Here is a 72,089-nt window from a genome sequence, read left to right on the forward strand (position 1 = left end):
ACGCGCAGTTTTTTGCTAAAACACTAAACGCTGTTGTCTGAACCCACTGATTGAGTCAGTCACTCTTTTGTCAAAACCATCAGCACGTTTCACCTGTTTAGACACAACTTGGCAACACATTCTCATTGTGATGCACCTGTGCTGCATAATGGTGAGCACAGGTGGCAAAAGTCAAACACAGTTAAAGCGCTGGTGTCACAACACAACAACTCAAAACTGATCACACGTGTCTAATGATGTGAGGGAACAAATCTAATCCAGTTCAGAGAGCACTGGTTTGTGAGGCACCACAACGGAGAGAAATCTGAGAGGAGGTCGAGGTGTTCAGCCAAGACAAAGAACAGTAATATCTGATGACATCAGACCTACTGTGATTGACCGTGTTCTTGTCATTTGTATATTGTAAATGGTAAATGGTCTGCATTTTATTTTATGACAATAATACGTTTTTTGTCGCCTCCAGCGTCACACTGCTGAAGCCTGGGAACTGGTCAGGAAGGAAAATAAACTCCAGAGAGTTCACCTGCTGGCTTCATTCACACTCTTCACCATTAAATAATGCTGGTGTTGCTTTGGAACTATTTGCTTTATTTTTTTCATATATTTATTTATTTTACTTGTCTTTATCCCCTTTAATCTCTCATGCAGGGAATAAGGCTTCACTTATTTATTTACTGACTATGCATTATTTGTATTGCAATTTAAATGTTTTGGGATTTTTTGTTCATAACTGAGAATTTGCCACAAAAAAAGAGAGTAATTGCTATTGTTTTTCCTCTTCAGTGTTTTTTTTTTTTTTTTTTTTTTTTTTAACCCAAGACCAAAATATGGCCATTAGCGGTGGTGGGCACAGCTAACTCAAATGTTAGCTTCAGTATCCGCTAATCTGCTAACTGAAAAATTAACTTTTATAACGTTATGCCGATAAAATGCTAAAAAAGTTAGCAGAAGTTACAGCTAACCGCTAACTTTTAGCATTAACTCGGTACACTGTCGCTTACAGATGAGCCAGTTTTGAGTTTAAAAACCGCCGAGGCTTCTGAGTCAAATCAAAGACGATCACAAACCCAAAACAAACTATGAGCCAGAACATCTGTCTTTACGCACGCGGCCCACATTGCTTTAGCTTGAAATAAGTAGAAAAATCTATCCGTGGAACTTTTTTTTTTTTTTTGCTTGCTCGTTTTAGAATTGATTTTAAAATTTTAATGTTTGTTTTTAAAGCTATTTATGGCCTTGCACCTCCCTACTTGTCTGACATTTTAACTTTGCGTACCTACAGTAGAACATTAAGGGCGTCTGGCCAGCTTTATTTAGATGTTCCAAGGTCAAGATATAAACGCTGGGGTGATCATGCTTTCGCGGTAGCTGGCCCCAGACTGTGGAACGAGCTACCTCTTGAGTTACGTACTATTCCTGACCTAGCATTTTTTAAATCTAAGTTAAAGACTTATTTATTTAAACTGGCTTTTAACACTTAGTGGGGAGGTGACATGTTCTGTTATTTTTATGTTCTTTTTTATGTGTTGTTTTAAAATTTGATTCTATATGTGTTTTATTTTTGTGAATTTGTGTTAAGCACTTTGGACACCAGTCGGTGCTGTAAAGCGCTTTATAAATAAATGTTGAATGTTGATTGTAAAAAACCTTTGTTCCACAGGTGCAATCACTAATTTCAAGTGAAAACTTGCTTAGAAACAAGTGAAAAACAAGTTACTGTTTAGGTGACGTGTCTTATTTTAAAAATGACATATTTTGGACAAAAAATGATAAATTTTGACTAGAAATAAGACAAATATTCTTGGTAAGATTTTAGGTTTTTGCAGTCTATTACAGTACACATTCTGCATGGACTCTGATGTGAGGAAAAAAGTTGACTTGTTTCTGTTTTAGGTATAATGTTTAAGTGGAATTTGAACTTAATTTCAAAAGTATTTGTACTGCTTGAAGAAGAGTTGTTTATTTCATCACTGCTGTGTGGTTTAGACCATGAAACCATGTTAATGGTAGTTCCAGTGTCGATATAAAATAGCAGTTTAATAAAATAGATTATATTTCTTTATCAGTACGAAACACAGGAAAATATCAGCAATATTAGTATGTCAACATTGCACAAGCATCTCACCTCATTGGGATTGTACTGGATATACAACTCCTTCAAGATGACATCGGTGTGTCATGAGTACATAGGCATTTTAAATCATTGGGATTATCTAATTTAACGTGCTGGAAGTTGCTATTATTGTTTCAGCACTATCAATAGTTTTCTGTGTCTCATACTGAGAAAGAAGTGTAACCATTTATTTATTTATTTTTTAAAGAAATGTTTATGCTTTTGTACAGGTAATGCCAGCACATCCAGGAATCTTATTTTGAAAAGAGGATGAACAGAAAATGCTTGTTGTTAATGTGCATTTGTCATTATGTTTCAGGTTGTTACTTTGCTCCTCAAAATGTACAGGCACCAAACATAACATTTTATGTTTTATAATGTAAGTGTATATGTCTTGTGTGTATAAACTGGACCCTGAGTCTGTAAATAAAGTTTATATATATATATATATATATATATATATATATATATATATATATATATATATATATATATATATATATGTATGTATATATATGTATATATGTATGTATATATATGTATGTATATATATGTATATATATATATATATGTATGTATATATATATATATATATATATATATATATATATATATATATATATATATATATATATATATATATATATATATATATATAAAACCTTAAGCTACAGAACTAAAAATGATCATTTGTACTTTATTTTTACGTGGCGTACTGTGTACAAGTGCTAAATGCACAGGATTTCTGTTTTTTTGTACTTTTTTTTACTATGTACATATTTTTTGCTTTGCAACATGCATTTAGCCTACAATGAACAATAAACATTTATTTCTACAGCTTCATGTCTTGAACATTGTATTTTCTATTTTTCTATGTCATGTTTACAGACTGCTCAGTAGTGGTTTTACTTTTGATTGACTCAGGGCACGATCTGAGAACATAGTTCAGTTTTGAGCACAGACTGAACTGTTTGAGGTGAAAGTTTGGTTTTGCAAGAAGATTCTGGGGTTTTGTGAAAGTGTGAAAATTGGGTTTTGTGTTCACAGTTTGGAGAAAATGAGAGCAGCTTTCAAGAAATGTGTCTTGGCAATTGAGAAAAACTGTAAACCACAACATGATAATGGTGATAAAATAGGACACATCTGTGCATCTTTGTCTGTCTCTGCACTCACTTCTTCCCCATCTAAAAACAGACACATACAAAAGTGTCAAAGAAGGCGACTCTGATCTGTGCCTCTGATCACATCAAAGGGTCAAAGGTCAAGAATCCCATGGAGCCGATGGACTGAACCACACGTTTGCTGTTAAATACAAAATGTGCCCGACAACTTAAATTTTGAAGGGACAGTGTTTTTCTTCATGTTTTAACTAATTGTCATATTTGGGTTCTGAGCTGTCCACAGGTGCGTGAACCTGCTGAGGAGAAAACTCATAATCCTGTTTGTCCTTAAGGTCACGTCTTCTGCAGAGTTCAGATTGTCGGCAACAGTCTGGAAGTTTATTGGAGGAACAACAGCAGTCTAATTGGAATTCCCTCTGGAGTGCCGTCAGTGTCTCCTGCTGAATGCTGGAGAGGAGACATGTTGCTGCAAGATGATAATTGAAAAGAAAGTGGGTGGTCCTCTTTGGCCCCTTGGCCCTCTGGGGGTTATATGGAGACTCAGGCGTCTTTTGCAGGGGACAGATTACCCAACGTTATATTTGAAGAAAGGATTACATCCTTCTGGGTTTAATTTATCAGACGTCGCCACTGAGTGGTCGCTGTTTCTGTTGTTCTTTTTCAATTCGAGTCATTGGGTGAGTTTGGATGTTTGCTGTTGGATCACAGCCCCATTAACCAGTTCAGAGCCCATTTCATTTTTACAAACATTTTAAGTACCATCCTTGGATTTCAGGTGCATATTGTGCTTGTAATTCATGTATGTGAATGCAGCAGGCTTTTATTACAAACTATATCAAAAAAAGTATCCTTAAAAAATAAATAAATAAAAAATACAGTGGCTTTGGGGTGCAAAGCACAATATTTCCCAAAACACAAAGTAATTACAAAAAAATGGAAACTTTCAAAAGGTAGCACAGTGGCTCAATGTTGTCTCACAGTGAGAAGGTTCCAGGTTCGCATCCGACCCGGTCCTTTCTGTCTGGAGTTTGCATATTTCCCCTGTGTGTTGGTTCCGTCCAGATATTCCGGCTGTCTCCCACTTCCCAATACATGCAGCTTAGGTGAACACTTGAAACCACAAACTCAACATTTGACAAAATATATTTTTTTTGTGGGGGGGAGGGGGGGGACCCTGAATAAACAAACAAAAAAATTACAATATATCATAATTTGTACAACATTTCAAACACAATTATAAAATTCCACACAATAAATAATTATAAAATAAAAAAAGAATAATAAGCCCCATGACCTTTGATTGGAGTAAGTGGGTATAAGGAAGGAAGGAAGGAAGGAAGAATGAATAGGAAGAAGTAGTAGTAAGCAAACAGAAAACAAAACCTTATTGAATACATCATAATATGTCAGAATACAAAACAAACCTAATAATAATAATAATAATAATAATAATAATAATAATAATAATAATAATAATCAGAAAGCAAATAATTTAAGAAAAATGAGAGATTTCCAAAAACATGACCATCTCAGACACATTACAAAACATCCAAACATGGCACTGAAAAAAACATGACTTTTATTCATCTTATTTTTTGGGGAAACAACATAGTTTCCCCTCATAAATAAATAAATAACACATTAGTAACCCAATCAGAATTTGGTGATGCAACAAAAATGATGGAAATCAAGACATTTCTGAGAACTAATTAACATGCCAAGATTTAATTCTGCTTAAATGCTGGCGTGTTGTAATAAGCAGAGCAATCGGAGATTTCTTGCATCCGCTAGTTCGGATCCAGATCACCTCCAAAATTCAGTGGAGTCTTCCATGGCCTAATATCTATCTGTGGTGCAAATTTGGTGAGAATCTGTGTAGTAGTTTTGATGTAATCCTTTAAAGCCTACATAAAGTGCAACTTGATCCAGATCCGGATCCAGATCAACTTCAAAATGTAATGGTTTCTTCCATGGCCTAATATCTATCTGTGGTGCAAATTTGGTGAGAATCTGTGTAGTAGTTTTGATGTAATCCTGCTAACAGACAGATAAATACCCACTGATGATTTTATTATGTCCTTGGCGGACATAATAAAATTGTACTGGGCAGAAGTAAAAGGCACCATCATTCACATTTTTTTAAATGCACTACAGATTCCTACAGTGGTTGATGTTATAAGAAAGAATACATGCAGCTTTTATCATAGAGCCTCTACTAGAGCTCCATTTCAACAAATCCAGTCTAGATTTCTTTCATATTACATTTTAAATGGTGAGATCATCAAGAACACACTACTTAATAAATTTATGTTGCAGGGCCATAAACCACTGGATTGTTTTTATAATTTTACGAAATTATCAATTGAATTTCAATGTAATGGTGCCACTGATTCCTTAAGATGCCTCTTATTCCACAATAATTTTATAAAACCATGGTCTGCTGAGTTTACGCTTGTCAATCTTCTTTATTGTTTTACAACCCCTGGCAAAAATTATGGAATCACCAGCCTCGGAGGATGTTCATTCAGTTGTTTAATTTTGTAGAAAAAAAGCAGATCACAGACATGACACAAAACTAAAGTCATTTCAAATGGCAACTTTCTGGCTTTAAGAAACACTATAAGAAATCAAGAAAAAAAGATTGTGGCAGTCAGTAACGGTTACTTTTTTAGACCAAGCAGAGGAAAAAAAATGGAATCACTCAATTCTGAGGAAAAAATTATGGAATCATCCTGTAAATTTTCATCCCCAAAACTAACACCTGCATCATATCAGATCTGCTCGTTAGTCTGCATCTAAAAAGGAGTGAACACACCTTGGAGAGCTGTTGCACCAAGTGGACTGACATGAAACATGGCTCCAACACGAGAGATGTCAATTGAAACAAAGGAGAGGATTATCAAACTCTTAAAAGAGGGTAAATCATCACGCAATGTTGCAAAAGATGTTGGTTGTTCACAGTCAGCTGTGTCTAAACTCTGGACCAAATACAAACAACATGGGAAGGTTGTTAAAGGCAAACATACTGGTAGAACAAGGAAGACATCAAAGCGTCAAGACAGAAAACTTAAAGCAATATGTCTCAAAAATCGAAAAATGTACAACAAAACAAATGAGGAACGAATGGGAGGAAACTGGAGTCAACGTCTGTCACCGAACTGTAAGAAACCGCCTAAAGGAAATGGGATTTACATACAGAAAAGCTAAACAAAAGTCATCATTAACACCTAAACAGAAAAAAAACAAGGTTACAATGGGCTAAGGAAAAGCAATCGTGGACTGTGGATGACTGGATGAAAGTCATATTCAGTGATGAATCTCAAATCTGCATTGGGCAAGGTGATGATGCTGGAACTTTTGTTTGGTGCCGTTCCAATGAGATTTATAAAGATGACTGCCTGAAGAGAACATGTAAATTTCCGCAGTCATTGATGATATGGGGCTGCATGTCAGGTAAAGGCACTGGGGAGATGGCTGTCATTACATCATCAATAAATGCACAAGTTTACGTTGACATTTTGGACAATTGAAAGGTTGTTTGGGGATGATTAAATCATTTTTCAAGATGATAATGCATCTTGCCATAGAGCAAAAACTGTGAAAACATTCCTTGCAAAAAGACACATAGGGTCAATGTCAATGAGCAGATCTGATTTGATGCAGGTGTTAGTTTGGGGGATGAAAATTTACAGGGTGATTCCATAATTTATTCCTCAGAATTGAGTGATTCCATATTTTTTTCCTCTGCTTGGTCTAAAAAAGTAACTGTTACTGACTGTCACAATCTTTTTTTCTTGATTTCTTATAGTGTTTCTTAAAGCCAGAAAGTTGCCATTTGAAATGACTTTAGTTTTGTGTCATGTCTGTGATCTGCTTTTTTCTACAAAATTAAACAACTGAATGAACATCATCCGAGGCCAGTGATTCCATAATTTTTGCCAGGGGTTGTAGTTGTGCCATAGTTGTTATTGTACATTTTTATTGTTGCATTTTACTCTTGTTTGTGTGGATGTTATTTTCCCCAATTTGTGGGGTTTTAATAAAGAAATAAAAAATGAAATTAATTTCAATCTGCCTCTTAAAAGTGAATGTCATCAGTATATTGTCAATCAGTGTTGTATCGTCTGTTATATGAGGTTAAAGGAAAAGTTCATTTTTTACAACAATGGTCATATTAAAACATCATTAACAATCAAGCATATCAGTGATCTACTCACCTTTGACAACGGCATCTGCTAAAAAAGAGCTTCTTTGGAAAATGACTAACAAAGAATAAGTGACATTATTATATGGCTACGACGTTACGCGCGCTCTGATTGGTTGATTTCCCGTCTGATATTTTCCCATATCAGACCGTTACCATGACAATCGGTCTCAGATTTATTACAAACCGGAAAACTAAAAACATGACTAGGAAAACCAAGTTGGACATGAACATACTCCATAAATATCTAAACAGCACTTAAAAAAACACACACACACATCTTAAGCTTACCAGCTAACTATGGGACCATGTCTTAGCAAGTTCTTCAAGGAGGTGAAGAAAGCGAACAGGTCTGACTACGAGCCCAGAACCGCCAGCAGCTTTCATATTCGGGTGATACTGTATGTTTGCGTGTTTATATAGCCTTAGGATAAATCAATTATTAACCTCACTTGCTCGGTTAATAATCCTTTAATATAGCAAAAAACAAACAAAGAAAAAAGAAACATGCGCAACTGACGCTTTAAAGTGTTAATTGCTTTACCTTCTGGGGCCCTGTGGTCACTGGACGTGAGCTTGTCCTGTCTCCCCAGGATTAAAAAGAAGTCAGCAGGTTTTCAGACTCTTTGCCACCTGTGATCCTACTTAGTGGAACATTTTGCTTTTTGTAATTAAAAACTCCACTTCCATTGAATCATTAAAGGCTAATCATAAAATCTTTGTAATGTCTATTGTTTGTCATTACTTTCATGGTTTAATCTGCTGCTCTGTAGGTTTTATCTGAACTTGATATTTTAATTCTTATGGATGTAGGATTTTGTCTGATTGTCCTTCTGTTATTATGTTGAGCACTTTGTGATTTTTCCCCCCCCATTGTAAGTGTTGTATAAACAAAAATGCAAAGAACTGCGAAAGTATGTCAACGTTTGTGGGGGAAAAAAAACGGAATTTACGAACATCTTGAAAATCCCACAACAGTGAAAACTAGACCACGGCCCTGTTCATCATGGACACCCTGCCACTAAGGTTTTCCAAAGTGTGGAGAAGATTTCAAATCATGGCCTTCTAAAATACATATCCATGAAAGTGAGGATGGTATGGTGTATACTGAATATTTTTAACAACTAAAATATTTAATCAATGTTACTCTGTGTCCTTTTTTTAACTACAACTCTGCACTAAGTAGAATTGATGGATATATGTAAGAAAAACTCCATTTACTTACATAAGAAAAACTCTGTTTACATAATTTAATTTTCTCCCTAATAATATAAAAATATTAATTTGGGATAGTCAATTTGGGATACAGTGAAGGCAAAGAAAAGCTAAAAATGTGCAAAAAAAAGAAAGAAAATCAAACACATTTTAAGCAGTATAACTAAAGTACTAAATATCTGAGTTACACACCAACAACATGCTCTACAATATAAGCGTGCATTTAAATAGAATTTATACAAGCAGCATTAAGCACATCAGTGTATCAATATTGTGATATGTATCAAGTATCGGAGATCCAAGTCCAACGATATGCATCGTATTAGGTTTTTAGAAATGATGTAGAGCCCTACTTCATACCATAAAATTCAAAGCATTTTGTTGTATGCTTAGAGAACATGTGAAAAAAATAGAGTTGCAGGTTTCTGGCAGAATTTGTTAACTTGTACTTGTCCAATATAAATGAACCCCCTTAAAATTCATATTTTGATCCACAACATCCAGATCTTTTAAGAATTTGCACCAAATTGAATATGTTGTTGCATTACCTCATCATGTGAATAACTGATTTTTTTTAATGGTGGTTTATATATTACGGTCTAAGAAATTGACAGGAATCTGCTGAATCATTGCATCTTGCAATGTTAAAGAAAGTGGATGAAAGAAATTCCTTGACTTGACATAATCAAATCTGCTCCAAGTTAATGGTTTCCTCCTGGACTATACCCGCCCTCTCACCAACTTCCAAGAAAATTGGTTTGGTAGTTTTTTCTTAATCCTGCTAACAAACAAGCAGCACTGGAAACACGACCTGCCAGAGCAGGTTCAGCACCAGTGTAGAACAACAGCAGAATGACACCACAACGTGCAGATGAGAACATGCTGAAGGAGCTGTTAAGTGCAGGAAACAACAGCATACTTTCCAGATGGCACAAAGTACACCAATAAATATTAATGTTGTCCTAAGAAAGGCTCTCATGCATTTCTGAATAAGTTATGACACGTTGTGTTTCCTCTTCTTTCTCGGGGCCTACACGGAGTGGCACCTCAGATTTTCGGATTGGCTAAACTAATTCCCCTGAAGAAGAGTTTGTGGGACTTAATGAAGCATAACTAATGGAGGTCCCACAATCATCAGCGCCATGCTGGAAGCGCCGCGGCGGCACAGAGCAGCCATTGATTCTTGCTTCAAACCTCTTGAGTTCCTAATCAGCTTCTTTGGTTGTGCGTTTCAGGCCTGACAAACCTTTTGTTGGTCTGTGTCACCAAAGGTCAGTAGTTATTAGTGGCAACTGAAAACAGTTTCTTTAACTACTTACAGGACGGCTGAATGACATGCACAGGCAGACCTGAAGGGGGGATTACCGGCGGCACAGCGAGCTGGGCCGGTGCAGGAGGGAATGTGACATGGTTTTCTAATAAGGGATGCACCCCCCCCCCTACCCCACCCCCACCCTAAACCCCGTAGTCCTAACCTGGTCCTGCAGCCTCTCTGTCTCTGCAACATGCACCTGGTGAAAGTCTCCCAGCGGTTTGATTTGGTGATCCAATGACTTGTGTTGCTTAAACAGTGGAATTAGGTCTTTAAATAAAGAATTGATAAAAGTTTGGTTTCGTGTGTTTAATTTCTTGGGTATCTTTTACAGTGAGAGTTTTTTTTTTATTTTTTTAAATGGTCTGGTCCAGGGGTGGATCTAACTCAGGGGAGTCCGAGGGCATTCATCCCCAGAAAATTTTTAAAAATCTTCTTTATTCTAAGAAAATGTGGGAAGCCAACTACTGACTCTCTAGTCATCATTTTAAATAAACAAATTCTATTTTAAACACTGGAAATCTTGTAACTGTACAATCAGCTATTGTGTCTGCACTCATATTTTATCACACCTTTGGTCAGTGGCTTGGGGCAGTGCGGGGGGGGGGGGAATAACTCCCTCACCCCCCCTTCTAGATTAGCCACTGCAATCACGCTTTTTGAAATGTTTTAGAACTATCTGTCATCTTGCTTTGTGTTATAACAAATGAAAATGACTTATGTGGAAGAACTTTTCCATGAGCAGACAAACAAAATTAAACTCTGCTTTTCTTTGGCATGAATTAAAATTTCTCACACAGCCCCCCCCCCCCCCCCCCCCCCTTCCAGTTTAATGCATCTACTTGCAAAATAAAAAGCAGTGTGTGTCTCTTCTAATCATTTCACACCGGAATGATCTCTAGCAAAAAAAAAGGGGTGGGGGGGGTGGGGGGTGGATAAAAAGAGGAAGCAGTGGAAGACAATGCAACATCAGTTTTTGGTGTTTGTACGTATGTAACCTCGTGCAAACAAACCACCAAACTTTCACCTCTTTCTGGTTAAAACCGCCTCGGGGTGGGGTGGGGGGCAGGTTCCCCTTTCTGCTGCAGCAGCTGTACTGAACAACAGTGAATGTTGCGCGGGTTATATCTTTGGCCTGTTTCTATGTAAACTACACAGCCAATAACGTTAAGCCCTTGCCAATTAGTGCTCTCTAGGTTGCTAGGTCACCATGGTCAATTGAGGAACACATCAATAGGACTTGAAAAGGTTTCTCTGCGATCAGACCTTCTGACATATTACGTAGAATAATGGGGAGGAAGGGAGTTTGGATGAAAAGGGGGGAGATGCAGAGACAGCGCGGCTCCCCGCTGCATTCACAGCCTGCAATTACCATCCAAGAACAGTTTTAAAAAAATCTTTACGTCCAACTCAATTAACTTCCACTTTCACAAAACTGCATGATGGTTAGTAAGATTTCAGAAGAATTATACCATTTTCAAATATAGGTATGATTTTATTGCATTATTGTTTTGATTTGTGGTGAGAAAATTAAATTCTCAGCTAATTATGTAAAAGAAATTAAATGATTTTTTTTTTTTTTATTTGACACATTTGGAGACTTCAGCTGTGTGAAATGCACAGAGAAAATATTTAAATTTTATATGCTGTTTTGCAAACACTTTCCTGGTGTGGACACATGACAAGATTGAAAAATAAGATAATATTATGACAATAAAATAATATAAAATAGCTGCATCACCACATCCTACTTTCATTTAATTCAGTGTAATAGTTTTATTCTGTTTTTATTTTTAAATGGAGCTGGCGTGCTTTGATGGATTAAGAAAGCAAGAGTGCAGTCACTGGCAAACAATCACACAGGTTTTGAAATTCAATAATGTCTAAATTCAAGTATGTCTAGATGTAAAAGATAGTAAGTACTGTGAGCAAGTGCAACTGGGCTCAACTTCCTGATATGTGTCGACATACTGGGCCATAAGGTCAGATTGTTAGTGAGAAGGTTTTAATTTTTGATTTATTTGTTTATTTATTTTGATTAATAAGCACACAAACAACTGTAATACATATGAACGTAACACTAATCCCTTTTGATTGGCTTACTGTTTAAACTGTTTAATTGTGTTCAGTGTCCCCATTAAAAAGAAAAAAGAAAACCCTTTAAGACTAATAATTTCATTGTTGTTGTTGTTGTTGTTGCTGTTGTTGTTGTTGTGTAGGTGACATTGAGCCATTTTGCCCTTTTTGAATGAAACATGAACATGATGCATACATGATTAATTCTATGAGAACAAAATTACAACCAGGGCAAAGTTTTAATGGTAAGCTGAAATGTAAAGTTTGCAGAGTAAAATATACTCTGCCAGCATAACATTTGGACCCAGTCCAAACAGAGTTAAATATACTCTATTACAGTGCTAAATCAATTCAATCACACGGTGAAGTCTATCATGCTGAGAATGATTCTTACTGGAGCTGAAAGATGTGATTTGACAAGACGGTAGAGCTGGTTTCATTCTATAATAGAGTGTATTTAACTCTGAACTGGGACCAAATGTTATCCTGCAGAGTATATTTTACTCTACAAAATTTACTGAGTCAGATTTTTCTGTTGTTACCTTAATTGCCCACATCCACTTATGCCTGTTTCCAGATTAGTGCAGGGTATTTAAAAAAAAGTCTGTAATAAACAGTAAAATACTTAAAGATTTTTTTTTTTGAAAAGTGTAATTTGGTTCCCCCTCCAATAAGCAAGCATGGTAGCACATGTTTCTGTTATTTATAACCTGCCCAAGAAGTGGGTCAAAAACAGAAGCTTGACCTTGAGCTTCATAGCATGAATGAATATGTGAAGGATAGTGAATACTTTTTGAAGATACAGTGAGAACATTACTGTCTGTTAGATCTGAGCAAACAAAATAATGGATAAAACTGCAGTATGACCTTCAAGTGTATCCTTGTTTATTCTTTTTTACTCAAACAGCACCATGATCTTAATCTTTAGCCTTATCAAGAATCAACCAAAGATAATATGTGAATAATCTAAAAGTTGTATATGTTTGTTTTTTTCTTCAAATGTTAGTGTGATTAAATTGTTTTCTGTCACCTGTAACCTTTTGAGGAATATGGCCTCATTAGCAGTGTGACCTTGCGCTTCAACAACATAACAATGAACTTCAAAAATATTAAAATGCATGTAATTTGATGTTTTTGCTTGATACATTTTAGAAGTTAGAGTTGCTGTCTTTGGCCTCTCAAATAACAAAACATACAATCAATACTACAGTATAACCTTGGTCTTAAGTAGCACCCTATTTTAAGACGTACATTTAGTTTTGTCTTGGGTTTTTTGTTTTTATTATTATTTTTAAGAAATGATGCAGCAGTAATCTTGACAGACAGAAGAGGAACAAACACATCGAGGAAAAACATGAAAAGTCTTAATTTGTGGGTGTCTTACGTTGACAACATACTCAGGGTCACTGATGGACACACATCTGATTACGATCATTCCCAGAATCTAGTGTTGTTCTTAATAATCTCTCAGCCAGTTATTTTTTATGAGTGTGTGTGTGTGTGTGTGTGTGTGTGTGTGTGTGTGTGTGTGTGTGTGTGTGTGTGTGTGTGTGTGTGTGTGTGTGTGTGTGTGTGTGTGTCCAGATGTGGCTCAACATCACAGCAGATAATCACACCGAGACCCAAAAAACTTTCAGGCCACAAATGATGATGCCGGCACCAATTACAGTGTCCAGCCGCTCTCATGTAGCTTTCCAAAGATAAACCGAGAGAAGCAACAGGCACAATAGCCGGTGATTACCGAGCATCGCCTATTAGTGAGCCATAACTACAGCCATTGAAAAGAGAAAAGAATGGCTTCACCTCCACTCTCATTTCATGCGGTCCACCATCAAAAGCTGCCTTCACAGCTCATTCACTGCCTCAATTTAGGAACCAAATCTATCAGGAACATCTTGCAGCATCAAAGTGCGTGCACTCTGGAATGCGTTTGTTCTTAACAAATTCCCTTTTGATAGAGTTGTTGTGTTCAGTTCCAAATGTCAGGTGCATATTGCTCTGGTGCTTCCTTTGAGTGCACAGATGATGGCACATATACATACAGCTGTCAGGTATGAGAGGAGGTGGGAAATGGAAGTGCTCCAAGGTCTCCATCGAGACACATGATGATGATAGCCATCATCATCACCATCATCATCAGCCTCAAAAAAGAGATTGATTTTCCAACGTGTTTAAATGACCACAGGAAATAAAATGTTCTCTTCTGCCATCAGCCTCTGCTGCTAGTAATAAGAAAAAAAAAAAAAACAGGTTTTGGAGGACAGAAGCAAAGAGGATCCAGCACTGCTACTAAGCGGGGACCTGAAACACTTTGGAGTTTGTTTGAACAAATCCTTCATCTTTCAAATCAGAATGAGGCATGTGGGAAAAAGACTGAACAAAAAAGCTGTTTTTTTTTTTTCCATTTCAGTGGATCATAAGAGGATAGATTATTTAAATAATAATAATAAAAAAAGTCAATCAATCAATCCCAGTGCAGAAACTCTAGAAAATTAAATGTCTGCCACTCTTTGCTGAGATTCGTGATGTGTTTGTGATGGATTTGGTTAAACACAATTTGAATTATATATATATGTGTGTGTGTGTGTGTGTGTGTGTGTGTGTGTGTGTGTGTGTGTGTGTGTGTGTGTGTGTGTGTGTGTGTGTGTGTGTGTGTGTGTGTGTGTGTTCTGTGCTTTTTCAATGTATGTATCCATGAGAATTTGTCAGTTAAAAGGACAAAAGAACTCCAATAATAATAATAATAATAATAATAATAAATTCCAATTTTTATAATAATACATTGTAATATATTATAATAAGTTATTTAAATGTTGCAAGGATATTTTTGCTTGATGTTTTATTTGTTATGACAGTATTTCTTAAAATATCATTTTTTTTTTGTAATTGTATTAAATTAATTTACAGTAAAATAAAGCCTAAACTTACAGTTTGATTGGCATTTTGAAGAGTTTATCTCCATAAAAATATATGAATAAATATATGAATAAATCAACACGTATATTAAGATTTACGTTAAAATTAGTGAAAAGTATTTGTGGACTTTTTTATTTTTACTGTCAGCTGCACAGTGCAGATTATTTTCCAGCTCAAAATGCTCTCCAGAGAAAAATGTCTTTCCAATAAATTACCTCTTGAATGTCTCTCACACTTCAACTTATTTATTGTTAACGTTCAATTGTTTGGAAACATATACAGCAGCCATTTGTTCTTTAACTTACAAAAGAATAAAGAAAACATAAAAGTGGACGCAGGAACGAGTATTATACACTTAAAATGCATTCTTACTGTATGTGTTAGCCAAATATACAAGTCCCTACTTTATTCAATAATCCTAAAATCAGTACATTAGTTTACAATATGATCAAATGCCAGGTGAGACCAGCGGAAATAAGGACTCCAGACCTGCACCTGTACCCTCTCCATGTCCAAGTGAAGCAGCATTCCTTTTTTGTTTCAGCATCATAGTCTAAAATGTCATGAGGGAGGTCCAAAAACTTGGTTTACAAAAGGTCCAGAAACGACATAATTGCTTTCAAGAGCATCAGCCATTTCAGTAAAGTTTAAAAATAGACTGGACCCTCTCAGAGATGTCAAGAAAATGTGCCCTGATCAGCGGTGCGCCTCTGCGCGCCATGTGTGCCTCGTGCGCAATGTTCCCCTGCAACGTTAAAGGTTATATAACGTTAACGTTATATAATATAGCTGCATGGGCTCATCAGCAGGTTGTTCACATAAAAGTGGAAAGTGACAGTTTTGTTTTTTTCTCGATCCTACCACGTTCTGCCGTAGAGCAGGTTTGAGCTCACCATGTTACTGGTGTAATCTACACCTGACGTGTCTATCTGGGCCATGTTGAGCTGGCTGTGAAGTGAGGGGGGGCTGGGAGACAGCTCCTCCAGCTCCAAGGCGTTCACCTGCTGCTGGCCCCGGTGCTGACCCAAGGAGCCACCTGCGGACGCGAGCACCACTCCGGCTCCGTTCTGCTGTTGGCTCTGCTGCTGCACCTGCTGGTTCGGCGTCGGCGTGTTGGAGCCGTTCTGACACGGTTTACCGTCCTTCACCAGAACTGGCACGGCGACGCGCCTCGGGGAATGCTGCGCCTGCTGCTGGCACAGGTTCCCGTCCTGATGCTGCTGCTGCTGGAGCTGCTGCGCTGCTTTGTCCTTGGCCTGCCGCTTCATTTTGTACCGGTGGTTCTGAAACCAGATTTTCACCTGGGTCGGGGTCAGGTGGATCATGCTGGCCAGATGCTCCCTCTCGGGCGCAGACAGGTACTTCTGCTGCTTGAACCTCCTCTCCAGCTCGTAGACCTGAGCCTGTGAGAACAGCACGCGCCGTTTCCTCCGGGGCGCAGCGTGGAGAGCTGGCATGGATTTGGTGGCGTCTGCCATCCCCGTGAGACCCCCCATGCCGGCCATGTTCATACCTGTGGAAGGTCCCATGAATCTAGAAACTTAAAAATATACATACATACACGTGGATTCAATCAGCAGAAAAGAAGACTGTTCCGCCTGAACAAGTCTGATTTATTATCTGTGCGTAAAAGTTAGCAGACAGCAACTTTTGTCCGCTATATATACAACAAATAAATAAAACTAAAATAAACAGCAACAACAACAACAGCAATAATAATAATAATAATAATAATAATAATAATAATAATAATAATAATAATAATAATAATAATAATAATAATAATAATAATAATGGTGGTGGGGATTAGAGGATTTTTGCATTTCTGAGCAGAAAAAATAAATCGACAAAATTAAAATAATAATCCACATTTCCTTTAAACTGTTATAAATGTTAATTTTTGCTTTTAAAACCTCCCATAAAATGGTGCACACTCTTATTTTTGCACCGAATTATCAGCAGATGTTCAGAAAATGAAACATTCAAAAGAAATACACATCCATATGCGTTTTCTCCATTTTCCCGACCCAGAAAAAATCATTTTAAAAATTGCAATAAGACGAATCAAATGGAATTGTTGGACTTACTTGTGGAGTATCTGGGGTCCGGGTTGGCGCTGTACCACCCTGTTGCTGCCGCGCTATTCCGCATGCTCTCCTGGTACGATGGGAGGTCTCCCATGTTGCCAATGCTTCCGTTGCAATATCCCCCCATCGCACCGTGGGAGAACTGGGACACGGAGTGCGGCATGTGGTAGGTGGTGGCCACGCTGGCGTTGTGGCCCATGGAGTGCTGCTGCATGCCGGTCTGAGACACCTGAGGCTGTCGGTAGGCTCCCAGTGGAGAGGTTAGGTTCCCTGCGCCGTCCATGGCACCAAACTTCTTGTAGGTCTCCTCGATTGGACTCAAAATATCTGTGACTGAAAAAGGCGTAGTATGCTTTGGGCTCAACGACATGATTCAGAACGCAGGTAGGTTTTGGTGGTGGAGCAGACCAGCCGTGTTGTTGTGTCGGCTCTCTCCTTGGTGGATGTCTACGTAAGAGAGTGCTTGTAGCGCGCCTGAGATCCTATTGATCGCCTTGGAGAAGGAGGCGAGCCCAGGGCGCTCTTAGCCCGGGTTTATTGGAGCCAGGAACCAGGTTTACGACAAACACAGGGGGCGGAGCAAAAGACCAGCAAACAATAGCCATTGACATTTTAGGGAAATAATTGATGAAAACACCAAACTGAGTCGTTTCTTGTGATCCGCTCCTATATGTACAGACGACGCGAGTCCGTTTGCGCATCAGCTGATCTGAGCGCATTTTTGCGTCAGGAGGGAATTCCGCTCTTTCTGGAAACTTTGAGAGCTCTTTGAACAGACACAAGGGCCAACGAGTATCACCAAAGAGCCACAATGAAGTTCTATGACCAGCTCATTTATGCTTCTTAAGCGTCATTTTGTCCCATCAGAGCGGGACGAGTCCCAATAAGCTCAGAGGACATCCGCCTGAGAGTGCGCGCTGCGCACCATCTGTACCCGCTACTGCAGCGGTTTTCAGGACTCTGATCGCACCTGGGAACAGGAACAGGTGTTTGGAACATAAAATAAAATTGAACGCAGTTTGAAGACGATAATCGGTGAAAACAATAACAACAACAAAACACCGCACACGAGGGTCAAAAAACCGAACTTCTGCTATATGCACTTTTATGCACTTTGCATATGTATGTAATTTTTATATAGCCCTAATTGCTATATCTCTCTCTCTCTCTCTCTCTCTCTCTCTCTCTCTCTCTCTCTCTCTCTATATATATATATATATATATATATATATATACTTTTTCAATGTTTTGCACATTTCGACAGTTTGTATTATATGCACTTTTTATCACTTCATACATTTGTACAGTATTTTCCAAACTTCCATATAGGTGCTATATACACTTATGTGTTGTGTATATACACACATTTTAATATAAATTATATTTATATATTTCTGTACAATATCCACCGTGGAACTGTGTCTACAATGTTTTTCAAATTCAGTTCATTTATATTTTCTTCATTATTTTAATAACTATAGGGTTACTTTAAATTTACGGTAATTTTTTATAACTTTCTATTTTGTAAATATGAACTTTTCCTTTAAATATTTGTACAACAATGTTAGCATATTTTTTAGTACATATAACTTTATGTAACTGATATTTTTTATATCCACTTTGTATATCTGTGCAATAATAGTTGAATTATATCGCATTTTTTGGCTATGCATGCTTTTATGGACTTTATATTTTGTAAATAAGCACTGTGCACTTTTTATACGTGTACAACAATTTGTGAACTTGCAGGGTATTTATACTATGCATACTTTGACGCACTTCATGTTTTGTAAATAAGGACTGCTATGCACTTTGTATTTGTGCAATTAGTTGAATTGTAAACCTTGTTTTTACCATGTATACCTTTATGCACTTTTGTAAATATTTTGTAAATATGCATTTTATATACTATGTATTTGTTCAATAATTTGTTTACTTCTGTGGCCTTTTTTTTACTGCACGTCTTTTTTTGCACATTTGGCACTTGCAAGAGTACACTTTATATTTTGCCATACGAAAATAATATATATATATATATATATATATATATATATATATATATATATATATATATATATATATATATATATATATATATATATATATACAGTAGCTATCCAGTCATCACGCACTTAACTTAAAACATACAAATAAAAGTTCACGTTTTCTTATTGTTTATACAGTTGATATAATTGCACATTGTGACGTTGCACTTTTTTTTTTTTTTTTTTTATAAAATAGTGATCTTAAGCACTTGAGCACTTGAAAAAAAAGAAAGAAAAAAAAAAGCCTTAGCTATAAAACACTAATCTTATGTTCGACTTTTCCATGTGTGCCATGTTGCCAAACACTTTTGCTGATGCTGAGGATGCTGATGATGTTGTGTGCGTGTTTAACAGTTCACTGCGCGCACACGAAACCTGTCACCATGTTGCTTTGAGTGAGGAAGGAAGCGCTCGTCTGCGTAAAGCCTCTAATTCCATTTAGCGCGGCGCTCCCTCTCCTAATTGAGCAAATGAAGATGTGACATGGTCAGCCATCAATTATAACGACAGGCAGCTCAAGAAATGAGCCTGACTGTGATCAATCTTTGTTCCTGCGCGTATTTCTGTAGTACAAATGATGTTTGCGTCACGCATTTTGCGTATAGGATGGATTTATTATCGTTGACGCAAACAAAACACTTTGGGGGGGAGAAGCTATTCCAGAATCAGGTGGAGTCCTCACAAACTAAAAGAAGCCTGCTAAAAATAAACATGAAAAGGACTTCCAAAGTCTTGTACTTTTGCGCGTCTTTTGCGCTGTTTATCAGGCGGCAGCGTTAGACAGAGAAGAAAAGTCGGCCTCGGCCCACAGACCTCCAGCATTATGTAAATGAGGCAAAGCTCTCAACCTTGTGGATTACTGAGTCAGAGAGCAGGACCCTGGTCCACAGACCCTCAACATTAGGATCCCATAAAAAACTGGAGCTCGGTGGCTGCATGCGGCGCTTCTCGCACCGAAAAGTCCAAAATAGTGCAGATCTAAGTTAACTTTTACATGCCGTGATTTTTTTTTTTTTTTTTTTTTTTTTTTAAGGAGCGGAGCAGCAGGACGCGCGGCGCACGGATCTATGAAGAAGGCCCAGTTCAGGTTTGAATGGATATTTGACACAGAATAACTTCACCAAACTCAAGTTATTTTTTGTTTGTTTGTTTGTTTTGTTGTTTTTTTGCAGGTGAATATATGGTAGATGTGTATTTGCCTTTGTATCATGTCAAAAATAAATAAATATTGCAGAATTACGCACAAAGAATACGTACGCGCGAGTTAATGCACGACTCCACCTTTTTATTATTTCAAAATGTTGTTCTCTGAGTTTCAATATTAATTTGTAAGCTCCTTGATTCAACATATGAAAAATATTTTAAATGATTTTCTGAAACAATGTCGTTAATGATTAAATCACTTTACTCTCGCAGGTTCCAAAAAACACGAACGACCAAACTGTGCGGCTTTATGTCCGATATTTTAATATGCGTCCGATTTCCACGATAGTTTTATGTCGTTTTTATTAAACACAAATCTTTTTTGTTATCAGCACCATCCCCCTCAGCGCAACGCAGCAGATGGACCAACGCGCCCGCTGACTACTGAAGTGCCTTTTTTTCTCCGTCGCTTCATTGCGAGTTCAACACCCGAAAAATGGCTGAAGGTCCTGGGTCCTGACCTGTCACCGAACACACAGATTGCACAATCCATATCCACTGAGGTTTATGAGTCCTAAAATGTAAACTTCTATCTTTTCGCGCAATCAAAGGAAACATGTAACCGAAAAAGCGCGTCGTTTGTCTAACAAATGAAAAGCTCACTGTTGAAAAATGCCATTATTTGTCTTTGCAGAGCGACTGTGTCCACGAGAATACACTGGACGTAAATTACGCATGAGCAGCCGCATGGTCTTCTCTCCTTTGTTTGACTTTATCTTCTCAGTACACGTTCTGGAATTTTACTAAAAATAAAATAATAAATAATAATAAACAATTTAGAGTACACTACTTCGACTGAAGGATTTTTGGCGTTTTGGCCTGTAATCTCCCGAGTCTTCGTCTGAAACATTAAAAAAATAGTAATAATAATAAAAAAAGTTTATTTTGAAAATAGTTTTCTCACCAACTGAGCAGAAATGTAATGTCAGTATTAAATACTGTGCAATCTTTCTTTTCTTGGACTCTAATTCTGGTAGAAGAAGCACATTTTTGTAGTGGAATAACATATATGAATGCTATTTTATTTTATTTTATTTATTTATTTTTATTTTTAGAAAACATGAGTCAGTGTTTGGACCAAGCAAAACAAACGCCATGACAGCATTGGTTGCTCTAGGTGCGCAGTTTTCCCTCGCCGGTTTATTATTTATCCATGCGTAATTACGCACCACGCGCGTCCATACTACAGAACCTGAAAAAAAACCTCACTTTTTATAGTTTAAAGTTATTTTTTAAATGCACTCGTTATGTTTCATCATGCATTTTCGTCTAACCAAACCAAAAGTCTTGCAGATGCTCAAAACTTATTTGGATGGCTCAAGACACCAAACCGGGTGTATATCGGCCGTTTTGGAAAACTGATGTGGAGATTTGTGGAGGAAATTACACACCTGCAGTCAGCGCAGGACCACTTAGATCAAATACTTTCTCTCCTCTTAAATCGGTGGCCAGTGCGAGAGTAAAAAGCGGGCAGGTGCATATCTTTCAGCTGCGCTACTTGAAACGGTGCGCTCCCTCCGCTAAGTAGGTTAAAGGTCCTCCCAAGTGGAGAAAGTATGTGACGGGCCTCTTGAAGACCTTTTTCTCCTGCAGGAGTTTGCATTCATTCACAATTAATGTCGCTTGATGGACGAAATGATGCTAATAGGGCGCAAAAAACTGAATATGGGTCTATGCTGACCATAAAATGGAAAAAAAAACCCCAAAACAAAACAACAGGAGTGCTGATGTTGATCTCATGGATTCACAGAGACACAAGTTCTTTTTGCAGAGCTGTAATTACGCAGCAGGAAACGTCTGCAAGAGCTCAGACTTTGATGTCATGGTGCATGTTATGCTCTTTTAATCAGAGTACAGTAAAATCCTGAGTGTGCTGCCTTTATGTTTACACCTTTCAAACCATCAAGGCCATGAGACACGAACATTCACTATGTGACGTTTTAAGTGTAGCATCATAAAACAGCTGTTTGCTCTTTCTGATAGAACCAACTCTGAAAAGTAATTAAAAAAATTTCTTCCTTTAAAATGTGTTTCATCAATCAGTCCATGTGTCAGTGCTGTTTGCTATTTGACAATTATGTAAATCTTAAAGAATAAAATTGACCATTTCTAGTTTGTTTACCGTGAGAATTTGCTGTTTTTTTTTTGTCTTTGTTTCAAATCATATGTTCACCCTGAGCTTGGAAAACTCTTTTACCTATTTTTTCCCCACACAATTCACCTAAAAACAAAGTAAAAGGTCAAACTGAAATCTGCAGCTGATTAATCAATGAGCTGATTGCCAGAAAATGTAATATCACCAAGTAATTATTTCTTTCATTTATTGACTAAAAAAAAAGAGACAGTTTATAACCTGATGAATTAAAAAAAAATCATTCATCAGTTTGTTGAGCAAGAAACAAGTGATCAACAGCAAAAAAAATTTTCTTTTGAATAAGAAAAAGCAAACCTTCAGTGGTTCCAGTTTGACATCTTTGACTGTATTTTATGTTATTTCATTGTAAATTGTATAAATTTAGTCTTTAACTGCTGTTCAGACAAATAACGTATCAGTGTTCCCTTGGCCTCAGGGAACTTTATTATCTTTCAATAAATAAATAAATAAAAGTAAAAAAAAAAAAATCACGGCTGAATGATTCACTATTTATGAAATAATCAGCGTGTCTACCACAAAATGAAATCCTGAGCCAATCCAAGGTAACAAAAATGCAAGTTCAAAATGTATTTTTCCCAAAGGGAAATAATTTGGAGATTCTGGGACATTTGGGTTTATTAGACTGTGAGGTGTATTAAATAGGTGACAAACTAATCAGATTTCCTCCAAATTAATGAACTTGTGCATACAAAGTGCTTCTGGTAAGTGAGATATTAAGTTTGATAATCACTTCCATTCTTAATCTGAAGTACATTTCTGATTCATTGATGTTATACAGAATTATGTTATGGTTAAGGTTAGAGGTAGGGTTAGTAATAGTGAGTTTAAAAAAACCCCGTCACGAAAATTTGAATCATTTCATGACGGGAGGATGAAAAAACAAAAACAAAAACATGAGACTGGGCTGCCTTTTTAATAAGTGATCATTTTGGTATCATACAGTTCACACATCTACAAATGTTGACATATTTTCTGTTTATTGCATAAACTTTATTGGATCCATATATAATATTTATGTGTTCCCAGTTCTGTGTTTGTGTTTTTTGATCATTTCAAAGTTAATTTTGCTCTGTGGATCAATGAAATGTGGTTTTAGTCTGTAATTTCCAAGATAGAACTCAAGGAAACAAACTGATATTGTATTTATATAACAAAAGAGGTGATTTACAGAAGGACATGATAATGAGGACATAAAATATGAAAAGAAGAAAAATTATGAGAACACAAATAAAAAAAATGATTTTTATGATTTTTAAAATTATTGTATTTAATTTTTTTTTATTTAAAGTGCATTGATCTGGTTTCTCTCAGACTTTGGTTCAGTGCTAAATCAGCTCCCATTGTGTCACTAATGAGCATTAAAACGATCAGATTTGCTGTTTGGCTGTTGAATAGAATTAAAAAATGAAAACAAAACAAAACAAAACCCACACACCAATCAATTTCACACTGATTAACATTTGCACTTTAAAAAAAAAAACATTTAGTTGCACTGGAGTGTAAAACTGGATTCTGGATTTTAAGGGTTTTCTCAGCCCTGCGGTCCTCTGCAGTGTTCTGAGAGGCAACATTTTAGCTTTTCTGTTGTGTAACAACAATTAAATGAACTCACAGCAGATCAATGCACCAAAACATGGCAGGCCCAAGCAGATACTTGGAGCCGGTGCTCGGTTCCAGGGGGACTTGTTTGGTCCACTTGTGTGCTGTAGTGATGGTGTCGCCATTGAGGGCAGGTAAACAAAGCTTTTAGAGATGATCTCTGTGGCTCAGCCAGTCTGTCCCCGAGGATTAACGCCACAACCAGACCTCAGAAAACTTTAACATTATGTTAAAGAGAGTTGGATTGTTTTGTGTAATTTGATTCGTAATGTCGTTAAATTATAACGTGTAATTCAAGGCTATGAATTCCATTACATATATATGGGTTAACATGGTGATTGTTTCTCTTAGTTTAGTCTGTAAATGTTAAGAGTTGAAAATATATGTTAAATTTTCCCCTATGGTGGAGGCAAGTTTTTAAATGCTGTGATTGTTCTAAAAAACAAACAAACAAAAAGCATTAATTAATGTTTAATATCAGAAAACAAAATATGAAAATGGTCTCATTTAAAAAATTGGAATCAGTGGAAAAAGTAACATTTTCAATGATAAAAGTTTAATCGGTGATCAAAATTCTTGATTAAACATCTATAATCATATTCAGTGTCATGCAATGTGATTAAGAAAAGAGAGAATTGTGCGATTATTGCCTTTACCCCCCCCCCCCCCCCCCCCCCCCCCCCGCCCGTTTCAATTTAAAACATGCAGCAAATGTGTTTCATTAAATAAAAAAAAAAAAAAGTGGAAAAAAAAAGTGAATACATCTTATTTAAATTAATTTTTCAGCTGGTCAAAATGTCCATTATTTTGGAGGAACATTTTCAGAGAGCTGTGCACATCATTTCCCATCCTGGGGGTCACAACCTCTTGTGTGGTCACCTGATACAGAAGGAGTCTTAGAAAAAAAAAAAAAAAAAACTATTAATAAATTTGGTCTTTATATTTTAGTGTCGAGTTTTATTTTCTTAAAAGTTATTTTTCACCAGGAAATGTAAAAATGTTTTTAAATGAATTTGCCTAATCTGTGCAGTTTGAGCATCATTTTAGAGTAAAATAAAGTATTCTGTTATATATGGTGTCTTGTTTTGACAGAAATATTCCAGACAGCTGGAATGATGAAGAATTCCAGTTATCGTGGGTCAGTGCGAGTAGCTGCGGTGCATCCTGACACGATTCCTGCAGCCGTGAGGAATAAGAATAAGAATAAGAATAAGGAGAATCAGATGTGACCTTAAAAGCTGAAATTCATGAAAACAGCTGCAAACTGTGTTTCAAGTGTTTCCTGTTTTCCCTTTTTGGAATTCATTTATTCAGCTTGTTTTCTTTCATCTTCTAATCAAAAGTTTGGAAGTATTTTGAGCGTCGCGTGTAGAAGAATTAAAGTTTGAAATGGTTTCAGAAGCTGTATAGCAATGGGATTTTTTTTACCGCTTCTCTGTGGCGTCCTTTTATTCAGGAGGCCACTCGCCAGCCCGCTATTATTTAGATTAAAGCACACCAACAGGTTGCCAAAGTGCTTCAGATTCTGAATTATAGAGCCTGACAGACACAAGCAGACACCGCCACATGCCACAGTTTTCAAAATAAAATGAACATTTATTTTTGAATAGTTGGAAATTATTTAAGATTCATTTCCACATTTTCTTACTGGAAGCCAAAGACACATATGAATGAGTAATTTAAAGTTTTTGACAATTTATGACTGTCTGTGGATTTAACACATTTTTAAAACAAATTCATTTTGAATATAGGCTTTTAAAAAATACATTTGTTTGAGCATTTATACACATTATTTAATTGAACTTATTTTCCTTTTATGTTGGCTGGATATAATTTATTTTTAAAATTGTTTTAGATATGGGCAGCACGGTGGCTTAGTGGTTAGCACTGTTGCCTCACAGTGAGAAGGTCGTGGGTTCACTTCCCGTGGCCTTTCTGTGTGGAGTTTGCATGTTCTCCCCGTGTGTGCGTGGGTTTCCTCCGAGTGCTCCGGTTAGGTGGATTGGAATCTTTAAATTGTCCATAGGTGTGTATGTGGGTGTGTCTGTGTTTGTTTGTCTGTTTGTGGCCCTGCGACAGACTGGCATCCTGTCCTGGGTGTACCCTGCCTTGCCCTCTATGGCTGCTGGGATAGGCTCCAGCCCCCCGCGACCCTTAATTGGACTAAGCGGTAGAAGATGAATGAATGAATGTATGTTTTAGATATTGTTTTTTTTTCCCTAGGTGGGTTTTAGCTCTATAAAATATATATATAAATGGTGATTTTTTTTTTTTACTTTTTAAAATAATTATTTTGATGTAAATGATTTTTAAAATAACTTGTAGTTTTTAGAATAAAAGTAGAGAAATTTGAACCATTGTTTTTTTACTTTTATGTCTTCACCTCAGTCAAAACTTTCTTCCTCAAATGATCAGAGTGTATCACAAAGCTGTAGTTTTGTACCTATTTTCAGATTGAATAAGTGATGTGATAACGACACTCGTCGCAGTTTGAATTCATCTTAAATAACACTTACTGAATTTATCATCATGCAACATTAACTTTTGTTAAAAGTGTTTAAATCTGATGATGATGTTCATCTCAAAATATGTTTAAATATTCAAATATAGGTTTTCTCTGTGGACGTCTGATGAACGACAGCTAAAAAAAAGAAATGAAAGGAGGAAAGTCACCCAGTGTGGCCTGTTTCAAACACGTCCAACTTTGAAAAAAAGAGAGATAAGTGAATAAAATTACTTCTATTGTTAAAACTCAAATTAATTGTTTGTCTAAATTATGTGAACACTTGGTGCAAACATCATAAATGTTAATTTGGATCAACCTATTTGATTTGAGTGTCACCAATAGAAGCGATTTATTAGGTTGGGCCAACAATTCTCTCTCTTTTTTTGAGTGTATCTGGTGTTGTTGTTGTTGCTTATTTGTTTTTGCTCCAACCATAAAAGATAAACACACAGGTTGGAGTGCATATTGTCTTTCACTTTAAGAACAGAAAAACATTACTTTTTTCCTTCATATAAATTTGGCTGTAATTTTCCCACAGATTGTTGTTGTTGTTTATGATTTTTGTCTTTTTGATCATCAACCTCCAAACAGTCTCGTTACAATATTCTGCCGTCTTTGAGTCGTCCCTGTCGGGTTTGAATGATTGGTGGCGTTGACTACCTGTAGCTCGGATCCCGGAGCTCAACTGGAACCATGTTTTGTCTGAAAACCTGTTTTTGGGACACGTCATCAAATGTGACCCCCATGTTGACCTCAGAGAACAGAGGTCACTACTGGTGGACTTGCTGGTTTCTGTTCAGTGCTCTCAGTTTATCACAGAGAAAAATCAGCTCCCCCCCCTTTACATTTTGAGATCAAGGTCAAAGGTCAAATATACAGTTTAAAGTGATGGGCCGACATTATGTATGTGAAGGTTTTTATTCAGTCTCAATATTTATATAAAATATATCACATATTTTAGCTGCTAGGTGCAAGAAGAATGACATTCCAACTCAGTGGTTGCTGGAAAACACGTCTCAAGACTTATTTATTTATATATTTATTGGTGGATTGGGGGGGGTAATCCCCAAAATTATCTCTAAGCAGCAACTACAGTGGTCATTACTAGATTAAAAAAAAAAAAAAAAAAAGCTGGAGCTAAATAAGAAACCAAGCCAGGAAGTAGAAATACTTTTTTCCCCTAAAATTTGAGCAAATTTTTTAGATAAGTTATGAAGAACATTATGGGTGGGGTTTTTGTGTATGTGTGTGTGTGTGTGTTCTTTTGGGCAATCAACCAAAATTACAACCTGGTTTAAGGCTGAAAATAAAAATGAACATAAAAAATGATATTTTGAAATTTATTAATGTCAAAGCCAAAGTTTGCATTTATACTTTTGTGCCATTTGCTTTTCTTCTCATGTTCATGTCTTTGATGGTTTCTCAGATAGCATAATGGACATATGGTTCCCTTAAATTTGACCTCGACCTTTGACCTTGATGAAAGTAGGTCACAAAAAAAAACACTTCTGTACTATATTTTATTTTGAGACATTCTAGCTTAATTTTGGACAAACTGAATTATGGCAGAGAATATGGCAGAAAATTCAGTTTCTTTCTGTTTTTGAAGGTTAAGCTAAATGTCGAGGTCAAAGGTCAGACTTGTTTTTTTATTGCCACAGTTCCAGTCCACCACGCTCGCTTGGTTCTGGGTTGATATCATTCGTGAAGTATCAGTTATGTTGCTGAAAGTTTTTAAAAGCAAACACAGAGTAATAACTTCTTGATCCATTTGTTTCCGGTTTTGTGTGTGTGTGTGTGTGTGTGTGTGGTTGTGCAGAGAGTCTGTGTTCTTGCTGCTGCACAGTAAAACAAAAGTCGTCTTGAGGCTAATGACTTTGCTGTTTGCTTTGTCTGGTCCTGTTCCAGCGGTTCTCTTTCTCTGGAAGGATGTGGGCTCTCGGCGCCTCGTCACCCCCGAGGACGCTTGATGTCATCTCATCTACCTGATCATTACACTACCTGCTCTCCTCCACAATGCTTCTCTCTCGCTGCTGTGCCACTTGAAATGCTTGGCTGGCCTCTCCTCCCAAGCCATCAGGAAATTGTGCTAAAACGCTGCAGACTGTCCGTCCTCTCTCCAGCCAAGCGTGCAGGAGCCAGAAAAACATTCTTCCAGTTCAGCTGCAGCTTAGTCAACAGGAAAAACACCCCCCCAAAAAAACCCTGAACTGCAGCACAGCACAAATATGTTTAATGATCACATTTATTCACCCAGAACCTGTAAGTCATGTTTGAAAAAAATGCTGTTTAGAAATAAAATGGTAGCATGTGGTTATTTCTTCTCCAGTATCACATGATTTAATAGCATCATCCTGAGTCAAATCCATCACATACAGTAGAAAGCTTCCTCACTTCCTGATGATGTCACATCTGGGAGGGCTTTAAGTTTTAAAGTCCTTCACTGCAGTTTGATCGTACACTGACAGAAGAATTGATTGACAAGTATGTAGCCCAATCAGGTCTTGTGTAGCCGTGGCAACAGGCAGCTTGTTGTGTGGAAATTATGTGTTAAATGATGATGAATCTGATGGAAATATTTTTCAGTGTTAATTTTGTCAGCATATTTAGTCACAGTTGTGACGAAAAAGAAACTTAGTTTTAGTCATTAATGTTGTCATCTGTACTGTTTTAGTTTTAGTCAAATAATATGACAAGATTTTAGTCAACTAACTTCAGTAACTTTTAGTCAGCTAAATCTACAGGAGTTAGTTAGTTAGTTGACTAAAATCCTGTGATATTTACTGTATTTTCCGGAGCACAAGTTGCAGTAGAGTATAAGTTTCCCCCTGTTAAGGGCCCCTTCACACATAGTGCGAATACGTACAACTCAGGGGGACTCACGGTGGTAGAGCTCCACGAAACATGGGATGTGAACCTGCCCACTCTGATTACCAGACAGAAACTTTACCATTGCACTACAACCACTATCTTGTAATAGGAGCATGAAATGGCTAAAATCAACAAGCAGATAAACATATTTTCTAAAAAAGAAAAAAAAAAACACTGTGAAAACTGACCAAATGGCATTTGGTACGTCGTATTTCTGCTGATACATGACTGAAAGTGGCATATTTGTCTTGTTGTTGTGTTGGCTTGTCCTGGTCCTGTGGCGCGCCGCTCACAGCCCTCATGGCCCAACACACGTGTCATTCAGATTGCCTGCTGCGTGTCCAAATGGACTGATGGTCCGTTTTTATGTTTTTATGTATTTCCACACAAGCACACACGTGTGTCCGTCAAAACACAGGACGTGTGCTGCATCTGTCCGGTGATGTCCCAACAGCTGTGGGGGAGCCAGCCATGCCCCCTGTCCTGTCAACGCACAGACCAAGATGTCACTCTGTGATCATGTGAGAGATGCCTCGCCTGCGGGTGGGGGGTGAACCACAAGTACACATGTGTTGGGGGCTTGGGGAGTGCACGAAACACACGCACACTTGTGTTGTGGTGGGGAAGCTGACACTCTGGCACACCATATGTGTAACTCCAGAATCGTGGGGAACTTAGACAAATTTCACTGCCAGCTCGACGGTGATCGTCTGCTGACTGTTGTTGTGTTAACAATGTGAATGACCATACATTTTCTAAGTGCCATGCGAGTGGTGTTAGATGTTTGTGTGTGTCACCTGGAATTTTGCCGACACCTTCCGTGAGAGGGTTTCAATGGGCTCTCACAGCGCACACTCTGTCTTTCAGCTGCTGGTGTGTGCAAATAGTTGTCGCAACAGGTGTATGAGGCAGCCATGATTTTACACGTTTTGCACGATTCCTGCTTTATGTGCACTTTATGTGCAAATCGACCAAATTCACACTATGTGTGAAGGGGCCCTACACCATAAATAAGTCACTCTGGGTTATAAATCGCTCCTTTTTTTTTGTATTATCATCTTATTAATTTGGAATTTTTGTGCTTTGCTGGAGTGTACTTCTAATTATCGTCATTTATTCTTTTACGAGGTCTATTAGAAAAGTATCCGACCTTATTATTTTTTTCAAAAACCATATGGATTTGAATCACGTGTGATTACATCAGACATGCTTGAACCCTTGTGGGCATGCAAGAGTTTTTTCACGCCTGTCGGTTACGTCATTCGCCTGTGGGCAGTCTTTGAGTGAGGAGTTGCCCACCCTCTCGTCGATTTTTTCATTGTTTAGGAATGGCTCAGAGACTGCTGCTTTGTTTGATAAAATTTTTTTCAAAACTGTAAGGCACAACTGAGTGGACACCATTCAATAAATTCAGCTGGTTTTCGTTGAAGATTTTAACGGCTGATGAGAGATTTTTGTCTGGTAGTGTCGCCGTAAGGACAGCCCACGGCGCCTGACGGCGATCTGCGCTCTGAGGTGGTGTCATCTCGCTGTTTCAAGTTGAAAACTTCCACATTTCAGGCTCTGTTCACCCAGTAAATGGTCAATGAACAGAGAACTTTCAGAATAAGTCCGCATGAGGAGTTTATTCGGACATTCCACTGTTAAAGGTCATTTTGTAATGAAAGAACGTGCGGGCAGAGTCGCATGTCGGGCCGGACTCGACCGCGGGGGGTCGCGACAGGAAAAACACCTCCGTTGGAAACCTTAACGGGCAAGTTGGAACATGCCCAAGCTGTTAAACAATTTCTCAGTTACTCACTTGTTGAAAGCCATCAAAAGCCGCCTGAATTTTACAAATGGTTTTCAACACGGAGGTGTTTTTCATGTCGCGGCGCAGACGGATTCGCAGCGTTGTCACGGAAACGATTCGGCGAATTTGCGCGCACGTCTTTCATTAAAAAATGTCCTTAAACAGTGGAATGTCCGCATAAACTCCTCATGCCAGCCTCTTCTGAATCTTCTCTGTTCTCTCACGATGTCCTGGGTCAACAGAGCCTTAATTTAGGATGATTTCAGCTCGAAACATCCAGACGACGTCGCCTGGGAGCGCTGCGTGACGTCCCGCTCTGTGGGAAGTCCTTACACCGATAGAAACACCCCATAATCTCTCATCAGCCGTTAAACTTTTCACCGAAAACCAGCTGAATTTCTCGAATAGTGTCCACTCGGATATCCCTCACACATCCTGAAAAAATTTTGATAAAGCAACGCGCGCCGTCTCGAGCAGCGTGTGAAACAAAGGAATTCAGCCGAGAGGGCAGGACCACATCTCACTCAAGGCCTGCCCACAGGGAAATTATGTCACCGACACGCGTGAAAAAACTCACACATGCGCACGAGGGTTCAAGCATGATTGGTGTAATCGCATGTCATTCAAATCCATATAGTTTTTTTTTTTTTTTAATAAAACTGCCGGTTAGTTTTATAAGATACCTCATATGTATTACAGGAGTTTATTTTGTTTAGTGCTTTGATTCCTGTGAAAGTGTGATATAAATAGTTACTATAATTATTATTATGAATAACAAATACTGTACATGATTTTTCTGTATGTAAGTTGCACCTGAGTAAAAGTAGCAGCACCTCACAAACTAGTAAAATAAATAAATAAAAACCAAACTTACTCCAGAAAATACAGCAGTTGACTCAAACTAGACTAAAACCAGGGGTGGAGGTTTGTCAGAAGGAGGTGGGGGGTTGATTAGTTGGGTGCGGAGACATTTTAGTCTTGTCCAAGTTTAAAAATAACAAATTGCTGGACATCCAGCTTTTCACTGATGCAGGCAATCCTCTAAAATTTTATGTGTATGAGATTATCAGCAGTTATTGGCATGTACAACTGAGTTTCATCAGTATAGCAATGATAGGTAATCCCAAAATGCCACATGTGCCCAAGGGGTACTATATAAAGGGAGAAAAGCAGGGGGCCTAAGGCGGACCCCTGTGGAACCCCATATTTCATGTCACCAAGGTTGGAGGTAGTGCTGTTGTACAAGACACAATGAGAATGACTGGTTAGGTATGATGTCAACCATGCATAACTAACAACCAGGCAGGCAAATAGAAAGTTAGAAATAGCACATCATTATTTGGTTGTAACGTAGATATTTAATTTTTGCCACAGCTCAAGGGGTGGGGGGTTAACCCCCTAAACACCCCCCCTTAGATCCGCCAGTGACCATTAAAACAATAGATGACTAAATTATGACTAAGACTAAGTCACATTGTAGTCATGACTTTGACTAAATACGTTGTCAAAATTAGCATTTCTTGTTCTTGAAATATATGGAAAACAATGTGAATTTGTACTTGTTTTGAAGTTGTTTTTTTTTTTTTTTCCAAATCTCTCAGCAGTTAAAGTTCACACATTTAGTAAATGAGGCCTCCCAGTGCTGGTGATTTTTTAAACAGTAGGTGAAACTTGCGTTACTTGGTATTTTATTCCCGCTTACATACAAGTTTCAGGAAGTTGAATACAGCCACTACACGATTGTTTTTGTTCATGGCCACAACACTATGTTCCATGTTTCCTTTACAGTTTTCAAAAAACCTCAAATTCATGGGTTTCATGTTGTGCTGGAGGATCAGAAGGTGGTTTTTCCTGCTCGTTGTACCCACTCTTCCACCTTCATCTACAACCCCTGGCAAAAATTATGGAATCACCGGCCTCAGAGGATGTTCATTCAGTTGTTTAATTTTGTAGAAAAAAAGTAGATCACAGACATAACACAAAACTAAAGTCATTTCAAATGGCAACTTTCTGGCTTTAAGAAACACTATAAGAAATCAAGAAAAAAGATTGTGGCAGTCAGTAACTGTTACTTTTTTAGACCAAGCAGAGGAAAAAAATATGGAATCACTCAATTCTGAGGAAAAAATTATGGAATCACCCTGTAAATTTTCATCCCCAAAACTAACACCTGCATCAAATCACATCTGCTCGTTGATATTGACCCTATGTCATGACATTGACCCTATGTGTCTTTTTGCAAGGAATGTTTTCACAGTTTTTGCTCTATGGCAAGATGCATTATCATCTTGAAAAATGATTTAATCATCCCCAAACATCCTTTCAATTGTCCAAAATATCAACGTAAACTTGTGCATTTATTGATGATGTAATGACAGCCATCTCCCCAGTGCCTTTACCTGACATGCAGCCCCATATCATCAATGACTGTGGAAATTTACATGTTCTCTTCAGGCAGTCATCTTTATAAATCCCATTGGAACGGCACCAAACAAAAGTTCCAGCATCATCCCCTTGCCCAATGCAGATTCGAGATTCATCACTGAATATGACTTTCATCCAGTCATCCACAGTCCACAATTGCTTTTCCTTAGCCCATTGTAACCTTGTTTTTTTCTGTTTAGGTGTTAATGATGGCTTTCGTTTAGCTTTTCTGTATGTAAATCCCATTTCCTTTAGGCGGTTTCTTACAGTTCGGTGACAGACGTTGACTCCAGTTTCCTCCCATTCGTTCCTCATTTGTTTTGTTGTGCATTTTTCAATTTTTGAGACATATTGCTTTAAGTTTTCTGTCTTGATGCTTTGATGTCTTCCTTGGTCTACCAGTATGTTTGCCTTTAACAACCTTCCCATGTTGTTTGTATTTGGTCCAGAGTTTAGACACAGCTGACTGAACAACCAACATCTTTTGCAACATTGCGTGATGATTTACCCTCTTTTAAGAGTTTGATAATCCTCTCCTTTGTTTCAATTGACATCTCTCGTGTTGGAGCCATGATTCATGTCAGTCCACTTGGTGCAACAGCTCTCCAAGGTGTAATCACTCCTTTTTAGATGCAGACTAACGAGCAGATCTGATTTGATGCAGGTGTTAGTTTTGGGGATGAAAATTTACAGGGTGATTCCATAATTTTTTCCTCAGAATTGAGTAATTCCATATTTTTTTCCTCTGCTTGGTCTAAAAAAGTAACCGTTACTGACTGCCACAATCTTTTTTTCTTGATTTCTTATAGTGTTTCTTAAAGCCAGAAAGTTGCCATTTGAAATGACTTTAGTTTTGTGTCATGTCTGTGATCTGCTTTTTTTCTACAAAATTAAACAACTGAATGAACATCCTCTGAGGCTGGTGATTCCATAATTTCTGCCAGGGGTTGTACTATAACATAAGGTTTTCTCTTGCTCTGCAACAACTGAATTTGTTCATTCACATTCTATGGATCACAATTAATCCCGATGTCACATTTTTTAAACCATGTTTAAAACATGTTTTCAGACCCCGGTTGGGTATCAGAGTTTCATTTTTTATTGCACCAAAAACATAGACAATTGGTTATCAAAAATCAGCATTGGGAGACCGTCCACAGAAGCCCCCATTTGTCTTTACCTCTTGTTGCTACATATTCAGTTACCCCACCACTCTAAATAATGACTCATATTCATATATGGCTGTTGTATGAGTTTATTTTTTTGTTGTTGCATGCTTTGTGAGGATGCCCCCTGGCTGCCTTCCTAGGAAGGTCTCTCAGGCATGTCCAACTGGGGGGAGGCCTCTGAGAAGACCCAAGACATGCCAGAGGGATTATATTTCCCAGCTGGTTTGGGAAAACCTCAGGATCCTGCAGGAACAGTTAGAGGATTTGGCTGAAGATAGAGACCAGTGGGATGTGCTACTTAGCCCACAGAAGCAGCAGAAAATGAATGAATGAATGTTCTGTGCTTTGTGTTTTGTCTTGTTGTTCCATCCAAAGCAGATGGTCACCCCACTAAATCTGGTCAGCTTGAGGTTTCTTCCTGTAATATAAAATCCTGACAGGTTTTCTTGGTGTTTGTCACCGGTGTGCTTGTTCATTTGGTAAATAAAATAATGGACTGCATTTATATGGCGCTTTTCCATCTGCATCAGAGATTCAAAGTGCTTTACAATAATGCCTCACATTCACCCCAATGTGAGGCTGCTGCCATACAAGGCACTCACTACACACTTGGAGCAACTAGGGGATTAAGGACCTTGCCCAAGGGCCCTTAGTGATTTTCCGGTCAGGCTGGGATTTGAACCAAGGATCTTCTGGTCTCAAGCCCAAGGCTTAACCACTAGACTGTCACCTCTTTTGGTGGGTAATGTCTGGATTCTAGATCTTACTTGCGACTTGTGATAAAGTACCTGTAACATGAATTAAGCAACCCAGTGTCACAGCAGGCTGTGGGACTGGGGATCGAAAAGTACATTAATCTATGGGTTCATGACGGGGTTACGACAATGGGGCACTATTTGTAATAGGGGCGCGAATTCATTTTATGACAGGGGCCACAAAATGTAGGGTGAAACGGGGGGGGGGGGGGGGGGGGGGGGGGGGAGTCATGGTTAACGTTGGGGGAGGGTACACACTTACAGTATGGTTATGATTAGAGTTGGGAGGAGGAGAAGATTATAAATAGCGAAATAAAAAAGGGCCACCAAACACGTGCGTTAAAAGTGATGGGGCCACGAAAAAAACAACAAAAAAACCCCATGAGATCGGGCTGGAATTAAGTTGACTTTCAGTTGACTGATTGTGTTGCTGAAATAACTATTTTTGAAAAATTCATACCTTGAAATAAATTCGTATGTTCACCTCAATATTTTGGTGTTTTCTCATCATTATTGTAACATACATTACTGTAACATATATATCGCAGACACGAACGAATGAAGCTCTTCAGCATCTCACCATGTCATTTAGGTCCTTCAGACTTTTTTTGAGTAAATGCTTCAGGGGAGCATTAGCATGGCTAAAACCTTTCAGCTTCTGGTGGTGCTCCGCCCCCCGGACCCCCCCATTACAGCCCTCTTAACCCCCTGCCCCTTTAAGCTTTTTTAAATGTAGATGTAAATTACTATTCAAACTTTTCAGCTAGTTGACAGTAGGGCTGTACAATATGGCCAAATGATTGTATCTCAATATTGTCATATCAATATGATATACGATATGACTATGATTTGACACAAAGTGCAGCAACAGTGAAAATGAAACATTCTTAAACAAACGGTAATAATACCACACTCATTTTGCACTCATCATAAGGTTCAGATACTGTGCCCTCCAAAAGTATTGGAACACTTGGAATTTCACACATTTTAATTTGTTTAGTCCATTTCAAATACAAGAAATACAAAAAATATAAAGAACCGGAATAAAAATTTCTGAAATTATCTTACTCAAACCCAAACTGAAAGCAAATCTCTAAAACGTGATAAAACCTGTAAATAATAATCAGTTTGACCTTTACTTTGGAGACCAAGCATTCAGCACTGTCAAAACTATTCCATTTATTAATCCTATTAGCTCAACCACTAATTTGCATCACTTTTTACCAAAATTGGAGCCACTTTAACTTTTGACCCCTGTACAAACTGAAACTGACCTTTGTCACCATTATTGCTCCCATAACATTCAGTCACAAATTGTCCAAACTATATCTTTTTGGAATCTTTATGATCAGACGAGTAATGTGGTGTAGTTTTCAATTTGATTGGAGCATTTTAAAATTTTGACCTCTGTGTAATTCTTCAGTTGACCCCCTACCTGGCTGCCCATTGAAAATTCAAGTGGTCAGTCGGTTTTTGTTTTTTTTCAAAGTGTCATGTCTGAGGCGTATTTGTGCTGAATTTGATGCTTGTGTCATCATTTGAAAGACTGCATCTGTTATCTGCTGCACTAATAAACCAACAGACTATGAACCAGCTGCTGTCTGTGAGCGTTATTAATCTAAAATCACCAGAAAAAAAAACATGTATATATATATATAAGACAACCCAAATTAAAGGAGAAATGCCGCTTTTAACAACCTGGACCTCATTTCTGGCATAAAATACCCCCTTATATGGGTGAGTAAAATTGTTTACTCACCCATATAAGTTTGGTGTCATTAGGAGTCCACGTTTCAGACAATGCGTTCTGGTTCAAATATGGGTCCAAGATTTTTCTTCTTCTACTAAGGTGAATTAGAACTTTTGGTGGTACAGAGTGCAAACTACTGTACAGGAGAGACCTAGCAGTCAATATGTGTCACAGATTTTGAAATTGCACACTCTTAAGGCTATGAAATTGGGCTATTAGTAAAAAAAAAACTTAGAAAAGGGGGTGTTCACAATAATAGTAGCATCTGCTGTTGATGCTACAAACTCAAAACTATTATGTTCAAACTGCTTTTTTAGCAATCCTGTGAATCACTAAACTAGTATTTCATTGTATAACCACAGTTATTCATGATTTCTTCACATCTACAAGGCATTCATTTTGTTGGTTTGGAACCAAGATTTTGCTTGTTTACTAGTGTGCTTGGGGTCATTGTCTTGTTGAAACACCCATTTCAAGGGCATGTCCTCTTCAGCATAAGGCAGCATGACCTCTTCAAGTATTTTGACATATCCAAACTGATCCATGATACCTGGTATGCAATATATAGGCCCAACACCATAGTAGGAGAAACATGCCCATATCATGATGCTTGCACCACCATGTTTCACTGTCTTCACTGTGAACTATGGCTTGAATTCAGAGTTTGGGGGTCATCTCACAAACTGTCAGCAGCCCTTGGACCCACAAAGAACAATTTTACTCTCATCAGTCCACAAAATATTCCTCCATTTCTCTTTAGGCCAGTTGATGTGTTCTTTGGCAAATTGTAACCTCTTCTGCACGTCTTTTATTTAACAGAGGGACTTTGCGGGGGATTCTTGCAAATAAATTAGCTTCACACAGACGTCCCATTGAATGTCCCATTTTTCTCAAGCTTTCAAAGAGTAAAGTAAAGTCGCCTTGGGGCAACTGTTTGTTGTGATTTGGCGCTATATAAAAAAAAAAATTGATTGAATTGATTAAAGCATGTTCAACAGGTGCTGGCTTCATCCTTAAATAGGGGACACCTGATTCACAGCTGTTTGTTCCACAAAATTGACAAACTCACTGACTGAATGCCACACTACTACTATTGTGAGCACCCCCTTTTCTACTTTTTTGACTAATAGCCCAATTTCATAGCCTTAAGAGTGTACATATCATGAATGCTTGGTCTTGTTGAATTTGTGAAAATCTACTGAATCTACTGCACCTTGTTTCTCATGTAACAATAAAAAATATACTCAAAACCTGGATTAATATTTTTAATCACGTAGCACTACTATTATTCTGAACACTACTGTAGATGTCAGACTGAATAATGTCTTTTGTGGGTACACATTTCTTTCCTGTGCTGATGTTCCGATCCTCCCATGTGAACCACCTTTCAGACCAGTCAGTGTATCATATCTTCACACAGACCACCAAAATATAGCTTGTTTGTCTTGCACTCCTTTTACTCTGAGCACAGTGAGTAGGCGGCTGACCAGGCGGTTTTCTGTCAGAGAGGCTCTGGACCAGATTTTAGAACAAGATGAAGAGGGAACTGAAGTTGACCAAAGATAGAGGAGGATGTCTCGGAAGTGGAAGACAACACTGATTTTGATCCAGACTTAGAGGAGACTGAGCAGTCAACAGATGGAGAGGAAGAGGCACCTGATGAGACATTCCAGTCCAAGAATGGAGACTTGCTCTGGTCTTCATCCCCCAAGACAGAGGAGGTAGAGCGAGAGTGGCAAACATCATAAAGATGAGGCCAGACCCAACATGGTACAGAACATCTCATGTGGATTCAATTTAATTCAATTTATTTCATTTATAAAGCACCAAATCACACAGGAGACAGTGGGAAGAAAACACTCCCTCTGATGATTTGAGGAAGAAACCTCAAGTAGACCAGATTCAAAGGGGCGACCCTCTGCTTGGGCCATGATGCAGACACAAATGACAAAACAAATATACAGGACTTAAAAATAAGTAAAATAACAGTCTCCCCCAAAATAAAACAACAAACTCCCCCACTCAGGTGACCCCCCCCATAACACACACACACCACCACCACCACCACCACCAACAACATTATTATTTTACACATAGAACCAAACAGTCTTTGAATTCACTTAGTTTTAATGTGTGCATTAGCCCAACATGATCAGAATGTGTCTCGCTAACATCATTTCCCCGTTTCTCAAAAAAATGCAGAAAAATTCAAATTTTAGAATACTCCAGAGTGCTTAGACTGAAATTTTTGCTTCAAATTAAGTGATATCCCACCTTGATACTCAATGTTATCAATCAATAACGAGCCATCATAGTTTAGTTCGTTCACAGTCGGCTTCTTGTTTTGAATTCAGCCAGCAAGACGTTTAGATTCAAAGCGTCGAAGCACACTTCAACATTCCAAAGAATGCTTCATGCTGATCTTTGCCTGGAATTCTGCAGTTTTATGTGAGCATCATGAAAACACATGGAAGTTGGACTTGGAATGCCAACGCCGTGGCGGTTGTTGGCGTGCTAAAGGTGGTTGAGTGAAACTCCTGCGTTCTGAGTGATTTGTCCATTTGCCAATAAAATTAGCTTAAAAAACAATGAAAAACTATGACAGTTGGTCTCGAGCTGCATCCATGAGGGAAAGTTTGATGTTCATATTAAAATAATTTACAACCCTCCACCGACTTTCATACGTCCGGCAACTCAACCAGGAAGTCGGTTTCATTCCCACAAACCAAAATGAAATGAAAATATTGAAATAAAGTGTTGAAACACATTTAAATGCATACTGACAGGCACGTGCACGTGCACACTCTGACTGAGCAAACCAGACTCTTTTTTTACCCAATATTTTGAGGGTGTCACGCTTTATTGCCCCTAGTGACCAGCCTCCTCTGGTGGATGGAGTCCACTACTGCATTCTACTGACCCTCCTTGTAGTTATGTAGTTATGCATTTCATATTTATAGGCCACAGTCAGTGTACAGTCTGTACCTGCATGAGCGTGCACGTTTGCTGTGAAGTAATAAAAATAATTTTAAAACTGAACCTAAACATACGTGCAGTCTGCTGGCACCGTCTGTGTCTGAGCACTCTGCAGACTCTTCATGGCAGAGTCAAGAACCTTGACGCTCACTCGAAACGGCTGCTGCTCAACTGCACTGTGACTTAAGAGCGGCGCCGCCAGAGACAACAACGCGGCCTGTCTCTCCTGCAACAAAGGAAAACTAGAAATGTGAATCACAGAGACTTTTGTTGGAGGTACTCAACCATTTCTGAAACAGATGGAACAGAAAATACAGTGGGTTAAATTATGAATTTTAAAATGTACTGATGGTGAATACAGATATTTAAGAGTTATACAGAAGAAGTTAAGAAATCCAGAAAGTACTGACAGCGCTTAATTTTGAAACATTTTGCTATGTTGCAGCCTTATTTCAAAATGGAGTCAATTCATTTTTTTCTCAAATTTTGACACACGGTATCTCGTAATGACAATGTGATTTATGTATTTATTTATTTAGATTTTTGCAAATTTATTAAAAATAAAAAAAACCTAAGGAATCACACATATTCACAGTCTTTGCCATGAAGCTTAAAATTGAGCTCAGGTGCCTCCTGTTTCCACTGATCATCCTTGAGATGTTTCTACAGCTTAACTGGAGTCCACCTGGTGTAAATTCAGCTGATTGGACATGATTTGGAAAGACACACACCTGTCTACATATAAGGTCCCACAGTTGACAGTCAGAGCACAAACCAAGCATGAAGTCAAATGAATTGTCCGTAGACCTCCCCCGATTGCTCAGTTTAGACAGGCGGCCAGCTCTAGGAAGAGTCCTGGTGGATCTGAACTTCTTCCATTTACAGATGATGGAGGCCACTGTGCTCATTGGGACCTTCAAAGCAGCAGAAATGTTTCTGTACCCTTCCCCAGATTTGTGTCTCCAGACAGTCGTGTCTCTGAGGTCTTCAGGCAATTCCTTTGACTTCATGCTTGGTTTGTGCTCTGACTGTCAACTGTGGGACCTTATATGTAGACAGATGTGTGTGTGTCTTTCCAAATCATGTCCAATTAACTGAATTTACCCCAGATGAGGTGGACTCCAATTAAGCTGTGGAAACATCTCAAGGATGATCAGTGGAAACAGGAGGCACCTGCGTTCAATTTAGAGCTTCATGACAAAGGCTGTGAATACTTATAGACACGTGGTTATACCTTTTTTTTTTTAAATAAATTTGCAAAAATCTTAAAAAATCTTTTTCACATGGACATTATGGGGTATTGTGTGTAGAATTTTGAAGAAACAAATGCTTCATCCATTTTGGAATAAGGCTTTAACATAAAAAACAGTGGGGCGAAGTGAATACTTTCCAGATGCACTGTAAATACAACAATTTTATAAATGCAGGGACAATGAAGAACACTGGCTCTGAATTCTGTTTCAGATGTGTGTACGTGTGTGTGTGTGTATGTGTGCACATATGAAATAAACATCTAATAAGTAAGTAAGTATGATAAGTCACATGTGTCTTGAAAGGAAAGGAAAGGAAAGGAAACGAAACCACCAAGGGGTGCACACAGCAGGGCATTCTGAGTTCCAGTCCTAATGCCGGACAAATAACAAGCATTTTGTCAGGAAGGCCATATGACCAATTTCGCCAAACACAACATACAGGTTACATGTATTTGCATACTGCAATATTCAAGGCTCAGGGGAACAATGAGAACAACCATCAAAAAGCTCCTGTTATGGAAAAGGAAAAGGGGAGTGCATGTCCAGAGACAGCGGGTGAGAAGGAAGGGTATCAATGTGGAGGTGAGTGTCAGAATGTTGAATGCTGCCAGTATGATGGGTAAAGAAAGAGAGCAAGCAGACTGGAGGGACAGCAGAATGGTAAACATAATGTGTTTATAACAGACCAGGTGGAAGTGGAGTAAGGTCAGAAACATGGCGGATTAGTTCAAACTGTTCATCCGTGGGGTTGATGACAGGAGGAATGGTGTTCAAGACATTCTCAAGGAAGAGTATATTAAAAGTGTGTTGGAGGAGAAGCAAGTGTCTCGAAAGGTGATGAGTGTGAAGCTGGAAATTGAAAGGGTGAAAATGAATGTCATCAGTGCTTATGCCCCATAAGTGGGTTGAGAAATGGAGGAGAAAGACTATTTGTACAGGGAGTGAGATGAGGTAGTGGAGAGTGTACCCCTGGAAAAAAGAATGGTGATTGGAGCAGATGTCAATGGACATGTTGGCTAAGGGAACAGAGGTTTTGAGGAGCTGATGGGTTGGTGTCAAGGAGAGGAATGTGGAATGATGGATGTTGGTTGATTTTGCCAAAAGGATGGGAATGGCTGTGCTGAATATTTATTTTAAGAAGAAGGAGGAGCACAAGGTGATGTGTAATAGTGGAGGAAGGTGCACACAAGTGAATTATGTCATCTGCAGGAGATGTAACCTGAAAGCAATTGAAGATTGTAAGGGGGTGGCAGTGGAGAACTTGACAGCACTGGATGGTGGCTTCTAGGGTGACTTTGGAGATGAAGAAGGTGGACAGTGCAAAGGCAAACCAAGGGTCAGATGGTGGAAGCTTTAGGAGGAAGACGGCCATGTGAAATTCAGGGAAGAACTATTTGTCGGCATGGTGGATTAGTGGTTAGCTCTGGCGCCTCACAGCAAGAAGTTCGTTGGATAGCTTCACGCCCTTTCTCTGTGGAGTTTTCATGTTTTCCTCGTGTCTGTGTGGGTTTCCTCTGGTTTCCTCCCACAATCAAAAACATTTAGGGTCCGCTCCTTTATCTGCCCCTGACCAAGGCAGCGTCTCTACATCTGGAGTTGGACCCTGGGCACCAGACTGTGGCTGCCCACTGTTTCTAGTTGTTGGATTGTGTCTAACTGCAATGGACTATATGAACGCATTAGTTCCACATTCTACACCTGATGGCACCGGAACTTCCGGTGCAGGGGAGGCTATAGCGGAGCACGCTGTACTGTGAAGTGTCTGATTCCTCAGAGTTTACTCGCTGTTTACTGGAGCTTCCCAAAGTTCCCATGCAATATGATTCCACAGTTGTATATAATTCTTGTTTTACATTTTACTTGGTCCACATTTTATTTTATTTTATTTTACCTTATGTTTATATTAGTTGTACATATACTCTGAATAATTTATCATTAAATTTCACTATCCTTATTTGGCTAAAAATTACTTGCACCACGGAAAGCACCTTTTTGGAGTTGCACCAGGAACGTAGCCAGAAATTTTGAATAGGGCGGGCCTGAAGAAGAGTGGGCGGGCCAACTTTTGCCAGACCCTGCTGTCCTCAAGTGCACACTGACAAAGTGGACTGACTACTACAGTACATCATTATATTTCTATAGTTTAGCTGTGCTTGTAATATTATTTAATACAAAATTAAGCATTGTTGTTTTGCAAACACATTTCGTCCATTAAAAAAGACAACTGGTGTTCAATATTCCCCTGGTGCAGCTAATGTCAAAATAACTGCAAAGGCAGAGGTAAAGATATAACACATTTATTGTCAAATATAAAATTTGAATTTGATGAAAATGAGAACATCTCAAAATGTGGGCCTAATGACAACATAGCCTACTTATATAAAATTTATATAAAACATGTGTCCTATATTCCCCATGGTAGAGAATTGCAAAGGCAGGGGTAATGATACAAAACATGAACTGTCAAACATAATATTAAAACTGAGAACATAAATATAAAACATAAATAAAAACACATATAGAAAAGTATTAAAACTTGTGCTGCTGTCTTGTTCTCTTGTTCGAAACAGCTCTTTTTATTCTGTTCTCTTCCTATTCTGTTCTTGTTTTTTTTTCTTCTCAATAGTTCTGCTCTTTAGTTGTTGTGCTCTGCTGTTATATTCTATATTGTTCTGTTCTGTTATGCTCTGTTTATGTGCTGCTGTTCTCTTCTACTGCTGTTCTACTCTATTCTAATGCTATTCTGCTCTGCTATATTGGCCTAATATTCTTCTCTATTCTATTCTGTTCTCTTCTGCACTGCTCATGTCCTGCTCTTCCATTCTACTCTACTCTTCTGCTCTATTCACGTTCTGCTGTTCTATTCTACTTGGTTCTCTTCTGCTCTGTTCTCCTAAAGAGTTAAACAAGGCGCAAACACCTGGGTTTGCGGTTGAAAATTGTGATGATCTCATCATAATCCAAAGAGTCGCTAACTTCCCTTTCAAATGACAAGAAGGACAAGTGGTTGAGACGGTCAGTGTTCATCTTTGATCTGAGGTCATTTTTGATGCGGCCCACAGTTGAGAAAAGTCTTTCTACACTGCACGAGGTTATAGGAAGGGTTAGGATGACTTGAAGGACTCTGTTCAGGTTTGGGAATATGTCTGCTGGACAGATGTCCAGTACCTCCATCAGTGAAGGAAAGTTTTCTTTTAAGGCTTTCCTTTTCAGTTGCTCGTAGAATACCGCCAACTCTGCATCCCTGACTGAAATGTTGTAGTGATTACATACATAGCGCAGAGATTCCTTCTCGCCAAAGGTTTGTGACTGTGGTAGGAAAGCTGCTGCAGCTTTCATGATGCCGTACTGGTCCTCCTGGAACCGGGTATCAAGCTCAGTCAGCTGCCTGTCAGAAAAAGAAAGAATAGTCTATCAAATGCAGGCTACAGTAGGCTATGCATGCCATAGGCCACAGCAAAAGTAATGATGATGAATACAGGACGCTTAAGGAGTAAAAGGAAATTAGGGACAAGGGAACTCAAATTATTATACAGATATATATTTCATTATGAACTGCCTTGGCCTAATGAAAGAAGTGGTATGCTGTTATTGGTTATTACATTAGGTATTACATTAGGCTAACTTAGTACCAGAATGTTCTATAAATTATTAATCTGGCCTAAATAAACAACATGGACAAGACTGCCCTCAGTTGCATATACTGAAAACAACTATAGGCCCAGTCTATGGCATTCTACACTCTACTTCTGTTGACACAATAGGTTATATAAATCAATTACATTGTTTTGCAGGACCTGAAGAATAGAACACAAACAAAATAATGCATAGCCTTCAATAAATGCAAGAGGTCAATATACACAGCCCATCAGCCTATGTTACCTGTCAAGTATGTCATTCCAGATGTGTCTCAGGTCATCATCTTTCCTCACAGCTGTTGCTTTTCCCAGAGTCATTGTGGAAGGGAGGCTCCTCTTTCTGGTCCCCACTGTGATATCCCAGCTTGTGATTTCATATTTCTGCATAAGGTCTTCGGTTAGCTTCATCACTTGTTGGAAAACACATTCTGGCTTGTCTCTAAACTCTGCAAAACTGTCTTTCAGTCCCTCGATTAAGTCAGCGCATCCAGTGACTGACAGGGTTGGACTCTGTAATCCCTGTGTGGCAAAAGAACTTGTTTCAAACAATTTACCAAATGTTACAAGCAGAAATAGGAACTTCTTTGTTTGTATCTGTTGGAGCAGGGACTGGGCATCGACTTTCGTTTGACCACTGCTTTCTGCACACTCAGCCAGTACTTCAAGTATTACATCAAATAATGTCAGTATTTTGTCTACTGATCCAGCTTTGGAGCTCCAGCGTGTATCCACAGAATGCTCAAGTTCAAGGCAGGGCCGTCCTGGGTGCATCTCTTTCTGCATTTCTATAAAGTGTGTGTGTCTGCTTGACCCTGTCATGAACGTGTGCAAAAGGTTTACTGTTTCAAAGAATGTGCTAACGTGTCCAGACGCTTTTGTTACTGCACTGAGAACCATATTTAATTGGTGTGAATTGCAGTGCACGTAGACAGCATGGGGAAATGTCTCTTTTAAAATAACCTGCACACCTCCTTTATGACCTGACATTACTGAAGCCCCGTCAAAGCTGAATCCAACGCACAGAGATGGGTCAAGACCCAGTGGTTCAATGATCTCTAATATCTTGGCTGAAATCCCCTGCGCACTCATGTCCTTGCTGGTGTCCACAAAGCCGACTGCACGCTCTTTTATTTTTCCTCCATGGATGTATCTCACACACACAGCGACAAGTTCACGCTTGGAAATGTCTTTATACTCGTCTGCCATGATGGCAAAATATGTACCGGGCACTTCCTTGATTTCATCCTTTATTTTACGCAGCAGTAAGGAGGCAGCTGACTCGAGCAGCTCATTCTGTATGTCAGGGCTCATTAGGGTTGCATTTTTGGGCAGCTGCTCTAAACGTGCTTTGATCTCTGGGTCATATTTGCAGACCCATTTAAAGATTTCTAGAAAGTTACTCCTGTTGAGATCTGCCTCCATTTCCCTGCACCCTCGCAAACTTAAATCCTGTTTGGCACAAAGCATGACAATATCCAGGACGACTTTGATATGCTCCCTATTCCTTTCAACAAACGCTTTGTCCCGCGTACCCAGGTTCATCTGATCAATGATGTTTCCCCTTCCAGATGTTTTAGTTTCCCTGTAGGCCTCAAACTTGGATAAGGAAATTGAGTGCTGCTCACTTTTTTCATGTCTCTCTAAAGAATAGCGCAGGTGTTTCCAGTCAGTGTACCCGTCCTGTAAAAACGCACGTTCAGCTCTCGCGCTGGGGAAATGTCTACACAACAAAAAAGTGCGTCCCTGCACACACTGTATTCCACCCATGGAAATTCACCATACCACTTCAATGAGACGCACCGTGCTTTCCCATGACTCACAGTGTAGGGAAACTTCTTCGGTTTTGGCTGGGCAGGTGGTTCATCTAGCTGGGACAAATCACTGGGTGGGCCTTCATGCTGGCGACCGGGGGGAGGAACAGGACGCTCCGATGTCGGCAGCCCGGCTGGAGAGGTGCTGGCGGGGGGCGGCGTGCTGCTAGTCTCTGGAGTGGGAGTCGACATTGATGGAGTAGCACTAGTAGGAGCGACGGTGATGCTGCTAGAAGGTTGTGGCTCATTTTCTAGTCTAACCCTTTTAAAGCCAAATTTACTCAGTTTATTCTGAGCCATGATGGCTAACTTAGCTAATTGTGTACGCTGTCTGACAACAAAATTAAGCAGCGGCGCGCAGCGCGCACAATCCGCACATCTCAGTGTTCGCTGCAAAATCATTGCTAACGTTAGTTCCGTTGTAACAACTGCAATATAAAATGAATATGATTGTCCTATTTTTCATTCTACTGAAACATTTTGTAATTTTAAAATTTAAATATTATCATGACTTCAAAATAACTTAATTACCATGTAATTTACACGGTCCCACTCGTTTTTATTTTTTATTTTTTTTCAATACATTTTTATACGTTTTGGTTTGAATGTCAATGTTAATGTTAATGAGTGAATAAAAAATATCAATAATAAAATAATAGTGAGAAAAATCATGTAAGCTTTCTCAGGGCGGGCCAGGCCCTGGGCCAATCAAAAGTGGGCGGGCCTAGGACCGCCCTGGCCCTAATATGCCTACGTCCCTGAGTTGCACTCATATCTCATTGTAATGCAAATTACAATGAAAATAAAGGTGATTCTGATTCTGATTCTGAAGTCTCAGTAACACAACTTAATAGTTAATCACTATAATAATCAAAAGCGTTTTATAAATACAAAAAAATAGGGCTGCATACACACATGTAGAATCGTTGTCAATTGTTAATGGCGTTCGCTATTTATTTGCATTGTATTGCTCTGTGCTAACATATTTTTAAAACATTAATTTTAGTCATTCAAATGTTCTAGCCTTCTTATCTTGTATATAACATGATGTCATCATTGGGGCAGCAAACTGCTCCAACCCAAACTTGCAGTTGATGGTCATCATCTCCATGCCTCTGTAGAGCAGCAACCTTTGACCAGAGCACTTCGGTCTCGTCAAGCACCAGATCCACTGCAGCTGGCTCCGCAGGAGAGCAGTAGTTGTGGTCTGCATCGCTGGTTCCTCCAGGTGATCAGTGACAGGGTTTGGTCCCTCTCTTTGCTCCCAAATCCCAGGATGAGGGGCAGGAATAGAATAGTTCCACTTGAAAAGAACGGAGATGACTCTTTTTTAACAAACAGAGCACCTGTGTAGTTGACGGCTGGATCACATCAGCAGGCAGAAAATGCCGAGAACAGAACTCTGGTGTTACTCGTTACTACAAAATGATCCCTCTGAATATTTTTGACCCATTTCCTTTGCTGCTCAGCATCTTTCAGGAAAGAGATAAAACTCGAAACGGAGTTACACCGCACAGAAGCTGTGCATTTTGGGTACACAGCAGTGATAGCTTGCTCTGCTATCCTCTCTCCTCTGGAAAGAAAACTTGGTCTTCTTCAATGTCATGATGGATATACACAACCACAAAAATATTAAAAATAATACTAGAAATGTTGTAAGTTGATTAAAGTTTTCGCATATCCAACAGAATCAAACACTGGCTTTAAACACTGATTTTAACGGAAATATGTCACACCACTCCGTGCATATAGTCCATTCAGATGAGTTAAATGCAGAGGACAAATTTCATTGTATGTATTTGTATATGTACAATGACAATAAAGGCTCTTCTTCTTCTTCTTCTTCTTCAAGTGAGACGGCTGCTGTGTGGACGTGAAGAGATATTGGACAATGAGACTACTACTGCAAAAGAAGTGAGGAAGACAGCCAGGGAGGTAATACCTGTGACTTCTGGACAGAGAAGGAAAGACAAGGAGATGTACTGATGGAATGAGGAACTAGATGACAGTGTAAGGAGGAAGACACTAGTGAAAAACAGTTGAAATAGCAAGGTAGCAAAAGCTAAGAAAAATGAATATAAAGTGAGCTGTATGTGAAGTTTAACACTAAGATTTCTTAAATCCTCCAAACCGTGACTATCCAGGGTTGGGACCAGGAAGCAGAGTTGTAGTCTTACACACCTCTCTGCAGCTTCTCTCCCCCTGCCATCCCCTCATTACCCCATCCCCATAGAGACGGTGCCTGCTCCCAGACCACCAATAACCAGTAAAAATTTATTTAAGCATAAAAATTCAAAAAGAAAAAATAATATAGCACCTTCAACTGCACCACAGACTAAAACAGTTAAATGTGGTCTATTAAACATTAGGTCTTTCTCTTCTAAGTCCCTGTTGGTAAATGATATAATAATTGATCAACATATTGATTTATTCTGCCTTACAGAAACCTGGTTACAGCAGGATGAATATGTTAGTTTAAATGAGTCAACACCCCCGAGTCACACTAACTGTCAGAATGCTCGTAGCACGGGCCGAGGCGGAGGATTAGCAGCAATCTTCCATTCCAGCTTATTAATTAATCAAAAACCTAGACAGAGCTTTAATTCATTTGAAAGCTTGACTCTTAGTCTTGTCCATCCAAATTGGAAGTCCCAAAAACCAGTTTTATTTGTTATTATCTATCGTCCACCTGGTTGTTAACTGTGAGTTTCTCTGTGAATTTACAGACCTTTTGTCTGACTTAGTGCTTAGCTCAGATAAGATAATTATAGTGGGCGATTTTAACATCCACACAGATGCTGAGAATGACAGCCTCAACACTGCATTTAATCTATTATTAGACTCAATTGGCTTTGCTCAAAATGTAAATGAGTCCACCCACCACTTTAATCATATCTTAGATCTTGTTCTGACTTATGGTATGGAAATAGAAGACTTAACAGTATTCCCTGAAAACTCCCTTCTGTCTGATCATTTCTTAATAACATTTACATTTACTCTGATGGACTACCCAGCAGTGGGGAATAAGTTTCATTACACTAGAAGTCTTTCAGAAAGCGCTGTAACTAGGTTTAAGGATATGATTCCTTCTTTATGTTCTCTAATGCCATAAACCAACACAGTGCAGAGTAGCTACCTAAACTCTGTAAGTGAGATAGAGTATCTCGTCAATAGTTTTACATCCTCATTGAAGACAACTTTGGATGCTGTAGCTCCTCTGAAAAAGAGAGCTTTAAATCAGAAGTGCCTGACTCCGTGGTATAACTCACAAACTCGTAGCTTAAAGCAGATAACCCGTAAGTTGGAGAGGAAATGGCGTCTCACTAATTTAGAAGATCTTCACTTAGCCTGGAAAAAGAGTCTGTTGCTCTATAAAAAAAAGCCCTCCGTAAAGCTAGGACATCTTTCTACTCATCACTAATTGAAGAAAATAAGAACAACCCCAGGTTTCTTTTCAGCACTGTAGCCAGGCTGACAAAGAGTCAGAGCTCTGTTGAGCTGAGTATTCCATTAACTTTAACTAGTAATGACTTCATGACTTTCTTTGCTAACAAAAGTTTAACTATTAGAGAAAAAATTACTCATAACCATCCCAAAGATGTATCGTTATCTTTGGCTGCTTTCAGTGATGCCGGTATTTGGTTAGACTCTTTCTCTCTGATTGTTCTGTCTGAGTTATTTTCATTAGTTACTTCATCCAAACCATCAACTTGTCTATTAGACCCCATTCCTACCAGGCTGCTCAAGGAAGCCCTACCATTATTTAATGCTTCGATCTTAAATATGATCAATCTATCTTTGTTAGTTGGCTATGTACCACAGGCTTTTAAGGTGGCAGTAATTAAACCATTACTTAAAAAGCCATCACTTGACCCAGCTATCTTAGCTAACTATAGGCCAATCTCCAACCTTCCTTTTCTCTCAAAAATTCTTGAAAGGGTAGTTGTAAAACAGCTAACTGATCATCTGCAGAGGAATGGTCTATTTGAAGAGTTTCAGTCAGGTTTTAGAATTCATCATAGTACAGAAACAGCATTAGTGAAGGTTACAAATGATCTTCTTATGGCCTCGGACAGTGGACTCATCTCTGTGCTTGTTCTGTTAGACCTCAGTGCTGCTTTTGATACTGTTGACCATAAAATTTTATTACAGAGATTAGAGCATGCCATAGGTATTAAAGCCACTGCGCTGCGGTGGTTTGAATCATATTTGTCTAATAGATTACAATTTGTTCATGTAAATGGGGAATCTTCTTCACAGACTAAAGTTAATTATGGAGTTCCACAAGGTTCTGTGCTAGGACCAATTTTATTCACTTTATACATGCCTCCCTTAGGCAGTATTATTAGACGGTATTGCTTAAATTTTCATTGTTACGCAGATGATACCCAGCTTTATCTATCCATGAAGCCAGAGGACACACACCAATTAGCTAAACTGCAGGATTGTCTTACAGACATAAAGACATGGATGACCTCTAATTTCCTGCTTTTAAACTCAGATAAAACTGAAGTTATTGTACTTGGCCCCACAAATCTTAGAAACATGGTGTCTAACCAGATCCTTACTCTGGATGGCATTACCCTGACCTCTAGTAATACTGTGAGAAATCTTGGAGTCATTTTTGATCAGGATATGTCATTCAAAGCGCATATTAAACAAATATGTAGGACTGCTTTTTTGCATTTACGCAATATCTCTAAAATTAGAAAGGTCTTGTCTCAGAGTGATGCTGAAAAACTAATTCATGCATTTATTTCCTCTAGGCTGGACTATTGTAATTCATTATTATCAGGTTGTCCTAAAAGTTCCCTAAAAAGCCTTCAGTTAATTCAAAATGCTGCAGCTAGAGTACTAACCGGGACTGGAAGGAGAGAGCATATCTCACCCATATTGGCCTCTCTTCATTGGCTTCCTGTTAATTCTAGAATAGAATTTAAAATTCTTCTTCTTACTTATAAGGTTTTGAATAATCAGGTCCCATCTTATCTTAGGGACCTCATAGTACCATATCACCCCAATAGAGCGCTTCGCTCTCAGACTGCAGGCTTACTTGTAGTTCCTAGGGTTTGTAAGAGTAGAATGGGAGGCAGAGCCTTCAGCTTTCAGGCTCCTCTCCTGTGGAACCAGCTCCCAATTCAGATCAGGGAGACAGACACCCTCTCTACTTTTAAGATTAGGCTTAAAACTTTCCTTTTTGCTAAAGCTTATAGTTAGGGCTGGATCAGGTGACCCTGAACCATCCCCTAGTTATGCTGCTATAGACGTAGACTGCTGGGGGGTTCCCATGATGCACTGTTTCTTTCTCTTTTTGCTCTGTATGCACCACTCTGCATTTAATCATTAGTGATCGATCTCTGCTCCCCTCCACAGCATGTCTTTTTCCTGGTTCTCTCCCTCAGCTCCAACCAGTCCCAGCAGAAGACTGCCCCTCCCTGAGCCTGGTTCTGCTGGAGGTTTCTTCCTGTTAAAAGGGAGTTTTTCCTTCCCACTGTAGCCAAGTGCTTGCTCACAGGGGGTCGTTTTGACCATTGGGGTTTTACATAATTATTGTATGGCCTTGCCTTACAATATAAAGCACCTTGGGGCAACTGTTTGTTGTGATTTGGTGCCATATAAAAAAAAATTGAATTGAATTGAATTAAGTAAGGAGAAAGTAAATACTGATTGACCCGATGTGCTGGAAAAAGTGTTCAGTAGGTTAGAGTGATAAAGCATGTGTATAGAAATGTGCTGACAAGTAATGAAAGTATGTTGAGAAGGTGGAGGGAGTATTTTGAGGTGCTAATGAATGAACAAAATGAGATTAAGAGAAGGATGGAAGATGTAGAGAAAGTAAAGTACAACAGATGAATAAGGATGAAATGAAGACATCTATGAAGAGGATGAAGCGTGGAAAGGCAGTTAGCCCAGATGACATACCAGCAGAAGCAATTAGATGTTTATGTGAGATAGCAGTGGACAGTTGACCAGACTGTTTCATAAAATCTTGGAAAGTGGGAGCAGTGGCCTAAAGGGTAGAAAAGCAGGTTTATGTCCAGAGTGTAATAAATTCAATTCCCCACTCAAACAGGAAAATCCATAAGATTATTGAGCATCTCCATCAGATTAAAATCCATTTTGCAAGTACAACAATTGCAGCCCATTTAACAATTTGGATCTTTCAGAGCGAGGATGATGTGCAGAGACTATAGAGGCATAGTGCTGATCAGCACCAGCATGACATTATGGGGAAAGAGTCATGGAAGCTCAACTTGGTGAAATCAGCAATGGCTACCAAGAAAGACCACAGATGTAATGTTTGCTGTGTGAGTGCTGATGGAGAAGACCAGAAGAAGCAGCACTGTTTTCAATTTAGAAAAAGCTCATGACAGAGCGAAGAGTTGTGGTTTTGTATGAGGACATCTGGAGTGGCAGAAAAGTAGGTGAAGATGGTGCGGGATATGTACAAGGATAGAGTGACAGCAGCAAGTTTTGGAGTAGCAATAATAGAGGGTTCAAGGTGGAGATGGAATTGCATCAACAATTGGCTCTGATCCCTTTCTTGTCTGCAGTGGTGATGGACAGGTTGACAGATGAGATCAGACAGCAGCATCCATGGACTATGATGATTACAAATGACATAGCATATAGTGAAAATAGGAAGCAGGTTGAAGTCATGCTGGAGAGGTGGAGATGCATACTGGAGGGAAGGGGAATGAAAGTCAGCACGAGAGAGATATCGTGCATGTACATGAATGAGAGGGAGGGCAGCAGAGTGATGAGGCTATTTAAGGCTAAATAATTGGGATCAGCTGTTCTAAGTAATGTGAGTGTACTAGAGGAAAAGAAAAGAGTGCAACCAGAGTGGAGAGGAGTGACAGGAGGGTATCTGCAGAAAAGAAAGAATGTTTACAGGTCACAAGTGAGACCAGTGGGCCCATACTCACATTGTACTTTAATGATCATAGCGTACATATGTATGCCCCCCCCACCCACCACCCACCACACACACACACAGGCCCCCTTCCATGTGGAGGATTTTTGTTAGTCCCTTCAATGATCTGAGGGTCTGCTGATCCTGTCACGCATGAAGAAAAATGAGAGAAGAAGAATGAGCTTTATTGCCACTGTACATACAACAAAATTTGTCCTCTGCATTTAATTTATCCTAATTTCAGTTACACACAATCCAACCACTAGGAGCAGTGCACAGCCACAGTCCAGCACCCAGGGACCAACTCCAGATGGAGAAACACTGCCTTGGTCAACATCAGAGAAAGGATCATGTTTTTGAAGAGGGGACAAACTCACAGTTTTGTATCTTATTGGTGTTTCATCCACATGGAACCGGTGTTTTCAGTGGCCGAAAACTATACTTTTTGACAACAGGTCCCAGAGTGGATAAATTTGAAAACGCCGCCTTCACACCTTTATGTGGAGAAGCAATACGGAACTTTTCTGAAAAAATGATGTCGTAGCCCTGCCTCCCTAAGCTCAGCCACTCCAGTCCAGTCTCACATTTTTTTCATGATCCCGTCATAAAATGAGTCACATTTTTTCATGACATGTTTTTTAGATTTTGCTATTTCCAACCCTGCCCCTAACCATAACCCCCACAGACCCCCCCCCGCATTACCCCGCATTTCGTGATACCATCACAAAATTAATTTATGACACCGTCACGGAAAAGTGGAGCATTTACTGACGGTATCACAAACTAATACATGAATTCACTTTTCGGGATGCCATCACAAACTGGCATGAGATTGGGTTGGCCACTCATAATGAATGACCTGTTGCTGTTGTTGTTAACATTATAATTTAACATCCTTGTTTTTTGCCTTGGAGGATCATTAATAGGATTTATTTTTGTCATGTGCATAGTACTGAAGAGACTACAGGTGGCTGTGGTGAATGCTGATCATGAATAAATTGAGTGCTGTGACACTAATAAAATACTTACAGAAAGGACTTTCAGCTTTTAATTTTTTTTTTTTTTTTTGGCTAATCAATGTTCTCTCCTCTGAAGGCTCTTTTTTTTTATTATTATAAATGCATCAATTCCAACAGCTACCTGCTGCAAGAATGGCACAACCGTTGTTTGTGCATCTGAATTTCTGCTGTTTTAGTCTATCATTTCATCTTGTTTACATTGAATAAACATTGTCGAATGGTTAGACCTTGAGGATATGAGCTGTAACAACCACTGCAACAAACGTTTGGAAGAACTGAGACATCTGGGATCGCATGAAATCATTCATTTATAACAGTAGTCCTGGTTCAGAAAATGGGTTTCAGTGATGCTGCACATTTTAAAGGCAGGAGATGCTGTAATTTTCCTTGGGTGCGATAATGATGGAAAGGATAAGGAAAGAACATATCAGAAAAACAGAGCAGGTATGTTGGTTTGGAGACAATGGGTCTGATTAGGAAAATGGCCGAGCGACTGCCGCTTTGCTGCATCAAAATTTTTTCAGAAACTGTGAGAGACAGCCAGGTGGAAACCATTCAGAAAATTCAGTTGGCTTTCGGTGAAGATCTTATGGGCATCACACAGATTAAGGAGCATTACAACCGGATTAAAGACGGCCCACAGCTGCTGAGGGTGTGCCGCGCTTCGAGCGGCCATCGACAGGCTGAAACGACCAGATCATTTCCAAAGTGAAGGCTGTGTTGATCCAGGATGTCGTCTGACTACCAGAGAAATGGCAAGAGAGGTGGACATAGCACTTTTTTGGCACATTACACTGTTACTGAAGATTTTGTAATGAAAGACGTGCGGCGGAATTCGCGCGTCAGGACGGAGCCGCGTAATGGCGCAGAACAAAAAGCACCTCCGTGTTGGAAGTCTCACGGGACATGCCCAGCTCTTCCACCATTCGGAAGATTCAGACGGCTTTGGGTGGCTTTTCAGTCGAGTGAGTATCCGAGAAATTGTTGAAGATCTGGGCATGTCACAACATGTCCTGTGAGACCAACACAGAGGTGCTTTCGTTCCGCGCCATTAGCGGCTCCGTGACGAATTCCTCCGCTCCTGTTTTCATGACAAAATCTCCTTTAACAGTGGAATGTGCCAGAAAAGTGCTATGTCCACCTTTTCTGCCATTTCTCTGGTAGTCAGACGACGTCCCGGATCAACACAGCATTCAGTTTGGAAATGATCTGGTCGTTTCAGCCTGTCGATCACCGCTCGGAGCGCGGTGCGCCCTCCACCATTGTGCGCCGTCTTTAAACCGGCTGTAACACTCCTTAATCTGTGTGATGCCCATAAAATCGTCCCTGAAAGCCATCTGAATTTTCCAAATGGTATCCACCTGGCTGTCTCTCATACAACCCCTGGCAAAAATTATGGAATCACCGGCCTCGGAGGATGTTCATTCAGTTGTTTAATTTTGTAGAAAAAAAAGCAGATCACAGACATGACACAAAACTAAAGTCATTTCAAATGGCAACTTTCTGGCTTTAAGAAACACTATAAGAAATCAGGAAAAAAAATTGTGGCAGTCAGTAATGGTTACTTTTTTAGACCAAGCAGAGGGAAAAAAATATGGACTCACTCAATTCTGAGGAAAAAATTATGGAATCACCCTGTAAGTTTTCATCCCCCAAACTAACACCTGCTTCATATCAGATCTGCTCGTTAGTCTGCATCTAAAAAGGAGTGATCACACCTTGGAGAGCTGTTGCACCAAGTGGACTGACACACATCATGGCTCCAACACGAGAGATGTCAATTGAAACAAAGGAGAGGATTATCAAACTCTTAAAAGAGGGTAAATCATCACGCAATGCTGCAAAAGATGTTGGTTGTTCACAGTCAGCTGTGTCTAAACTCTGGACCAAATACAAACAACATGGGAAGGGTGTTAAAGGCAAACATACTGGTAGACCAAGGAAGACATCAAAGCGTCAAGACAGAAAACTTAAAGCAATATGTCTCAAAAATCGAAAATGCACAACAAAACAAATGAGGAACGAATTGGAGGAAAATGGAGTCAACGTCTGTGACCGAACTGTAAGAAACCGCCTAAAGGAAATGGGATTTACATACAGAAAAGCTAAACGAAAGTCATCATTAACACCTAAACAGAACAAAACAAGGTTACAATGGGCTAAGGAAAAGCAATCGTGGACTGTGGATGACTGGATGAAAGTCATATTCAGTGATGAATCTCGAATCTGCATTGGGCCGTTCCAATGAGATTTATAAAGATGACTGCCTGAAGAGAACATGTAAATTTCCACAGTCATTGATGATATGGGGCTGCATGTCAGGTAAAGGCACTGGGGAGATGGCTGTCATTACATCATCAATAAATGCACAAGTTTACGTTGATATTTTGGACACTTTTCTTATCCCATCAATTGAAAGGATGTTTGGGGATGATGAAATCATTTTTCAAGATGATAATGCATCAAAAACTGTGAAAACATTCCTTGCAAAAAGACACATAGGGTCAATGTCATGGCCTGCAAATAGTCCGGATCTTAATCCAATTGAAAATCTTTGGTGGAAGTTGCAGAAAATGGTCCATGACAAGGCTCCAACCTGCAAACTGATCTGGCAAACAGCAATCAGAGAAAGTTGGAGTCAGATTGATGAAGAGTACTGTTTGTCACTCATTAAGTCCATGCCTCAGAGACTGCAAGCTTTTATAAAAGCCAGCGGTGGTGCAACAAAATACTAGTGATGTGTTGGAGCGTTCTTTTGTTTTTCATGATTCCATAATTTTTCCTCAGAATTGAGTGATTCCATTTTTTTTTTCCCTCTGTTTGGTCTAAAAAAGTAACTGTTACTGACTGCCACAATTATTTTTCCTGATTTCTTATAGTGTTTCTTAAAGCCAGAAAGTTGCCATTTGAAATGACTTTAGTTTTGTGTCATGTCTGCGATCTGCTTTTTTTCTACAAAATTAAACAACTGAATGAACATCCTCCGAGGCCGGTGATTCCATAATTTTTGCCAGGGGTTGTAGTTTCTGGAAAAATTTGATGCAGCGCTGCTCCAGCTGTTCAGACATTTTCCTCACAATGAAAATCCGACGAGGGGGGAGGACCAGTGCTCACTCAAAGCCTGCTCACATGCGAATGACGCAACCGACAGGTGTGAAAAAACTCACGCATACGCACGAAGATTCAAGCTTGGCTGATGCAATCACACGTGATTAAAATCCATATGGTTATTGCAAAAAAAATAAAGGTCCGATACTTTTCTAACAGACCTCGTATACGCTAAGTTGTGCATTAGAAAGACACTATCATCAGTTCACACTATTAGTAAGTCAACATGCAATTTTTTTTGCAAATCGATAGTGTTTACGCATGTTTTTACACATGCAACTTTTAGTAACTCAGGCCCAAAGTGAGAGAACTCAGACTGAGATCATTTGGGCATGTGCAGAGGATGGATGCAGGGTATATCAGAAGAAGGATGCTGAAGATGGTGCTGCCAGGCCTGAGGTTTATAGATGTGGTGTGGGAGGACATGCAGCTGGTTGGTGGGACAGAAGACAATGTGGAGGACATTCTGAGATGGAGACAGATGATCTGCCGTGGCAAAACAAGAAGATGGTGTCTGAAAAAACAGCTGGAACAGTATAAAAATTCAACTACATGGATGTCTTTTTAACCAGATTCATGCAAATGATCTAAATCATTGATGTTTTATTTTCAGGGTCATGCTCACTTAGGTGTTTTCTGTTCTCTGTACCTCAGCTGGTACATAAACGTTGATCAGTTCAAGCCCTGAGTGCAGTTGAGTATTGAAGCATCTTTGAGCAAAACACTGAAGAACTATATGTTTTTTGGGTACAACAACCCAGCACAAAGTGTTGATCCAGAACAATCACCAGCTGACACTTCATCTGTCTTGTTCCAGTCCACCCAGCTGGTACTTGGTTGAGTGGTGTTGGACTGGTGTTCCATCCAGATGGAGTCAGAGACCAGGTATTAAAAAGGAGCACCAGTGGGCCTCAGGGCCTGTATGGGTGTTACATCTTCTCCTTCTTCATGTTAGAATGACGATGGTCACCCCGCTGAATCTGGTCTGCTGGAAGTTTCTTCCTGTGAAATAAATAAATAAATAAAAATAACACTGATGGAGTTTTCCTGTCTACTGTTACCAGTGTGGCTGCTCATTAGGTGGGTAAGCTCTTGATCTTACGTGAGTGTTGATTAACATGAGACGTTGCACTCCGTCTTATTTAAATCTTCAGTTCTCTGATTCAGTCAGTTTTCTGTCTCCTCTTCCTTCCGTATTGTGTAGCCTGCTGCTGCTTTCCAACTCAACAACGCCCCCTACAGCAGCACTTTCACTCATGTTAAGGAACACTTTTCTTTGAGGTTGGAGATTTTTATGTTTGTATTTGTTTATTGCAGTACCACTTTGCACATCTCTGCCTAATGAGCTAAAAAATAATAATATATCCCCCACTGAGATTTAAATCCGACAGTTTTAAAGCCTGAAAGTTGGCGCCGGTCCTTGTAAAACTTTTAAGGTGAGTTATATATGAAATAACATGGCCTCTAGCATCTACTACTAGAACCAAATGTTGATTCCAATACAACTTATGGATATTTTATGGTCCTCATGCAAAAACTCTGAAACGAGCTTTTAAATATATATTTTAATCAAACACAGAAGTACTGTCTGGCTGAAAAATTCAGTTTCAACCTTTTGTTGAACATCAACATTACCTGAACATTCTCAGCTTGTCACCAAGTTAGTCTTTTATTATTTTTTTTCTTCAAATTTGGCAGAATCCTTCACACTGTGCACAACCCTTCAGATCTGCACTCAGATTTAATGGGATCATATACAAAAAAAAAAAAGTCATGCTACAGAGTACCAATTATTTTTTATATGTCAAACATTGTCTTAAAACACCTGCAAGAACAAAAGAAAAACAAAATTATGTATTTTTCTTTATTCCATAAAAAAATCCATATATGTTGGAGGAAGTCAACATGCATTTTCAGCCCAAGTTGTGCACATAACTATACTTTTCACATATTCTCTCTCTCTCTCTCTCTCTCTCTCTCTCTCTCTCTCTCTCTCTCTCGCTCTCTCTCTCTCTCTCTCTCTTTCAACATATGAGGTACTGAGTGTGTCATTTGTTATTTTGCTTTCTATAAAAAAAAATGTGGAGCATCATTTTATTATTCTGTTGCTGTCTATTTGGTTATTGTGGGCCATTTTCATGGCATTTATGACACTTTCATACACTTTTCTGCAAAGCAAACATCGTCTCACAGGGGTTTTCTTTTTGTGTTTAATCATGTTAAAATGACAGAAATATGCATATATGAATATCTGGGGTTGGTGCTAATGAATGCCAACATACATGTCCGGGGGGACTTTTGTCTATGCTTGGAGCATAAATAGTGCAAATGTTCCTCTAGTGTGCCTTCGGCAATTCTGTTGTGGTTTCACTTTGTCTGCTCATTTTTCTTTATTTGCTTGTTTTTCCACCAGAAGTGCTCAATAACTTATTAGCAGATTCTCACAAAACTCATTGGTTTGGTGGGACATTGCTCAAAAACAACCAGATAAATTTTGGTGGTGATCAAAATCCAGGAATGGATCCAAGAACGACTTCTTGCTTTTGAGTCAAAATAGTGGGGATTTTTTGTTGTTGTTTTGTTTTTTAGTCTTCTCTGAAAATAATATATAGATGTCAGGTTTTTTTAATCAATAAAAGTGTTAAATATGCATATCAGAAACAACAATTAGAAACAGTTTTGTGCGTACAAATAAAAACTTGCAATAAAAAAATAAATCCACAAATACACCTTTTTAGTGCCAGCTCATCAAATCAGGCTTGCTGAAGTTGAGTGGCCATACTTTAATTTATCAAACATCATTTACAATTGGAAATCATTTAGCACAGCATCCACTCTATTTTCCCTTTCAGTTGGAGCTGAAGTATTTTAACATTTTTCCATCAGGGGCAGATTACTGCTGAATCTGGTTGAACCCAGAGTTTCTTTCTTGCTTGTGCTGAAGTTCTCCATTTTCCTTTTGTTGTTGTTCCTCCTGAACATCTTTGGTGGTTATATCAGCTATTGATGAATAGTGATTCTTGATGCAGTGGCCTCTGAGGGATTGCAGATCACAGGTCTACACTTTACACTTGCACCCAGGCCCTTTATGAAGTGAAATTCCTCAGGATCCCTTGAATCATTTAATGATATTATGCACCACAGATGCAGAAATATGCAAATCACTTCCAAGGGATTACTTTAGGAGAGCTTTGTCAAGCATGACAGTGTTCACAAATGCCACTTACAACTTTGCTGTGCAAAAAATAAGCCTTATATTAACCTCATCCAGAAGTGGTGTTGACTTCTCTAGGCTTGTAAGCATCTTGGTGGGACCATCATACAGTGGAAACATGTACTGGACTCAGACAAACCGGTATTTTTTGGGGGGTTGGGGGAGAAGAAGACATAAAGTGACATCCATTGGCACCAATCTCAAAAGCCAGGGTCTGTCGTGGTATGGGGTTGTGTTAGTTCCCTTGCCACAGGTAATTTACACTTCTGTGACAGCAGCATTAATGCAGAATAGTACATTGTGATTTTAGAGCAATATATCCTGCTTTCAAGATTACATTTTTTTTCCAGGGATACCCATGATTTCACAACAAATCTACGCAAAATCACATTCTCTCTCTCTCTCTCTCTCTCTCTCTCTCTCTCTCTCTCTCTCTCTCTCTCTCTCTCTCTGTGTGTATATATATATATATATATATATATATATATATATATATATATATATATATATATATATATATCAAAAGCATGGCTGCAGAAGAAAAAAGGATATGGATACTGGACTGGCCTGCCATCAGTCCTTTCCCCAATGGAGAATGTATAGAAAATTTTGAAATGAAAAAAAAAAATGTAACAATGATGACCGCTACTGTTGCACACCTTAAGATGCATTTGTAGGAAGAATGGGACAAAATAACACCTGAAAGGCTTTGTTGCTTATTATCCTCAATACCAAAACATCCCAAGCGTTCTGAGAAGGAATAGCAACATGACAAAGTGGTAAATACTTTCATGCCCTAACTTCTTCTTTTCTTTTCTTTGCTTTGTTTTTTTTTTTTTTTTTTTTTTTTTTGGTGGTGGTTGGGGGACTGGGGGGGAGGGGTTGAGTGTGTTGCACTGTTTAAGTGCATGGATGGCTGTATATAAAAATAAAATTAATTTGACCGGGAAAAAAAACATAAATATCTTGAGTTTGTATGAAATAAAATAAATGTAAATGAAAAAATCATCACATTTTTTTTTAAATTTCAGTATTTATTTATTTATTTGAATTGGCATTTTCCATACGGCCACAACTTTTTCTGATTTGGCCTTTGAAACAAAGAAAGCCGTGGTAGCATCTGGACGCTCACGTGGCATGCCTGGGTCTGTGCGAAACAAAAACTCACTCCTTAGCAATTACTCTGTGTCTGAGAGAACTACACAGAATGTTAAAAAAAAGTATAAGTTTTAATTATGAGTTTATATTGGGAGGCAGTGGCTCCTTGGGGCACCCTCTAGCCACGCCCCTGCTTGTATATGCGCTAAGACACATTCCTAATTAATCAACACATTTTGTAGAAAGAGAAATAGGTTTTGGATCATGTTGTGGTTCTTAAACGGGGCTGTCCAATGTGGGGACCGCAGTCCACATTTGGACCGCATTACCTTTGTTTGGGTCCAAATTAGCAAACCCTCTGTAAATTAATAAATTATTGTCAAACAAACTCAAGAGTGGCTTTTTTGTGCAAAATTTGATTTTACATTTAGAATCTTCATTTTCTGCAATATAATGTATTTAAATGTAATGTAATTGTATGTATGTAATTCAGACACATCTACACTTATTTTTGGAGCCGTGATCCTCAAATCCAGACTCATTTATGGCCCTTCAAAGAATATGGGCATCTGGCATGTGAGCGCCCCCATCAGGCCTCCTGCTGGCCACTGCTGCTTACTTCAGGAGCATTTTTTTCTTGTGATTTGTTGTTTTTCATAAATATAAATAAATAAAAATCCATTTCTACAAACTAAATGAGAAACATTCTTCCGTCTTGTTCCCAGAGTTTAACTGTCGAGTGAAGGACTCACACTTTCGTTTAACTCAGTTTTCTGAGTGACCTCGTGGATCTCCTCTCCAAAGCTCCATTGTTCATTTTCACTCAAGTGAATTAATTTTAAACACATTTCTACCTCGATCCTATAGCGCCACAGCGTGGCCATACCAAGAACCACCACCTGTCTTTGTGTTGAGGCTGTAATTATTATTTTCATTATTAATTATTTTGCAGATGGATTTAGTCAAAAAGCAGGAGAGGAGAAAATAATAAATGTGATAATATGCACTGGATTTTCCACATGGCTTCGACTTTTCTAAAATGACTGAGCACTAGTTTGAAACTCAATATAATTCAGTTTACAGTGATTAAAAACTGAACAAATGGAACATAAGCAGACACGCTGCAAGCTGAAAGCAGTAACAAATAAGTTTACATTTACCCTTGATAACAAATTATGTAACTTTTTACTCATTTATCCAAACAGCTCGTGATCATTTTTCTCTTTGACTGATCTGTTAATTGAACTGTCTCTGCATTTATTTGTCTCTTGCGGAAAGAATACAAATTTCAGGATGACTTTTGTGATACTTTTCCGAATTATGAGACAGAAAGTATAATGTTAGCATGTAATACTTTTAATTGGGAATGTCTGATGGAGATGAACTGACTAACCAAGTGTTTGAAAAACAAAACATCAAATATTGTGACAATAAATTAATATTTTAAGTGATTTATAATAGGATAAATAAAACAATGATTATAGCTTCTGAAATATGAACATTTGCACATTTTCTTTGTTTGTTTAAATTGGAAATATGAGGTGTGAACCACTGGATATCCAAAATGATTTATTTTCTTAATATGTTAGTTTGTCGTCCCTGACATTTTACTGAAAATTTGTTGATAATTTTATCTACAAAAGCTACATTGATCATATTACAACAATAAAATAACTATCTGCAACACTCGTCAGATTATTATTTTTAAACCGCCAGTAATAATCCGCACGTTACAGTCTTAGAAAACTGCGGAAAAATCACAGAGCTCTGCTGCCATCTAGTGGCGGTTTAGTGGAGCAACTTCATGTCAATTCTCCTTTCCTTCCCACCTTCCCTCTCTCCTTCCTTCCCTCCTTGCTTCTCGCATTAATATCGGTACTGTGGCGAATCTAATCTGGATCTGCTTTAAGGCAATAAAACCCGGACAGCTTCCTTTAAATGAATTATTACAGCCTTGAAATCCTCATTTATTTGGCGATGCTGAGAGAGAGAGAGAGAGAGAGAGAGAGAGAGAGAGAGAGAGAGAGAGAGAGAGAGAGAGAGAGAGAGAGAGAGAGAGAGAGAGAATGTGATTCATGTCGAGGTTCAAACGGGCAGGATGACGAAGATTCACGCCTTCCCGAGTGCACATTTCCTCAGGTATTGTATTCCAAAAGGTATATAATAATGTTATCCAGGCACGAAGTGCGTCTGGTTTGTCCGGTCACTGCGATTTCCCATCAGTTTGACCCTGACACAAAAGTATTGCGCGTTAATCACAATAAAAGGTGCAAAGCGAAAATAAGATTATTTTGAAGACGTGTCGTCTCTATTTTTACTGATAATACAACAGAGGACAAAAAATACACAGTTTTTTGGCACAAATTTTAGAATTTGCATCCATTTTAAGGAGATCGCAAATAAATTAAATAAATACACTTACAAGCTCATTTTTTTAATAACTGATTTTTAGCGTTTCCAGTAGGCGTGTGCGCTCGTGTCCTCTAATGATTAGCCAGATTGTGTTGACACGCACATAAAAGTATCTCCAATAAATTAAAATAATATTTCCCTCTCTAATCATGATTTCTTTTTTATGCTGCCAGCACTAAGTGACCCGTCTTTTGACCTAAATCCTGCAGGAGATTTTTAATTTTGGCCACTTCAAACAAACGTTTTTCCTCAGTACGTGACGCCCAGTTTAAAGTGGCTTCACTTTCTGTTGTGTCAGAGGGTGAAATACAGACAGCTGACTACTGCTTTACCAAATGTTCAAATATTAGGTTACTGACAGAAAAAAGTTACCCTTAAAATTGTGAATGCACCATCGTGCACCCAAACAGTACACTTGCAGCTGGCACTGAGCTGAATTTACAAAAATTCTTATTCAGTTCACGAATCTGAATGCGTAAAAGTTTGTGGAAAATGTTAAGTCCAGGGCTTGATCTTTAATTACTGCAGAATTGGAGATGTACTGATTGTGCGCATTTTCCATGTGTCAATTTTAGAAAATGCACAGCCAAAAAAAGAAGGACCAGTGTATGGTATTTAAAATAGTTTTTACCCACCGAAAAGCCACTTTTGGAACAGACAATAATCCGCCTTTCACTTTGCAGGGTGGAACGAAAAGGAGAAATGAGAAGGCTGTTGTTGGCAAAGCTCTATCAAGGAAGAAGGACTCGCTGTTGCCCGTGAATGGAATCTTTCTTTGGACCAGAATAGATAGAGCTCGAATTTTTAATTCGTTTTTCTTTCAGAGACAACAATGTGTTATTTGAAAGCTGGATACAATTTGGGGTTTGTAGGAGCTCCTTTCTGCTTGACGAGCGCAGCTGCACATATGGAATCCAGCGTGCGCAGCAAAGATCACAATGGCACCAAGTGACAAACGGGACAAAAAGCGCAAGGACGTGTCTATCCCTGACTCTGGACAGCACCGATAAACCGTCGATCTCCTCGAAACAGCCACAAAAAGAGGCCTGCGGAAAAGGGAAGCGCGCAATCTGGAGCGCTTTGACGCATAACATTCAAGTGTCTGTTTATCACATTGGAAAAAAGCCCCCTAAACTGATAAAAAAAAAAAAAATACAAGCTCAAAAGTACAAGCTCAACCTGCTGCGCGCAAACAGAAGCGCGTTCGTGGCAAACAAAAGCTGCAGCCCCTCGAGACTCGATTCTGTAAATAATTCGCAAATCTGGTCAATTTAGCTGTTTGTTCAGTGATGATAGGGGCGAGGCTGACATCTGTTGTGAGATTTGGTTTTGGGACAAACAAAATGTATGGATTTTTTTCGACTCGGTCATCGTATTTAACCTGCAGTCTGATAATCAGCGTGCGCTCTGGGAAACGATTTGTGCTTATTTTTGGTTCCTTCAAAGCCAAAAAAGTTGTTAGTGTGGAAGACAGCTATTTAAATATGAATTCAAAATACTTTTAGGAGTGTTTTAATTGACTCGGGTATATTTCCTCTGAAAGGTTAATTGTCCTTGGTTTCAGTTGTGATTTTTAAAAAAGCATTAAATGACTTTTTCTTCATTCTTTCTACTTTGCGCACCAGGCCGGGGGTGGATGTGGACGCGGCACAAAACGGAGAGCTTTTGACTCAACAGCTTCTTGTGTGAAGGAGCCCTCTTCTATTAAGTGAGTGGATTTTAGTGCCATTTCATGAGTCTTTCAGGGTCTTTAAGAGAGAGCTGTTTTGATTCGAAAGAAAATATTCCGCGGATTATATGCGGATGAAACGAAAATACTCAAATGCTGTAGGATTTTTGCGCAAACGGATTTTTAATTAAACATATATATATATATATATATATATATATATATATATATATATATATATATATATATATATATATATATATATATATATATACGTATTACTTATTCAGCAACGCTCTCTTCATTTTATTATGGAATATCGTTCTTTTGACAAAAAGATTGCAGTTTCCTTTGTCAAGATTTAAAAATATACATTTAAACTCCGTCGTAGTGCCAATAAATATTTACAAGAAATAAAAACAAAAGGGGGAAAAGATGAAAAGTTGCCAGTTTTTATTCATGGCCATAAATATGTTTTCGGTCCATAAAAGAAGCAAGAAATTAAATTTTCTATAATTATAAAGTGGTTCGTACGTGCTGATAATAACACGAAAAAAAGGGGGAAATGAAAACTACAACCATCACACATCATACTGTACAAAGAAAAAAAAAATATTCACAAGAAGAGCATTGTAATAAAATCTATTGTGTGTGTGGGGGGGGGGGGGGGGGGGGTAAATTTGGAGCCAGTTCTCTTAACGAAAACATGTAAACACGGTGCAAACAGGAGCCCCGAATCAAACTGTATTTATATACGAGTCAAGCTGGAAAAGGGGGAAAAAAAAAGAGGAGAGGAGGGGGGTAAAGTCTGGATTGTTTTTCTTTACACTGAGGGTCCCTACCTACTGCGCCTCCGGGACAAAGTCTCTGGCGTGTCTCACCAAGTCCACTGTTGCGTCTGCACCAAGTGATGCGCCGTGGGGAACTGCGGCGTGGCCGCGGCGCTGTACTGCGCGTTGTACTGCATGTGCTGCAGAGACTGCGCGCTGTAAGCTGAGAAGGGGATCCCGGCCTGGAAAGTGGCCGCCAAGTCCTGAGCTTTAAGCGTGTGACACGGCTTCCCGTCCCTGACGAGGACGGGCACGGCCACCCGCCTGGGGGACGGGAGGTGGGTCACTTCCATACCTTTCTCAGCGCGTGCTCGCTTCATCTTATAACGATGATTTTGGAACCAGATTTTCACTTGGGTCGGGGTGAGGCGGATCAGGCTGGCCAGGTGCTCCCTCTCCGGGGCAGACAGGTACCGTTGCTGCCGGAAGCGACGCTCCAGCTCGTAGGTCTGCGCCTTGGAAAACAACACCCTCCGTTTGCGCTTCTTTCCGGAGTCGCTGCCGCCGCTGCTGGACGTTTCCTTATCGGCGTCCGGCGATTCGTCGTCCGCGGAGGGCTCCGGGGACTTGGCCGGGTCCTGCGCGCTGGCGGACAGACCGTGCACTGCAGCAAGAAAAGGGAGGAAGACTGTGAAAATGTTATGGCGCAAAGTTGACACGGACATTCAGCACAAGCACAAAACTTTTGGCGCATAATGAGCGCTGTTTAGCGTTTAAACAAGGAGCTCGTTTCACCAGTCTGGCTGCGAAAACAGTCAAAAACGGATTCTTTCGTTTCCATCCGCGCAAGCAGAGCGAAGCAGTCATGCGTAAAAATGTGCATTGTCTGCTAGGAAATCCGCAAAGAATGCGGTCTTATATTTCACACAGCGAAGAGCCGCGCCATCAATGAAATTCTGACAAAGTGGGTGCATGCTCTGTGCGTAAATCTGAATTCTGTGCGTCGTTAGTTGAATTATATAAGTGAGATTGAAGATGATTCTGAGACTCTACTTACATGAATACTGAATACTGTCCGTCGTAGCGAGCCATCGCGTGTAAGGATTGTCACTGCTGTCATAAAATGGGTTCTTTAAAGGAAGATTCTGCACGTTTTCTAGAGGACTTTGCACCAAAACTCCTGCGCTTTTTGTCGTGGCTGTGCTCTCCGATCCCTCCGTGTCCTCTTCCGCTCCGGTGATAGATCCCTCTTCGTCATTCGTGTCAGGAAGGTCCAAAATGTCCTTTACAGAGAAGCCCGTCTTCGTGTTGGTCAACGACATATTCTGGAGGGGGAAGAATATGCAGGGAAAAGTTGCTGCACCCGCACCAGCTCCGCCAGCACCACACGCTTTGTGAGCAGTTCGCTGTTTTGAAACAAAAACAAGGAGGGGGGGAAAAAAAGCAGAGGTTTCAGGAGAAATGGATCACAAATCAGTGTGAAAGCAGCCGCTGTGGATCACCATCACCAGCGGATTGGGGATCTGTAAAGTCCAGGAAGGATGCCAAAGTGGCTCAAGTGCTAAACACGGTACATGGATCGTGCGCTGCTGCTGCTGCGCGCTACAGGGAAATAAGCCATTACCTTGTCCGATCAGTCCATATAAGGTTGTTCTCCACACATGAACCTGCAGTGGAAAAGCGTGAAAAAACCCCAAAGGTTGGCCACGTGTGGGCGGGTCTTAGGAGTCAAGTGGATGAAGACACTGTTTGCAGATGTGAAATTGTGGGTTTTGGGGAGATCCGAGCCTCTACCATTGGTGCTTCAGAGCATGATGAGTGGTATAACGTGTCAATTAATTACAAAGACGGGGAGGGCCTTTTTTACACCCTATTTACATACAAAGAAGCACGAAATAGTTTCATAACACTTTAAAAAACAGAAAACACCCAAAACACTTTTAACGAATTTTCTCCCACTGATGCGTTTTCCTCATATTTTCCAGATTATTTTCCCCCGTTCGATACGCAAAGCAATGTGAGCAGCTATTGTTCAAATAATCTGAGATAATTTATGCAAACCTTTTATGTCAATATTTTTGCCAAGGCTTATGGATGAGAGAGGGTGTTGAAAGTGAATCTGTTTGTCTGAAGCCATTTAGCAAGTAACGCAGCAGGCCAGATCAATAATAATAATGATAATAATAATAATAACAACAACAAAAATTCAGCTCCCCATCGCAGTGTCAAAAAATATATACATGGATAATGAAAATACGATTTTTTAAAAATTTCTTTTACATGTTAATACTACATGTTAATGTAAAAATGTTCCAATAACGATGTATAAAAATAGTATAGCAGTAATAAATAACAACAACAACAACAACAATAATAATAATAATAATAATAATAATAATAATAGATGGATTTTACAGGTCTAATCAAAAATAAATGAGCATAAACTAATGTTTACATTTTTATGGAAATATTTTAATATTAAAGCGGTCCTTCTTTTTTGGGGGGGGGGCAAATTAATTTCTCTAAATTTATCTCTACAGCTATTATCATAATATGTATTTAAGTCCTTTTTTTAAAAAAAAAAAAAAAGAGAGAGAAGTGCTTCATCTTTCTTTTTTCAGCAGAAACCCAAGTATCATTGTTGCTTACTTTATTTTTCTCCCCTTCCAGACTTTGGTTCTCCTCCCTCATCTGTCTCCTCTCCAGTATGTGATGTGGTTGACAATGTTTCACGGTTTTCCCCCCCTTCTTCTTTGCGCATCCTGGGTGGTCGGACCCGGGCAAACACAAATACAAACCGATTGCTAAGCTGCGCACAATGGGGGAAATGTAGACAAATGTCCGGCTCCTGTTGGAAGCTTTTGTGCAGCCGCAGTTTTTGCATTTATTTCAGCCGCGAAATAATAGATGATTGACGCCCCGCGCACAATGCTTTCTAAGTTTTTGGAATAAATCAGAGGTTGTTCCTAGTTGTCATGGCATTCAACCGCTTTCAATGGACTATCTCTTCATTCAGTTCCTCGATCCCTGCGCAACACTGAGGAAAATCCTTCATGCGCAGAAACACCAGAAGTGTTTCACAGGAACTATTGTGCTTTTATTTTAAAATTTCACCGAAAAAACAATCAATTAAAATTTAACTTATCATCATCATTATTATTATTATTAGTAATAATAGTAGTGGTACTAGTAAGCATATCCCAGAGTCCTTATTATTATTATTATTATTATTATTATTATTATTATTATTATTATTATTATTATTATTATTATTATTATCTAAATCGACGAGGTTTCACTATTACATGCGATTTTTTTTGGCAAGATTACTCAAAGTTTTCATCACAAATTTCCCCGTCGTGGGACTAATAAAGGAATTAATTTATCTTTTACCGTCACAAAACTAGGCGAGCTGATCAATTTTATCTATCAAGAAAAGTAGTTCGTTAAATGTTTGTGTTGAACTGAATCCGAGTGCAGGTTCGAGGATTCTATTTGCTTTCACTTACACGGTGTCATATGGAACATTTTCAGAACAATCTCATCTTGATATCTGTGATACTCCTCCCATGAAAATACAACATTTGAATATTCACGCAGGTACACATGAAGATCCGGAGGAGAAACATTTGCTTTATTTAAAGAAATAAGACTGAAAACATGCCAAAATTCTGATAATCCGTATGTTTTTTTTTGTTGTTGTTTGTTTTTTTAAGTAAAGGCTGTTTCGCCGTGGCGCAGGTGTCAAAGTGTCCTTCGCGTCATAGCTGTGATTATAGTTAACAAAACAAAAACAACAAATCCGAACTGATAATCGACATGATCCTGTTTGTGTAACACAGCACGAAATGTCTTGGGTGCACCTGACGTGCAGGCCAGAATGTTTCAGCGCTCTTCGTCTCCCACAATGGCTCCATTGATGATCCCAGGCTGCGCGGAGCTGCAGGAGCCTCTATAGGGAAAGAGAGGTTACTGACCTGATCCACCAGCCGCTGCACAGCTAAATCCGACATGTGAAGGGACATCCAGCCCGCAGCAGACGCACACAGAGCGTTACGCACCGCGGAGGAATAACGGCCCGGACTGCAACTTGCAATGCGCATCTCATCTGGGGGGTGGAAAAAAAAAAACTCACTGTGGAAACATGCAGGACTTGTTTACTGTACGTTGGAAACCACGCAGGCTTATCACGCGTGTCTTTGTGCGCTGCTGTGGCTGCGTGTGGAAGAAAGGGGGGCGGGGGGGGGGTGATTCACGTTAGTGTTTTAGTGACAGTGCGCGCAAGAGGCTGTGGCCAGTTGTTCCACTATTTGATCAACTGAGCCGAGGGTTTCTGCAAGAAGAGAGGTAAATGCGCGTGCGATAAGTGGACGTGCTCCACTTGGAGAGTCTATCGCTCTGTGTTTACCTGTTTACTTTCACAGGTAGTTCAAACAGACCGCTTTCCACCCACAGTGGGAGGCGTGGGCCGGTTCTGCAGAGCGGGAGGAGAACCGAACCAAACGCGTAAAAAAGCGCAATGATGGCGCAATTATTCTAAATATTGTATTTAATTATTTTCAATCCAATGTGAGGCCTTATTATTATTATTATTATTATTATTATTATTATTATTGCTGTTTTTTTGTGCTTTTTTTCCACCCAATTTCACAAATGTGTCTGAGGTGTTGTGAATCCAGATTAAATTTTTGATGCTTTTGGAAAAAAGGAGGCCACTATATCAGCAATAAACTGTGCAGAAATAAATTTCTATACACTGCTTTTCTTGTTTCATCATCCAGTATCACCTCAGAGTGGCACGGTGCGTTTCTGTGAAAGGTGCCTGTGCTGGTCGGCCTCGGTGCTCCTCATCCATCAGGATTTAAAAAAACAAAGACTAATTATTTTTGATC

The 72,089-nt window shown here is 39.1% G+C and overlaps 2 protein-coding genes across 5 annotated transcripts; both read right to left on the minus strand.

The window, feature by feature from the left end:
- Positions 1-15,795: 15,795 nt before the first annotated feature.
- nkx2.4a (NK2 homeobox 4a) lies at positions 15,796-17,690 on the minus strand. 2 transcript variants are annotated; one of them, XM_034195556.1, is made up of 2 exons: positions 17,045-17,690; positions 15,796-16,470 (listed from the first exon to the last, which is right to left on the minus strand). In XM_034195556.1, exons 1-2 carry the CDS (start codon positions 17,412-17,414, stop codon positions 15,815-15,817), a joined length of 1,026 nt encoding a protein of 341 aa, XP_034051447.1. In that variant the 5' UTR covers positions 17,415-17,690; the 3' UTR covers positions 15,796-15,814. The 2 variants fall into 2 exon arrangements, with proteins under 2 accessions (XP_034051447.1, XP_034051446.1); XM_034195555.1 differs by having other exon boundaries at positions 15,796-16,497.
- Positions 17,691-66,863: 49,173 nt separating this feature from the next.
- On the minus strand, positions 66,864-71,307 carry nkx2.2a (NK2 homeobox 2a). 3 transcript variants are annotated; one of them, XM_034159687.1, is made up of 3 exons: positions 71,175-71,307; positions 68,255-68,603; positions 66,864-67,861 (listed from the first exon to the last, which is right to left on the minus strand). In XM_034159687.1, exons 1-3 carry the CDS (start codon positions 71,298-71,300, stop codon positions 67,305-67,307), a joined length of 1,032 nt encoding a protein of 343 aa, XP_034015578.1. In that variant the 5' UTR covers positions 71,301-71,307; the 3' UTR covers positions 66,864-67,304. The 3 variants fall into 3 exon arrangements, with proteins under 3 accessions (XP_034015578.1, XP_034015577.1, XP_034015579.1); XM_034159686.1 differs by having other exon boundaries at positions 66,864-67,885; XM_034159688.1 differs by lacking the exon at positions 71,175-71,307 and adding an exon at positions 68,822-69,058 and having other exon boundaries at positions 66,864-67,885.
- Positions 71,308-72,089: the final 782 nt, after the last annotated feature.

Source organism: Thalassophryne amazonica, chromosome 19, assembly GCF_902500255.1.
Source record: "Thalassophryne amazonica chromosome 19, fThaAma1.1, whole genome shotgun sequence".
In the NCBI taxonomy this organism is placed as follows: Eukaryota; Metazoa; Chordata; class Actinopteri; order Batrachoidiformes; family Batrachoididae; genus Thalassophryne; species Thalassophryne amazonica.

Bases quoted from the DNA above. Each gene is read 5' to 3' on its own strand.
- nkx2.4a (XM_034195555.1), bottom strand. From the start codon at position 17,414: ATGTCGTTGAGCCCAAAGCATACTACGCCTTTTTCAGTCACAGATATT. The intron at 16,498-17,044 runs GTAAGTCCAACA...TATATTTTTAAG, and splicing joins GGACCCCAGATACTCCACAA to TTTCTAGATTCATGGGACCT.
- nkx2.2a (XM_034159686.1), bottom strand. From the start codon at position 71,300: ATGCGCATTGCAAGTTGCAGTCCGGGCCGTTATTCCTCCGCGGTGCGT. The intron at 68,604-71,174 runs GTCAGTAACCTC...GTTTCAAAACAG, and splicing joins TGCAGCGGCTGGTGGATCAG to CGAACTGCTCACAAAGCGTG. The intron at 67,886-68,254 runs GTAAGTAGAGTC...ACATTTTCACAG, and splicing joins GGACAGTATTCAGTATTCAT to TCTTCCTCCCTTTTCTTGCT.